A 72,089-nucleotide genomic window follows, 5' to 3' on the forward strand; every position below is an offset into this window, starting at 1 on the left:
GGCTGCTGAGCTGGAAAAGGGGCGGGTGAGGATCCTGCTCTTGACGATAGCAATTTGCTCCCTCACAGAAAAATTACAGCAAAAACAACACATTTCAGAGTGACTGATTTACCCCCGAGGTAGCTTCTTTATTGCTCAAAAGCACAGCATACAACTACACCTACACATGTGCTCACCATCACAGTAACACCTGAGCATCTCCATGGTACGTGATCTCCATCACAGCTCACGGCATGAAAGTGAGCTGGAGAATGTGGCACCAGAGCACACCAAGAGTGAGTGCGACCGGTGCCAAGCTCTGCCCTCCCGAGCCTTCCATGAGTGCTCCCACATTTCCTTCCAGAACTGCAGCAAAACTCTTCCCATCCCCATGACGGTGACAGAGGAGCCAGCGACACGCAAGCACATAGAACCACCCAAAAATTTAAAATAAAGGGGAAAAAAACATAGAATAGTCAGTGTTTGAACAAGTGAGGTGAACATAATCTGATGCTTTGCTTGACCTCGGCATCTAAGAGCTGAACAGCTGCAGTAATGCATTTCACTACTTGAAATTATATCTACAGGCCATCAACTTTCATGTAACAAGCATGTTAATTGCCTCAGAATGGCATGGGTCCAATAGCCTGCCTTTACATTACTCTCTTCCAGCTGGACCTTTACCTTGTGATTCCACAGAAGTGACTACATATACGAATGAAAAGCAGACATCATGAGGTATTTCAACCTAAAGATGTTCTTAGCCTCTTTGCAATTACAAGTGATATTTGAAATGCTCCACTCTTCAGCAAATAGCCTTCATTACTGCAAAGTCGTCTACGAAGAAGCATGTTGGTACTGAAATCCTTGTGGTCTGACTTAGAAACAACATTCACCATTACCACAGACATTTATTACGTGATCATTTACTAAACAGAATTTTTTTGTCAAGTGATCTTTGGGCAACTTAAACACATTTAAAGACAGCACACAAATTATATTTCCTCCAAACAGTGAGTTGGTGCTAACATGCAGAATAACACTTGAACAGCTTAAGTAGTGTAGCTTTTAAAGCATTTGCAAACCATAGCTAGTACATTTTTTCTCTTGACTACTCAAGGTCTGTTTCCAGGGGATACGGTAGTTACGCAACATGTTAATCGTTTAAAAGACCACTTTAAAATAAAATGCAATCATACCAATTACCTTGGGATACTTATTTCATTTTAGTCACATCTCCTTAATCAAACAAAAAAGTTCCAACTACTACGCACGATTGACTATGCTTTGTGAATTATTTCTATTATACCTCAGAAGAAAAAAAACAAACAAAACCAACCCAAAAGAAAACCACACCATCCTAACTTTGAATCAAAACTTAAAAATCTGGGCTAAATCTATCTGAAACTCCACCATTAAGTTATGATAAAACATTAACAAGAAGACAGCTTCAGAAAGATGAAACAGTTATGTCATTTGGCAATTTAAAGTCATTTTAATACCTACACTTTCATTGTTGCAAGTTCATTTATTCTCCTCCTCCCTTGTTTTTTCCTCTCTATATCACAGCAGAAATAATTGCATCAGGTCAGACTGGGTGACTACCTATGTTTACTCTAATTGCAGACAAAATAAATTACAGAAGCCTGAACTGAGACTACAGCAGTTTACAAAAAATAAATAAGGTTAACAGATATGTCTTTAGGTTAACACACAGGGAGAGTTTCAGCAACTTTAGCCATTGTATTGATAGCTCATTTCAGATTATGCAACGTTTGTTCCTCCCTTCCAGGTTAGAAAACCATAGAATGGCCTGGGTTGAGAAGGATCTCAAAGATCATCAAGTTTCAACCCTCTGCTGTGTGCAGGGTCACCAGCCACCAGACCAGGCTGCCCAGAGCCACATCCAGCCTGGCCTTGAATGCCTCCAGGGGTCGGGGAACCACAACCTCCTTGGGCGACATGTTCCAGTGTGTCACCACTCCCGTGTGAAAAACTTCCTCCTCATATCTAACCCAAACCGCCCCTGCCTCAGTTTAAAACCATTCCATGGTTTTGGATGTCTGTGAAAAAAAAGCGGTAAGCATGTTCTCCACAGCATGTCGTTCAGTTAGAGTTCAGTTGCAAAAACGTGATATTTGCAGAGATATAAAAAAGACACGATAAAGCAAAATATTTTTAATTATTAAGCCGATCTGAAATAAATTCGCCTAAAAATTAAACGGAACAAGAAGTTGTGTTCTTTCTACACGGACTTTTTTTAAGCATGTTTTAATAGTCAACTTGAGACCGAAACAATTCATCATTGAACACTCAACAATTCCATACACTAAACTAAGTCTTTTTTTAGTTACATTTTTACATTTTCTTTACAAATGTAACACTTATGTACATTATATATTTCATTTCTACAATTATTTTACTTTAGTGAAATTCTACAACTTTCGCAGGGAATTTGCTGAAGTCTCTAGTAAATACGAATCATTCCTTTTAAAAAGAAATTCATATAAACAACCAACATACAGCACTGCCCTTTGACATCTTGGTTGAGAATTCGAATTTTGAAGGGCTACCATAACAAATGTAAGAAAAAAGGCTTTACTTAATTGTACATTTCGTTAGGAAATATCCCACATAGCTACATAAATTCACCAGCTTGCAATAAACAGAGCACCATACCGCTGCACTACTGGAAACGTGTATAAACCAATTCAAAGATTACTAGTGAAACAGCTCCATTGCTCCTAGCACTTTTACAGTGAAGTATATCTGGAAAATTCCTCTGGAAACGTACACTTCTACTTCAGCTGTAAAGTTTCCAGAACAGTCCTGGTTACTACATATCGTGAAGAACAAACACCCACTTCTGCCGCTTCCCGTACGCTTCTCTCGGCCAATGCTACCTGGAGCTGGGTTCTTTTTTTCTGGTCTATTTTTTGTTCACTTACAAATCTGCTGTTGAATATGCAGTAAGAATTCGTAATAAGAGAAAGCTGCTTCTGTCCGATCTTCAATTAAGTGCTGAAAAAAATCTGTTTTAGCAGGATTTTCATCCCTGAAAGAACAGAAGGAGGTCTTTTAATCCTAACATTGAGCAAACTGAAATCTACCGTAAATTTACATAGGGACGTAAGTTCTACTGCATTTCTAACTCTTCGTTTGAATTTCAAACTCAGCTTAAATGCACTACAGAAGAAATAACCCAAAGTTAAAAAACAACTCTTAGGGAAGTGATCTCAATTCTGCAATATACAGTCAAGCAGCAGCGTCTTAGGGGGTTGGGCTCGATCTCTAGAGGCCCCTTAACCCCTATAATTCTGTGATCTTTTTAACAGATAACGTGAGAGAAAAGCAGGCGATATTTCAAGTGTCTCATAGCAATATCAGAACGGAAGCATAAAAATGAATTAGTTTTTCCAAGTTGCAAGTTATGTTGATGGCAATGAGCTCTGAAAATATTACACTAAAACTCGACACAGATTAAAACCAGAACTTACAGATTTCCATTGTGAAGGGGTTTTAGACAACAACATCATATCCTCTGGAGAGGGGACAGTACTTAATTTCTTCTGACCTAGATACTCCAACTTTTTATCAGTGTCAACAACAAGTTGCAAATGCAACCCGCCAATAATTACTCAATATCTAAATGAGATACTTACTTTATTACTTGAAGAACAGGACTTAAAGGTCTGTTGTCTCTAAGCCAGGATATGAAAGATCGTGTCCTTTCTGAAGAAAGTGCATCTATCTCGGGAAGCTGCGTCTGGTTGAAAGAAATTGAAATAAGTTACCTTTTATTATCAAAATTATCTTCATAAACAGATCCTGAAATTCACAACGTGACCCAATGACAAAATAGCCACCATTTCTATTACAAAATTACTGTGTACTACGTAGCCGTATTTTCTCTTCAGCTGAAGTACAGAATTTTGGTATTTATCTGTTATACAGAACATAACACACTTTTAACCTAAGTTGCCTTTGAAGTGCCAAAGATTTTAGAAAGCGAGCTCATTTAGGAAATAATCCTTTTAAAATTCTGCTTGCACATTTTCCCTGCTTTCTTCCCCTGTCGACCAAGTTCCTCTGAATTGCCTTTTGCACTACTGAGAGGTGAAATAAAACACAGAGAAACAAAATCTGAATCATAAGCAAAGATGACAGCTGACTATTTGATTGGGAATGGGCTAAAACCAAACAAAACATCAGCTTGCTTGAGTCATTCACTGAGATAAATACACTGCCTCCTGCTCTGATACAATGTTAAATGACTAATATGGTGAAAAAAATCCACACATTTAAAAACAGTTCTGCTGCTGCCTTTGCATTAAATGAGTAAAGGATATAGCTTAAAAGCAAAGATGAACACTCGTGTGTTAGTTTTTTTCTCTCGTTTTTCATTAAAATAAATGCTATCTAACCACCTGATACTTTCTTAACCATCCTCTCATTTTGTTTCCTGAAAACGTCAACTAATTCTACCACCAGTTATAATACAAGGAAACAATTTTAAGTTGCTAATATGAACAAAATAGAAAACCCTTAACAAGCATTCAATTTTATAGCAGTCTTAAAGCTCACCGATCTTTCTGACCTGTTCTCATAACTTCCAATTTCATTTGCTCTTTCCCTTCATGCTATTCAAGCTCTATGAGCAGCAAATTTCTTCCTATGCGCTTCCACAAAAACACATTTAGATTTAGCTTTTAGAAATCACAAATGCAACAATTCCATTCAGAACTTTACTCGAATATTTTAAAAAAGGTCTAAGAAAAGTTATCTGCAAAATTCCACACTATTTTTGTAAGCCCACATGCATTAAAAAAAACAAATAATCCCACAGAAGTCCCAAAAGCAGTAATGTTAATGAATAATTTTTGTCATTCAGTGAACACATGTACATTCTTTCCTTAAAAGCTTTTGACAAGTTCTGCATCCTAGGGAGTTGTCAAGAAGTGAGACACGAGTTATAAAAAAAAAAAAATCTTATTCTCAATTGCATGATTAAAAACTGACAGTGCACAAAAACTAGATTAAATACAGATTCCAAATGTAAGCACTAAGCAGGACAGATCAGTAAATGCTTACCATTCTCTGGGGTATTGACGCATAGTTTGGATATCCGAGGACATCTTTTATGAAGTTGTTATCACAGTTCTTTCCAATCCAAATATAAAAATTCTGTAAGATATCAGAATCAGTTTAAATAAAGGTTAGTACCTACATTTTAGACAAGGAGACAGGTAGTAACGTAATTACAATATTACCAGGAAACACTATTCATGCAAATTTATCACCTGAGAGCTTGTGTCACCAGCTACACTCCACTTCTATATTCATTAATTCAACCCTACCTTAGGAATAATTGGTACCATTTGGAGTAAGATCATTAAAAGTAAAAAAAGTAAAAAAAATAAAGTTAAAATGCAAATAAGGAAAGAGCAAAGATGCAGGATGTGTCTATGTTGGTACAGTGAATGCATTTTACCTCATAAAATAGAAAACCTAGATCTTACTGAAGTCGCACACCGGATCCAATTCCGCACACGGACTTCCACTCTCACCAAGTTACACAAAGCAGCATGTATCAAAACACACTGAAACAATTACTGCTGACCTAAGGAGAGAGCAACTAGTCTGACATTCACACTTAGCTCCCGAACCCTCAAGTGCTTTCCTTCTACAGTGCCATTAGAGCAGTGTAATATTTTATTGCATTACAAGAGTAGCACGTTTTGTACCAGTAAGCGTTTTTTGGGTAATTCCTAAGATTAACTTCAACTGTATTTACAGGTTTTAATCAAGTCCTACAACTCCCCTGTTCTTGCAACTCTTACCTCATGTGAGCCACATACCATAAAATCACTTAGAGTTGTGCATAACTGAGAAAGCACCTCCCTCGATGGCTAAGTGCTTTGTTAGACAGACTTTAGCCCGTGCAGTTTAATATCCATTAAAAGAAACTTTTGGAAATGGAAATCCGTTATTGTCAGAAAAAAGAGTCGATACGAACTCTTGTAAGGTCCCAGCTATGGTTCTTGGCCAATTTATTTAGTGTGAAAAAAGGAACATTTTGCAACTAAATATACAATCTGTATTATAGATGTTCCAGAGACCAAACTATGAAAGCCTTACACTGGAACTATTGTTGAAAACTGACTGCTTTCAACAATTCGGAATGCATCTTGAATATATAAAACTAGTAACTTACTGAACCACAATCCATTAGGAAAGCTCCTTCTCTTGTCAACTTCTCTGCAGATAACTTCTGAAGAGGAGGCTGAGGAACAACTCTGTCATTCACATGTATTGTACTCTGTAAAGAAAACAACAGGCAGTAACACAGTAATATAAAAAAAATTCGTACATCATTATTTTTGTCTTAACCAGATGTGCCAAAAGAGGAAAAAGCACAGGTAATCTCCAGCAACATTTTGAGCATTCTCATGTAAAAAATGCTACATTACATCTATATGATCACACTTGTATCAACAAATTCTAACTTGTCATTTAACCAAAGCTTGCTTTATATTATTCTTTTTTTTTTTAGATGATAAGTTCATTAAGCCATAGCAATGCTGAAAAAAACCAACGAGCCAAAACAACATCCAGCCATATTTCAGATTAAAATGGGATAAAGCTAAATAGCTATGAAGAAATCTGTGAAACAGTTAGTGAATAAGGAGCAACACATTCTGGAGGCTAAACACATCCCCACACAGAACAAGACCACAAACAAACAAATAAATTAATAAATAAAAATTCCATATTATAATACAAAAGAAATCAGGATTTATATGCAAACATGAAAATTAAGCTACTGCAGTTCACTTGTAGAAGTTCCATACTATGCTTAATAGTCCAAGAATTGAGTATTAAAAGAAAAATTTGCAATTTTTTTTAAAGCTTACAATTTTCTACAGAAAGAGATTTAAGAGCAGCAATTCACATAAATATTTCAAAGTGAGCCAATATTAAACAGCAGATTAACACTCCTTTACGTAATTTAACATGAGGCTTAACTAACATTTAAACAGACCCTATGCTTTATTGTTCCACTGGAAGCGACTTATCTGAAATCCTTTGCAAATAAAATTGAATCTCCCCAAAAGATTGCTGCTGTTGGTTTTCTTTGTTTTGCTTTTCTACAGCACTCAGACTCTGAAACGCAGTGTTGTTAATGGCACTTGTGCTGAAACGATCTCGATAGGGCTACTTGAAGTTCACTTCTTAAATAGGGGGAACAAAAAATAAAAATCTGAAAAGCCTGACAAGTCAATACTGCTGAAGAATACTGTGAATTTATGGAATAATTTAAAAGACATTTTGACAAGGTAAATAGCTTACAGGTTGTGCTGAACAATATTAACTGCCAGAGCAAGTACTCAATTGCCTATATAAGTTTGTATGATACTTAAAAATGAACACTTACATGTCAAGTTTTTTTTTTTTTTTTGCAAAGCTAGTGTAAGGGCTGTAACTAAGCATGACTGATCAGCTCACGAAAACTATTAAAAACACAACTAACTTACTTTCAGTTACAGCTGCCTTTGCTTGTAAGTAAAATCTCATCTTACTTCTTACCACTAAATTCATTTTCCAGACCACCTCTGTAAAAAGCACACAATTAAGAACTAGTTTTCTTAGAATATTTAATCGGCCTGATCTTGATAGTCTAGACTTCATCCACATCACAGAAACGACTGAAAGCTGGTTACACCAGTCATCTTGATCTGGTTTCAGCACACAAGATCAAATATTCTGTACTCATTATATTTCATCCATTTCTCCCCAGACAACTCTACAACTGAAACACACCGGATATGCATCTAAAGCATAGAATCTCTGCTTTCTTTATATGATTGAAAACTGTGGAATTATTGTAGTCACTGAAACAAGATGAAGAAAAACAGAAGTTCTCTTCAGCACGCATGTGAAAAATGCCTCGTTTACAAATTACTGTAACACATTAAAGCTTAAAAGACGCTCCATTACAGCTTGAAAATGTTACAAGTTAGGCTTCATACGTTACCTCTTCAATCAACTTGTCTATTCTGTACAGGTTGGGATGTATCATTTTCATCATGTGAACAAGAGGCTGACTCTTTATCTGGCACATTGCATAAACACGATCATCTAAGCGCGTACTAGTGCCTGTTCTAAAAGCTTTCTGTGGAAAAAAAAAAAAAAGCAAAAAAACATTGTTACTCAAATAATTCCCGTGTTTTATGTCACACCTAAACAGCCTATTTCCTAAATTCTGGTAGAGTCAAGCACACCTGTCTCAGACGTTAAAAAAATCTATTTTTAAAATGAAATACTAGCACTACGCTAGAAAATTCCTTCAAATGCAACTTGAATAGAATATAATTACAAAATTAGTCACTTATCCCTTCTTATAGATGAAAAAGAAGGATTTTTAAAAATGCCTCTATTTCATGTAACATTTGTACACGGTTGGCATTTCTCATTTTCATTCCTGACAAGCCTTACTGACTTACTCACTGACACAATGACCACAGGAAGGTAAGAACCCAGTAGGGTTCAAAAATGATACTTGCAAGGATAAGATTAAATCTGATTTTATATTACTAAAAATAAAATGCTAAGGAAAAGCTCCAGGATGGAAATACACTTCCACATTTTGTAGCAGAAAGTAGGTAATCATAGGATAACTTTCATTTTATAACTCTCCTTACTATTAACATTTCAGCTCTTTTTAGGAACAACTGGTAAACTACTGCTGTGAGAAACAACACGACGGAGAAAGCACCTGACTGAAAGGAGAACAATATTCCTATAATCAAAATGCAAATTCACTTCTCTACCGAAGCTATGCATGCCAGTCATTTTTTTTCTTCCAGTTGCAGTTTTCCTTTATTTCAGGCTTTTTTATTATTGTTAATGGAGATAACTCTAAAACTGCACTGAACTATTTCCACATCCCCTATTACTTCTAATCTGTCTTTTACACGGATTCTCCTGATATCAAATGGTCATTTTTTCCCCATTCTAACTGACGTAATGGTTAAAAAGACCTAATCAGTATATTAGTCACTAAAGTCATCGCTACATCAAAGAAAAAATGATTTCAGTAAGATTTACAACTGAACTTACGGAAAACTTTGTTTGTAATAAGAAAGAACATTCAACTATCAAACAACACTCTTAAAGCTAAGACATTTATCGAACATAAAAGCCTGTGTATGGTAAGCTCTCATTATATGCAAGTAATGAGTTCTTTAAGAAAGAATGAAGATATTTCTTAAAAAACAGTAACTAATTTTACAATAACTTTAAAATATTCCCTTCTTCCTCAGTAACTAATTTTCCTTCTTAGTACGTGAAAGTACAAAGAATATGCACTGAAAACTATTGGTTTTCTTCTTCATAAAATAAAATGAATTACTAGTAAATGGCTTACGAGAATCCCTTTGGGCACCATTAATTAGTTGTCAAGAACCTAAGAATTACTATGTATTTTTTATATACTATATATACACACATAGTAAAAAATATATATATATCTATTAAAAACTACAAATTCAAGTAAAACAAAAACCTGTTTCAGCACTAATAATTTAAATAAGCTAATTTTTGTTTTGATCCTTCAAGTTCAATTAAACATATACATATATAATTAAACTATATATACAGTTTTGGATAATTATAGCATAAGACAGACACTGCTTGATCTAGGTGAAAAATTACTCAAACTGAACCATGAATCAAACATCAATAGCTCTAACTTACACACACCTGTTTGAGAAGAGCCAAAACATAGAGTGGAAACAACTTGAGGGAATTTGGAGCTATCAGCATAGACTGCTGCAGGTTTGAGGCAGTTGACATATATGCTGACAAAGAGTCTACCACAGCATTAACTAAGGCATCTCTTGCATCTGGAAGACTAGATGAAACTGAGCGATCCACAGCTGTTGGATAGAAGGATAAAAGAAGTTAGTCGAGTTTAATTCATTTGCTCCATTTTCCATAGAGAAAAGATCCCTTTTATGATGCTCAAAGGAAAAAAAAAAAAAAAAAAAAAAAGCACCACGCTGATCTGTACTTTCTCATTCCCGTTCTTGAGGAGTTCTAATAATATGTTTAATCTGTGGTATACAGATGCATTTTCTCCCATCACTTCAATGGCACAATGGATAGGGCAACTTGAACTTCACTTTTCTCTGCTGAGAAAGGGCTACAAATCTTTTGGTTGGAGTAAGCCACCTGCTGGACTGAATGCACATTTACAAGAACATATGGAAGTACCGTTTATTTTTTTCTGATTTATTTGCCATACACTAGAATCCTACCGAGCCATGCACATTCCATGGCAGAGATCATTCTGCCACTGAAATAGCAACTGATGACCAGCAAGTAGGAGATCAGCAAGGTTCCTCAACCCAGCAATAACAGGAAACTAACGCATAGAGGAGAATATCAGAAGTACTCTCATCTTGCTCCTTTCTTTTTCAAGCAAAGGAAAACCAACAGGAAAAGGAATAGCCAGGCTTCATTCACGACTTTGTTTAAAGAGAACAGGAGAAAAGATATTTTAATCTTTCTGACCTGTACTCACCCATGTTTGCTAAGAGGCATACAACTGCTTGTACATCAGCTCCTGCATACACATCAGTCAGTGAATTTACTACAGGCAAGCAAAGTGTGTGCACTCGAATTCGACGTTCACCTACCAAAAAAAAGTAGGAATCATCACGCAGTATCCATTGGCAGCAGACGATATACAACAGGAGAGCATATCTCCTCTCACCCGAGATACAAGCTCTTCATCAAACACGTTACTGCTTAAAACAGTAGTATGACTTTTAAATAAAATTCTTCAGCAAGATTACTTTACTTAAAATGGAGATAAACTACCAACCTCCAACAAAATAGTGTTTGTGAAGACTTACTGAATGTGACTAACTGCCAAGCAGGCTCCCTAATTTTGAAAAGATTCCCCTAGGCTACGAAGATAAACAAAGACCTGTGCAACTAGCTATACAAACATACAAACATCATAGTAAAAACAAAACAAGCACGAACAGTGCCAAATTCATTTGAATCTCATTCATTACCTTTGCTGGAGGTGTACAAAAGAGCAGTTTGAAAACAAGCTAAAGATGTGTCAGTCAGACTCTCCTCAATGGACATTTGTACTGCAAACCCAGCATCAGGATTGACGTTGGCGAGAGACAGTAAGTCAGTAGATCGGACAAAAAAGTTCCCATGAAAAGTGTGTATTGAGAGACCTACAAGTAGATCAAATAATTCAGACAGTACAGTTAACAGTGTGAAAAATTCTGGTAAATATTTAAAGCCCACAAGCACTCTATGTTTAAAAACACGGAAACATATACTGAAAATATTTACACCAAATATTAAGCAGAATCAATTACTACACTCATCAGACATTTCAGATTGATCCTGTAGATTTCGTGTTCAATTCTGACACTCCAAACTGACTACTGCTCTTACACTATACATTTCAACTAAATTGAAACTGAAATGGCACAATCTTAACTAAACAAAGCGAAAAAAAAAAAAAGAAAAAAAAAAGACCCTGTTACCCAAATGGAAAATGTTAATGTAACAGCTGCTGCGGAAGTTGCCAGTATCTTATTCTTCAGTGAAAGATAAGCGCATTCAAAGTAACAGTTCAAATGTTTACATCAACTTTCTCACATGTAACAGTATCTTAATATACCTTTTGTACATCTTATGCGCATAACCGCCTCAAATCCTATCTTCCTGGTAAGGTATCTTTTAAGGTCTTTCTGCAGTTTTTCAGCCTGAGCAGGATTATGGCTATGGTGGAAAGATGGGTAATAATAGATGCATCCTGCAGAGTACTTGGACATGCAAGCTGTGAAGAACAAAAAGATACGGTGAAGAAGTAAACCAAGACGTAAAAATTGCATACAATGTTCTGCAAGCCACATCTCTATTGACCTTTTTCCCCCGATGTGAACTACATCTGTATGACAAGATCTGTCTGTGACTCAGTTCACTGAAGACATTAATATTAAGTCACTTCAACACGCAGTGACCATTTACTTCAATATCCCCAACTACCTTCAGCAACTAAGACAGGAGTGCACATCCAAATACTGGTTGTCTGCACTATCAAAGCTGTGCACAGACAAATTTTGGCTTAGTACTGAAAGGTGAGAACAGCTCACAGCTCTCCCCTCTGATTAAACTTCATTCATTTCCTGCCGTCAGACTGCTTTCTGTTTTTGAGTAGAAAGGTACTTCCTGGTTTAAACCTGAGATCTCAGAATAAATTATCTTTGATGACACTAATCCAATACTCCTGTTCTTTACTGATACCAACTTCAAAGTCAACACCTCAGCAGCATTAGCTGCATTTACAGAAGTGCAAAATGAGTGACACAATTAAAGAATTCTTGAAGTAGCCTGTGCTTTCTAAGACAAACACTACGGAAAGAATAAACACATGTGTTAGGTACTCCTTACCAAGGGAAGCTAGATCAGAATATTGTGAACTTAAGAGAAATAAATCCACAGCAGTCTGCTGGCCTGAGCAGTCCAATGCCAACTTTTTATAGAAATCTGTCGCTGGACCAAGATGCTGGACCACCTTTGGTGAAAAATTACACAGGAAAGAATTAGACCGCTGAATGTGCTCCCTTAAGACATTAAGAAACAACAGACGTACTGTTTAATAGCAAAAGTTACCTCTAAGCAATTCTTTATAGGCACTTTTAAATAAAATTTTATGTTGCATGTTACTTTAGTTCACCTTTATAAGCAGTTATAATTCTTTTAGAGAAGTTTACACACTCATGCAAATAAAAGTTAATATAATTACACATAAACTAGTAGATATTGTTGTCGGCCTTATAAATACATTAAGAAATCATGTTTGAAGTGTACAGGTCAATACATTCCTCTTATGTACACTCAAAGCCCAAGCTGAAGACAAATGGATTAGAAGATGCACACGCTTTCTTTTCCTTGTCAAGAAAAGTTCTAGACCAAAGGCCCAAAGAACAGTTCATGCGCAGTACCACAAATGTATGCTTAAATTAGTGACCGCACACATTCGTTAACTCTGTGCATTTCAAATTTAGTGAACTGCAATAATGATCTGCAAGCTCTGCAAGTCAGAGAGAAGTGCCCAGTCACTAGACTCCTGAGATGTATACCTAAGCTTTTATACCTTTGTGCTCGACCTTTGATTGGGATCTTCTCTGGAATGCAAAAGCCCTGCACCCAAGGATGGTAACTGAGTTTGAAAAACAGATATCCGACCTCCCGTTGGAGACATCAGTTTAAATGCAGCCTGAAGAGCTGAGCCCAAGGCGCTGTGCGTTTCTCTTGTATTAGTGAACATATTTGGCAATGCATTCAACAGATCTTTTATTAGCTGCAAAGACAGATTAAAAGCTGTTTATGAGATTTGCAAGCTTCAGATTTTCTGCTATTTCTAACAAGTTGTATTGCCGTAACAATCAATACCAAATAGCTTAGCTTCGAGAGGGGAAAACAAAATAGTAACGCTAAAAAATGACGTGCCAAAAGAAGTGTAATATTTTTGATAGCTAGGAAGTAACATTACATTTACACATTATGCAGATAGTCTTGAATTCAAACTTTAAAAGGAACTTTCATTATGAATATTTAACTGCTTAACTGTGATAAGCTAATTTTGAGTAACCATACCTCTTTGCTTTCATGGAGGTTTACTAGTAAGCCATCTGGTGTAGGTAGGAAAATATCTGTAGAAAAAAGGGAAAAAAGTTAATAAGGAAACAACAACATTAACATAGAACAAAACATTTCATTGCTCACTGCTGTAACTGCCACCAAATAAGATCTACTTTTTCTGAGAGATAAGTAACAAAGCTTGCTTTATTCAAAGCCAAGTTAATGTTTGATTTTCACTTTTTAAGCATCAAGTATTCAGTAGATAGCATATGATTATTTTTCAAAAATATATTCCCTATAAATTCAATAAAATTCACCAAACACTGGAATATTCAAGAGACTCAAATCTTTCTGTTAGAGGGACAAAATACAAAAATTTATGTCTCCGCTTTCTTGTGACTCACCATCAATATCTGAAACAATGAGCATCTGAGGCTGAGATAAACCCTCTTGCAAGTTATAAAACTGAACAGTGCTGTCAAATGTTATGAATCCTATTCTTGTTCTTGAGTCTCCAGGCAGCCTAAGCATTAGCAGAAGAAAAAGACAACTATTAGGCTCTACATTTCTCACTCATAAAGAACATACATATGTAAAGCTTCTGCTAAAGTTCATCAGTTCACTTATGAAGGTGAGAAGAGAACAGAAAAGGACAGTCCCCTACGAAGAGGCTGAGGAAGCCTGGAGAAAAGAAAGCTGCAGGATGACCTCATTGCAGCCTTTCAGTACCTAAAGGAAGCCTACAAACAGGAGGGGAATCAACTCTTGGAAAGGGTTGATAACTGCAGGACAAGGGGAAACGGTTTTAAGTCGAAGGAGGGAAGATTTAGGTTGGATGTCAGAGGGAAGTTCTTTGCAGAGAGTGGTGAGGTGCTGGAACAGGCCCTGAGAGGTTGTGGATGCCCTGTCCCCAGAGGTGTGCAAGGCCAGACTGGACAGAGCCTTGGGTCTAGTATTAAATGGGGAGGTTGGTGGCCCATATTCTTATGTACGGCATTAAAAACACACGGCATTTTATTTTTCCTAAAAATGAGACTCTGAACAAAGACTAATATAGTATTTGTAAGTGAAGAATTTGATGTATGTGTCGGTGCCTTTATCAAAAAGGAAAATTTTAAGTTTCCTAATAAGATGCTGTGGAAAAGAATTTTCAAAGAAAGGTTTCCATACGATGCGTATCATTTTTTGAGACGCACGAGCATAGTGAAGTTCATCGGTCCTCCCACAAAAAGCACCAACAAAAATTCCAGATGTTGTTCTAGTGCAAAAATGAGGGACGTACAGAAGGTGCCACAGATAGACACAGCTAACTGATCTAAAAAACCCAAACTGACTGTACAATTCAACTAGGCAGCTTCACACTAGCCGTTACAACATTTCGTTATGCAGCACCTCAGCTGTTTCAGCATCTGAAGGCTGGCCAAAATCTGTCATTTAATTGTTTTTGTAGTTCCTAATTATAAATGAGCACTTTACATCTTTGTTCATATTCTTAGAAATTACAGCTCTATATTCTTCACAGATCCACCTTTAACCACAAAATGGGAAGACACTTCTCAGTTGGGCTATTTTATTGCACTGTTATTACTGCTGTTCCTGTTTTTAAGACGTGAATGTTTCATTTCAGAATCTTGTGAACTTCTGTCCCTGAGGGACAGCACTTTTAAACATCATATGCAAGTTGTCTTCAAAACTTTAGGTTACTACAATTCATAATCACTTATTAGCTAATTTTAAAAGATTACTTATATTCTTACTTGTCCAGGTTTTCCAGCAATGAATTGCAGACTATTGTCAAATACCCAGCATCCACTGCATTATGAGAGACATCTAGAACAAATAAATATACCGCAGGCTGAGGAGGACGAAGCTACAAAGTGGGGGAAAAAAAAAAAAAAAAAAAGAAACACAAAAATCATAGTTAAAGAAATGTTAAAGAACATCAGTCAATAGAAGGGTGACAAAGGGAATATTTAAAATAATGCAAGCTACACATCGTACCAAAGAATAAAATTAACTAACAGCCAGGTGAATAAATTCTTACATAAAAATAATTCCCAGTGGTTAACACTCCTTATTTGCAACAGTATACAACATTATGTTTCAGAACAAAAAACCGATTTGTTAGACTCTCCTTCCAACACTGAACTCTAGCATCAAGTTTTTCTCCCAGATACAGAATTTACTCTTCTAAACTCACTGGTCTTTCAGAATGTGGACAACACGATACATTAATCTGTGCTAGAAATAGTCTTACAACTACATAGCAAGCTCTACTTATTCATTCCCAAACATCTTGGCCACAGTGCTCCAATTCCATTTCAAAAGAGCAATTCACTTTTGCTGCCATTAACACTGTCATTATGAATAGGGCCAATTTCCAAGCTTTGTTTATCATTCTTAAGACAAGACTACTATTACAGCAATCCTAGGTTGATTACTGGTTAGAAACATAATAATAATTTGAACCCAGCTCTCTTGTTATTTCACAACCAGCTTTTCAAAACCTCTTCACTAAAAGGGAAAATCCAGAAACTGCACTGTACCACAATCAAAACAGACTGTGTAATGTTAAAGTGCACTGGATTGAATATGTACATTTGCCAAAACTCAAAAAAAAAAAAAGAGCTTTAAGTGTTCTCTGGTCTTGGAGTACCTTTATAGGAAAATTACTACATATCACCTGAGCAACATGCCAGGTTCAATGTTAACTTCAAGTGCATTTATATTAACTTGCAATTTTGTGGAAGCTCACCACAACAATTTATTTATTACCATGTAGTCAGAGGAAGCAATGAACTCCACTGTAGAATTTTGGACCTCTGGCCGTTTGTGCGGCTCTCCATAAGATCGCGTCAGAGGATTATACATAAATTCTTCAGGGACTAGGAAAAAAAGAAAAGTTTCCAGAATTTATATGCTTGCTAGCAAATAAAAACAATTACTGAAATGAACACAGACAGATTTCAATAATTAAGAGGAAAAATATTCGCATTAAGGATACAAGACAAAAAGCATCCCATACATCAAAGTTAAGAAACTAGAAATGAAAAAAGCTTCATTTTCAACAGTAAAATAACCCAAACGTTAAAAGAAGGAATGCAAATTGAGTCTTTCACAACAAGCTTCAATCTCTACTGCTTATCATAATATCTAGCTTAGATTGCACACAGTATTTAGCTGTCATCATCCGTCCAGTTGCACGTTACAATGGCAGTCGGTGGTGTAAATTGATTTTATTACACAAGTAAGTCGGGGTAATTTGATTATATCTTCAGTCTCCCACAGAATTGCAAAATGATTTTTTCTTAAAAAATGCACAATATCTGACAAAATCCAGATACTTAAAAAAACATCTTCAGATTACTATCATTTTAATCTATTTAAGAATATCCCATGGAGTGATACAATGCAAATACTAGAAATATATTAATGCAAGCTTCTTCTGTTACAAAACTTACCGTCATTAACTCTATAGCATAAATTACATTTCCATCTCCTTTGATCAATGAAAGAAACAAAAGGGTTGATGTATGTCCTGCAGGACCTGCACCTCACTATTGTGCTTGATGTTATCACTGGTAATTGCTAAAACGAAAGAAGAGAAAGTTGTTACAAAGGTAGCTAATACATTTTATGAAGACCATTATTGTGCAGCACAGTGTATAAAAGCTTCAAAACACATTCTATCATTTTTCATGATCTTTTCTAGACCATTTTCACAGTGTGTAACAATGCCTATTAAAAATCTCTTTAAGATCAGAAGTAATAATTCCAATTGTCTTAATCCAAACTCATTAATCTCAGATGCTACACTACTTTAAATAAAATTAGTCAGCCATAGTAATAAGGCTAACTACAGCAAGATTAGTTATTAAAGGACAAATTGTGACCATGGATGCTCAGACAGCAAACCTTACATGCCAAAAAATTCAAAGAAATAAAAGAAGGCCGTATCAGATAACTTGTCAACCTTTTTACGTAATTATAAACAAGCTAGATGGAATGGAACAGCAGCTCAACAGCCTTAACACAGTTTCTACCTTTCAGTCTTATATTGTGTGTAGCATCTATTGCCTGTATTACTGGCACAATAAGTGCTGTCATGTTAGCACTGCCTTTCAAGAAAGCACTGTGAACACCTTCTCAAAAAGCGTCCTATAGCTTTGATCCCCACAATCCAACCTTCAATTCAGAGCTCCAGAAAACCACCGGCAAACAAATCTTTGTTCGCCATTTCAACAATATGAAAAAAAAAAAAAAAAAAAAAGAAGGGCAAGTCCCAAGCTTTTCCCTTATCAATTTCAATGAGGCAGCAATTTCAAGATTTAAATTCTCTCTTTTGATTCCCAAACTTTTTTTTTTTTCCAGCAAATTCTGTTATATTTAGTAATTACAGGTCATATTATCTTGTTCTGTCTGATCCAAAAAGGATATTAGAATATATTAAATAAATATAATAAAAAAGTAAGCTACTTTACCGTTAAGTCTCTGAAGGGATGTAGCAGCAAACCCAGAGGAAGTTTAGCTTTATTTAACAAAGCCTGCGTCTGTGGAATATTTGTCAATGTACATCGAAATGAACTGAAAAGAAATAAAAGCATTTCATTGAAAATTATTTTGTTTTAAAGATGCTAAAAACATTGTGTTAACTCCTGATTTTAAAGAACCCTGACATTTAAGAAAACCTGTATTTTACGAAGCTGATTTAAAGAGTAATGGAAAAGGAATTAAAAAAAACTTTCAGAAGAATTGAAGAAGACTCCCCTACATCACTTAAGTAGTTCTGTAATACATATACAGCAAAACAAACTTGAAACAAAGAAAGAACTGCTTTAAATACAACGTTTAATTTAAAATGACAGGTTTTATTCATTCTCAAAATCTTATTTTGTTTTAACAAGGGAACTAAAGAAGGAATCGAGCATTCACTAGTCCAAGAAAGTAAAATTTATGTAAAAGAAAGCAGCAGAAGAGCACGTAAAATACCAAGACGATCAAAACCTTTTATATTCACGCAATACAAAGTACAGGACTGATTTCAAATCAGAAGTAGTACTAAAGAAACCCAAAGCGTCAGCAGTACTGTACATGCCTAAGACTGATTATATCCTCATTTCTGACCTATTTTCTGGTGGGACAGTGCATTGCCAACAGGGCAGCCATACGAGTTAATCTGGAGCAAAGAATATATATCCTTTTCTAATTAGAATTAAAGTGCCTGGGGGGAAAGCAATTTTCACTATATTGAGATGCACCTGACTTGAAATAGCAGATGGATGTTAACTGGAGGTAAAATTATTCATCGTAATTGCAGTATTACAATGGTTGAACATACAGTTTATTTAGTATATTAATTGTACAGTCACCACAGTTTTCTGGAACAAAATCCTATGCAATATTACAAAAAAATTCCATGAAATGGTACTGTGTGATGTCAAGGTGTTTTAGTATGTATTCTTTTATTTATTTAAAGACAGATAACATAAGGCAAAGATGCAGCAGGTTTCTTTGTGTTTTAAGCTACACTCATACTGCATATAAAGCATTCTGATGGCAGGACAACTTCATATTTTGCATAAAGATGCAGACGACAAACTTATTTTCGAGTCAAGGGAATTATACTATTACAAAGAATTCAAAACAGTAGCCTGTTTTAAATTATTTGTAACATCAAAAAATAAGTAAGCCGTCACTGAAGCACATAACACATTCTTTTAGACGCAGTATACTTACTCCGGACTGCAGTTTAATTTCCTAAGATCAGAATTCAAGTTCGGCACAGGAGCTGGAACTGAAGATACAGGTAAAATATTTCTATCCTGTGTAAGGTTTACAGGTCTCAAGCCTTCTGGCTGCTGAGAATGCTGCAGACTTAACCCTCCTAAGGAAGAGGACAGCTGGTTCACACCTGGATATTGCTGAAAAAAAGAAAAAAACGAAATGCCCCAAGAGCATTGCAAACTGATAAACACACAGTCACATTTACATAACTATCTTAAATCTTCTTGTAATTTTTCTTCTTCCAGAGCTCTATTAAAAAGGATACCAACAGTAGTTGTAACAACAAAACCAGACAAACAAGAATATCGTTTCACAGCAGTGATTTAAAATATGTTTCCCGGGACCAAATTCAAACTACGAACTGTCACTGGAAGTGACAGCTGAAAGCTTTAAGCTTTCCAGGATAAGGAGAAATGCCTAACTAGAAAGACTGAGGAGATTTCTTCCCTCTTTGAAGATGTTAGCGAAATTCCTCCAAATTAAAGAAAAACATTTTAAACATACATAAATACATTTATTTTTAAATACAGTAACCACCACAGAAGAAGAGAAAAGGTTAGGTTAGAAGGCATGTCAGAGATGGCAGTCCAAAACTCTCTCATCAAGCAGGGCTAATAAGAATGCTCACAGTCTTGGCCAGGTAAATTCTGAAAGTGCTCAAGGATAGAAGACTTCATAGCACAATCTGTTTTAATGCTTCCCCAATCCCATTCTGGAGAATTTTCACTTTATACGTACAACTGGAATTTCTCCTCTCGCACCCAGCACTTTTTTATCCTTATTGCTGTGTACACTTGAAAAGAACCTAGCTCTCTCTTCACTATACAACACGTGATATATGACTGGAGACTGAATTTAAGATGCTCTCTTCTCCTTGTGTCTCCTCAAAGAAAGAGAAGTCTAGAATTTCATAATAAGCCTTGCCATTTTTACGAAAGGACACTACAATGTTCTTGAAAGCTTAGGAAGATAAAACCAGGTACCTTTAAAGCCTAGCGGTTTTAATTTAAAACAACTTCAGATTCATTACGTAAGACATTTAAATTAAAACTAAGCTATCGTAATAAAAATGACTAACACTTTTAAAAGAGATCACAAAACTGTAAGTTTTCCAAATCAATAATTGATGCTCAAGTGGCATTTGATTTTCCTAAAAAACACAAAAACATAAAAACATGTAGACAAATCTACACTGAATAGAATGATTTTTTTTTCAATTGAAAATTAAGCATTTTCTCTATATATCATATTTTACACTACCTTTGTAACCAAGGAAGGCTTAGTGGCTACTACATGCTTCCTTAAGGTATTATGCTTAGCTCAATAAGGAATTCTGATCACTGACAACAATAGCTTTGGTGACATTTGCTTGCTGAGCATTATTACAGAAAAAGCAGCGTATACAAATCAGTGGGCTTGTTTTTCTACATGCCTTTACACACATCTTAGCACTGCTAATGAGAACTGGGTACACAACTGTTTGGGTGTTTGGTGCTCTCTGGTACCCAGGAGATCAGAACATAAGCAGGCAGGCAGCCACATCATGCACCCCAGTTTTGAGGAGCTCTTTCATCTGGACTCCAGGAAACACCTTACTTGTAAGATGGTTCAGTGGTGTAAGTGGACCTTCCTTATTGTTTCCATCAATGAAGTATAGATCTTTAGAACAATAAATCTTAAAATTGTAGCTGCTATTAATAACTGGATTAATTAGTAAAAGCAAAGTGGCTGTGCTTAATTACTTGGCAACACGCTTCAAAATTCAGTTCAAAAGCCTTCCAAGGAACTCAGAGCTAGGAGATCAGCGTGACACTCAACATTTACTCATTCACAAATTACAAACATAAAATGTTAAAAAGAAATATACAGAAAAGACTTCTTGTTACATCAAGTAACATTCAAAATAAAATATGAACCTGCGGATAATGCTGAAACCCAGGATGGTGGCTTGGATTAGTGGGCTGCACAGGAGTAGGTGGTGCTGTATTTTGGTAGGCAGGTTGCAGTGTTGGATATCCATAACCAAAGGGCTTGGAAGTTTTGGATGTTTGAGGGGCTGGTGGAGTAGGAACTGGGCTGCTGGTCACAGAGCGTGTCTCTGGAAGGACAAAAATACCCCTCAGATATTCAGTAGAATTTCAATTTCTTAGTTAAGACATCAACTCCTGAATGCATTTTAACAAGCAACATTTTTCCAATTTATAATTTTTGCATTATCCAGCAAGATTTTTTTTGCATTGATCGCATGTAAATAAGCCATTAGCAACTAAGTCTACTGCAGCTGATGCCAAAAACGGGTTGTACATGGGAAGACGACCATAGATCTGCGTATCTATTACCCAAAACTTGTAGATGTCATTCTGAAAAAAAACCAAAAACAAACCAAAACAAAAAAAAAAACCCAAAACTCCATAACTTTTAAAAATAGTTTTTCAATTAAAAGAGGAAAAAAACAACAAAACAAAAGCCACCCTCATACACTTCTGTACGTTATATTCCAGGATTTACTATTGATGCTTAGTCTCTCCTGCAGCCACTTATGAATACTCTTAAAACACACCGTTGAGGTGAAAGTACTAATCCCTATATATAGACATAGCGCTTTTCTTGGAGAAATCCAAGTCCCTCTTTCCTATTCCTGCAGCAGAGCTTTGGAGTCAGGATTGTTAAAAGTTAAAATGAAAGTAAATACACAGCCCTCAATCCATAGAAAATTTAACTATTGTTAAAAAAGAACAAAAAAAAAACCAAAAAACCAACAACCAAAACCAACAACGCTTTTGAATTTAATGCTTCTGAATACGAGATAAGACTTAGAAGAATTTAGGCTTGGTAAAATCTGAAGAGAAGTGACATGTGAATCGCCCAAAAAAAACAATCTTGAAGAATCTGGATTTGGTTCAAACAGTTCAGATGGATGGTGTAAAAATAAAAAGAAGTTAATCCTGCTACTCTTTGAAGGAAGCATAAGGAATAAGCCATTTTCAGAATAACTCTTCAACAAGACTAAAATGCTTGGTTATTATCTGAAAAATTAAAATTCATACTCCTGCAGTCATGTCTCTTCTGCCTTTACTGCACCAACCAGACCAAACAGGGAGAGCAGTATCAAGATTTTAGCTGATAGATTTTGCTTTACACAAGAACCCATGGACTAAGCAAACTACTGTGACGTTCTTAGATGGTCAGACCCCCAAAATTAATCCATTATTTATAATATAAAAATATATAACATAATATTGACTAACATACCTACAAGCACCCTTGCCACCTGCTCCCAAAATGACAGATTTGAAGACTGAGGTAACTTATTAGATCACATAAAATAAACCTGACATTCCTGATATTTCTACAGATTAAAATAAGCAGCATACCATCTATGTTTTTCAAATCTTCTTTGCATGTAGAAGAATAAAAAGAAAATAACCTGATCCAGCCATCTCTGCTAGCTGCTGTCTTTGGTCTCTCAAAACTTCACATGGTGCATCTCAGCTATTATCAGCTGCTAAGCCTACACAATCAGGCACACAGCATAACTTAGAGAAAGATAACTGCTTACACACAGAGCACACTTTCAGCACTGCCCTCAATATTATGATGGAAACTACGGCCTGTGATACAGAGAAATTTTTCTTAATTATTACTCAAACTTCACTGTTAAATCTGTGAGAAGTGATTGAAAAAGCAAGGCTTGATCTCTCTGAAGGCTACCCCAGTTCCTATAAACGTGAAAGGTAATTCCTCTCCCCTGTTCAATGATGGACAACAATCAACATCAGAAAGGGAAAAGAATCACAGACAGCAGACACTTGAGTAAATTTAAACAAACAATTCAGAATTCACACGCAACAACACATGGATTACCTGGATAGCCACCTCCTTCCAGGGCATCATAATTGTTCAGAACAGGAGACGCACTGCTAGTAGTAGAAGAACTATCAAGTGCTAAGAAAAAAAACAAAACAAAACAAAAACTTAGGTGACTCAAATAGTAAATCTTTGAGACATTTTTTTCTAAAAACTCTGGTAAGGAACCGTGAAGATTTATTACCAAAAAAAAAAAAAACAACCAAAACCTAACAACCACACAACAACAAACACCATGGCCTAAGACTTGAAAGCTATTACCACTGCAAAAAGGAGAGGAAAGAAGAGATGAATAATCAACTTATTTTTAGGAACTAACACAAAACAAATGGCAAAAGAGAGACACGTGGTAGGACAAAAGCAATGCAAAAAAGTTGTTTCTTGAAACCAAAAAAAATTCTTCCAAGAGATTATTCTTTCTGAATCACATGAAACAAAGCAATGTACAACATTTTAAAAACAGACTGCTTCACAACTCCTAACAACAGAAGTCTCCCATCATCTTCAGAGTGATCACGCACCATCCCCACTTCAGGCCAAACTGAACCAATGTACCAACATGGTTGAGTTTTTGTTGGTTTTGCTGTTTGTTTTATGTTCTAGAAACGAAAGGAAACCGGATTCATTATTTTGTGTGTGGCACAGCTTTGCTTTGTCCTACTGCTAAGAAGTCAAAATATGCTTTTACTAGGTCAACGAGATTTACTTAAGAGTTTAAGTAAGTTGTTTTTCATCTGACCGGAAGAGCTTGTTCTGCATTTCGGAAGAATACCAAGAAGATATACACACAACTCTGAACATGCAAGACAACTTCAAGATTTCCCATTTAACCACTGTGTCACCAGTTAGACATTTTTCTCCACAATAAGCTGTACTCACTGAAAGAAATCTATCTGGAATGCAGTTGCACATAAAATCAAATATTCTTTATCCTTAGACGATATTAATGATAGAATGAGTTACAAAAAATAACATTATATGCTTCCCAAGCTCTCCCTGGAGGGCAAGAGAAAACAAACTGACAAACAGAGAAAATAAGAAAATATTTCAAGCGCATGCTGGAAATAAAAATAATGCATCTTAGTCCTATTTCTACTAAACAGAAAACAGTATCAATAAAAACAAGCAGCAAATTTGACACACAGAGATGTTCTAGCTAAACTACGATCTCAGATATTCTGAAGCACAAACAGGATCTGCCTAAGAAAATAACATGAATTCCCTTCAGAGTATCCCATATACTTACTGAAGAGCTTACACATAAGGTCTTTCCTTCTTAAGACTGTTGACATTTTTGTAACACATTCTCAGAATAGTCAGGGTACCAATGAGGACAAGAATTAATACACACCTCACCGTCCACTGGGAACTATGTGGTTTACTACAAAAACAATGAGGTGTGCAGTTCCCTGCAGATCAGAAATACCTCTGGACTCTAAGGTGACTACATGCATCTAAAATTTTACCATTTTCCCTCAATAAAAAACACAAGAACTGCCATAAAATTAAATAGCTGCCTATACTTAAAATAAGCTTCAACAGCTGTTCATTTATGTTAGTGCTTTAAGCACCAGACCAGAGGATGCTGGGAAGAAGGGAAAAAATGTTTTAAAATTAAAAAATAATAATAATTATAGACACTATCCGGACAGAAGCAATACTTACAACATTCTTTTAAGATTATCTAGTTATTTTCATGAAAATAACTTAAGCTTTCACACAGTTAGCATGATAGTCAAAGGTCCCAGTACAAAAAAGCTTTGAGAACCTACAAAAAAAAAAACAGACAACCAGACGTACAACACACCTGTGTTCTGTAAAACCACTGGCACAGCCAGAGCTAGAAATCTGTCAGGATATATGTCAACCCCTGGTGACAGGGCATAAAAGAGGAAACTTGTTAGTTAGGCAGCTTATGCTTTGAGTCTAGATGCCTTTGCACTCTCCTGAGTTTTGAAAACGATGATAGTTCAAAGACTACAAGCTTTAATGGAACTACAGATTTTCAGAATTTAGGATGGTAGAGAATAAGAGAATTTAGTCTCTAGTAGGGCTTGGGAACAAAATAAGTAAAAAAAGGTTGTGGTAAAAGAAGCTCGGAGGGGGGGAGGGGATTAGGCAAACATAGTTTTCTGCAGAAAACTCAGTAGAAAGCCCTGCACAAAAAAAACCCCTCTATTCTTCAGAAAGCAAAGTTCAAACAGCATCTGCCTCACAGCCGCCAAAGCAAACTTTTCTTTGAGCTTTCTTTGGAAGAAACAGCTGCCGTTCAAGAAACACAACATACTGAATTTGAAAACCAGACAATTCTGTCAAATACAGACAAAATCCTTGCAGCCAAAAGCCTAACATTTCAATCAAGCAGGAGAAACTGCTTCCTAATAAACAGTAACTGCATTTAGGTTGCCACAAAGCAAGCAGGTTGTAATGAATGCAGCATGTAATGAAAGAAGAAAGAAAAATGAAATAGATTAGTTTACTGTCTTAAAAAACCCAAACTTAAAAATTTCCAATATTTTTATACTTTACTACCTTAATTGTAAGGTTTTCCTATACATGGAATGTATAACCAGGTCAGTGCTGTTTAATATTATAAAAAGTAGCATGCAGTTGCTTTATTTGCAAAATAAACTGTTATCGGTCTAGAGTTCCATATGTTGGTATCTTCACTTGGTGATTTAAAACCTACTTCAAATATAAATACTAAAACTCAGTGAGTCTTCTAAGCTGAGAATATTACCCAGTGAGATACATTAAACATCTGATCTTAATATGAAAAGAAACAAACATAATATTAATATGAAAAGAACATTTGATGACCACTACTGAACTCCTTTCTGTTTGCAATAGTACTTAATGTATGGGAATTCTCTAGTTAACGTGATACATACTGAGTCAAAGTGACTTTCTGTCTCAAATAAAGAAAAATAATTTCAGGGGAGAGAAATATGGAACAAAACTTGAGTAGGAAGGGAATAAGATACTGGTGTAAAGCTAAAGCCAACCTGCTTCCTCATCCTCCTCATCCTCTTCCTCATCATCTGAACTTGATGACAAGGGAGTTGGTGCAGAGCTAGCTTGATTATTAACATATCCACCATACTGCATGCCTGTGAAGTGGAAAGCATAAACATAAGAATCAGACAGACAGGAAAGATGAGAAACAAAAGTCACAAATCATTGCAATAAAAGTGAGAGATATTAGCCATTCCAGAGAAAATCCCAACATGCAAACAGTTGAATGTACAACCCTATCCAATCTAGAGAACTAGACCCACGGTTGATCTATGAAGTATACAGCAGAAGCAGTTTTTAGTGAGCCAGTGAGGTATTAGTAACACAGAGGTTAGCAGAAAGTTTCACATCTCTGTGTGTAAATTATGTACACATAGACTTTCTGCATAGACAGTTAACAGCAGTTTGGCCTGGAATGTCTACAAAAAGCAACACCTATACATAAATGTGTTCCTTCTCAGATAATTTTGAATTATGTTATGAAGGCATTGATACTCAACTTCTACTTGGCACAGTTGCCCTTTAAAGCAGGAGGCATTCACTTTCAAAGTGTGAAAGCTGTCAGAAATTAATGAAACATACTGCTGTTACAGGGAATAAGAATACAAACGTAGACTTCAGCAACACTTTCAGTGAAATTTAAACTAGGCAAACCTGAAAACTTAGTGTTATTTTAGAATTAGTGCCTAAATTCAAGCTTGTAGACCCATATACTTAAATACTTAAAAATTACCATTCACGTTTAAGATCTGATGACAACTCAGACAACTCCAAACCAGACACGTACGGTATTTAAAACAAATATATGTGAACAATACACAAAAACAGCACATGCATGTATCACTTTAAAAAGAGTAAAGCACGCTGCAGTATTTTATAATGAATACACAATGTTACTAATTAAGTCTAAACATTTCCAAGAACTCTTAAATTTCCTTTGCTGTGGGACAGGGTTAGGACAGTTTTTGAAACAGGCTTGCAGCCAGAAAAAGACACACCAAGAAGAAACATAATTTCCCCTCCCAGCAATCTGGTTGACCACTACAGCGAAATCTAAATCTTCCAAACTCAGGAGTTTAGGATTTCACTCCCCACAGAAACAATGTCACCATTACACTGGAACGTTTTTTTATCTTCACACTACATAGCACTACAAAACTGACATGGCTTCATGACAACTTGACATGACAACTTAAACAATCTGAAACCATCACGGTATTTATTAACCCCAACTGCAAACTGAAACCTACTACATCAACCTTTATTTTAATTAAAATATCAGGTACATGCCTTTTTTCTTCTTTTTTTCTTTTTTCCTCATGTAAGCAGTCTCAAAGCACTGCTTCAATTTCACTAAAGGAAAACAAGAGTCAAGGCAAAGGGCATCTATGCACAGTGAGTGTAAAAAGAAAACAGAGCAAAGGTGTATCACAGCATTCTTGGGAAGCTGTACCTTCCACACAGTTTAGTGCACAAAGTGACTGACATTATTTCCCTTCATTTAGCACATCACAATCTTACAACTCCAATCGAGTTTTTTCTCAGTAACTAGGAAGCAGTGAAGACAACCACAGTATAATGTTTTAGTTTCTCTGTACAGTTAGCACCACTGTTTCCTCTCCTCATCTCCTGTGAAGGCTACCAGATGCACTTGATAATGATACAAAAACAAACAAACAAACAAAAACTTTCTTTGCCCCAAAAGAGAATACAGCTGAAGAGACCACGTCATTCTCTCAGGCACAGGAGAACTCCTGATGAATAAGACAACAATTAAATCATGGTGAAGGAGAAAAATCAACTTAAGATCACCGACATGCAAGTAATAAGTAAAAAATCAGAACAGAGATTGGTAACGAGACAAGTTACGAAGTGTGACAGAAACAGAGGTCACAACAAAAGCTCAGCACAGCATGTGAGTGCAAAGACAGATTCCTAACAAATATCACAGACAGAGGAGGATGGAAAGTAGATCCACCTGAAAAGGGCACACCAATTCAAAAATTCCAAGCACGGACAAATGAAAGGAAAGGAATGAATCAGTTATTCTACTATGCCCCCTTTGGAATCTTTATAAAATGCTGGGAAAAAAAACCAAGCGAATACACTCATACTTCTAGAACTGTTCCTTTTCCTGTCACTGGTTCATACACGAAGACAACACGTGGTTCAGAAAGAATACTGAAGATAAATGAAAATATGTGAATGACAGTAATTTAGTAATGAGAAACTATGAGGTCATTATGAAGTCTGGAAGCAGGGCTGACTGAACTCTCACCTTACCAGCTCGGAACATTATTTTTGTTGCCAGCAGTAGTACAAATTTCTGCCTTTAGGATACTGCTGCGTTCTACCAGCACAACTGTTCACTGACGCAAACAAATCCATCATCTGATCTGGTTGAAAAATAACTCCATTTAAAAAGTCAATCTCAGACGCAGAAACCCCTCACTTTGGTTCACAGGGCAGTGGCACAGCCAGTAGGCCAGCACATGGGAGAAGGCAACTGAGGGACAGGCATGGGTGGCTGACACAGCAATTCAAGTGTGATCATAACTAATCATTGTGCTTAGTGCCGTCTACGTAGCCAATAATTTGTTAAAGTCTTCCAGTCCTAAAAATTCCTTGCTTAAAAAAGGAAGGAAAGTGCTAAACTATACTAAGAAATCATCTGTCTGTGAAATAAGCCAACTATCTAGATATTTTAAATAACAACCACTCATATAATAAAAGACTTTAAAACAAACTGTATGCTTATGTAGGTTAAGTTTCATAATAGAGGCCTCACCAAGAATGAAAATGAAATAAGGACATGCAAAAATAGACTATATTTTAAAGGTCTTCAGTTGCATAAGCCTCATATTTTCAATGCACATGCTATGAGGATAAGAACACTGTAATATTGCAAATAGTAATTTTTACTAAGTGAACTCTCTTCTTTATCTTAGCTTTGTATTATTTTCAGTTACTTACCAGTTCCTCTCAACAACACAGAACATAAGAGAGTATATAAAAAACATCCAGACAGGATACATGCACACAAAAGTCCATCTCTAGGATGCCATTTCCAAGAAGATTATTTTATCTGCATTACATCTGTATGGACACTTAAGACGAAAAAGGCTTTGAATACATTTTAGGTGTTTTTTTTTCTCCCCCCTGGAAGAACTTACCCAACTAAGCAACTGCCATATTTAAATGCTACATAAGAATGCCCGCACAAGGGCTTAAAACAAAGACACTTAAGACTTGAATGAATGCAAATCTTATTTCCAGAACATTCCCATGTAGACAACGCTACAGTTAGGATAAAAATCAGTCCATTTCATCACTGTATGAGAAACACGTGTGAATTTCTAAGAACCCAGAGAAATATTCAGAAGATATGTTCAATTTCTTCAGTAGATAAATTTCTACAAAAGAAGTTATCACACTTAACTGGTGCTAAAAAGGTATTCCAAGAATACATTATGTATTTCAGACTCCTACAACAGAAACTAATTGAAAAATGTTTACAAAGTCTTCTAATACTTATAAAAAAGTAGAAATTTGCATTTGATGAGAGACAGATAAATTACTGATTACAATAATGTAAATACAATTAGCTCATTGCAAGCACCCGATGACTTAGCTACATATTCCTGTTATACGTACAAGCACAACACTGGTTGTGAAGAGTGCTCGTCCAGCTACATACTGCACAAACCTTAACTTACATATATGATTTTGAATTTAGTGCAGAGCTCAGCAATGACCACAGTGATCCGCATTTAATTCCACATGAACATGTGATACATTACTTAGGAATCACTGCAGAAAACGTATACGTATATAGATAGACAGATAATCTGCTATATATACATAGCACATTAAGGCAAGCAAAATTAAACAACTAAGTCCTTTTTCTCATCTGCAACAGGGTCATGCTGTTTCTTTAGAAACTAAGCAGTGTTGTTTTTTTTTTTTCCTAGCAAACACAACTGCAGTACAACTAAATTCTACCCAGTACCAAAGCAATCTACAGAACTGTGCAAGAATCAAGCACGGCTCTGAGTTATTTTCCTGGAAACAGCACACTGTATGTAGCACTTAGTAGAAATGAATAATTATCTTTGTGAATTGATTCCATCTTCTTCACAGAAATTATTTCTTTATGTTCCTCGCTGCATAGGCAAAAAGGAAGAAATGGAAGAGAAGGAGAAGTTTACACATGGATGTCAGTACTCTTAAAGTTAGAAATGAAAAGCACGCTATGATTGCCAAACACTACAGTTTTCAGAATTATTTTGAAGGCTAACTATATCACCCTGTTCTGAATAAAACCAGCGTCTACTTCCACTCTGCACAATGAGTTATTTTTCCATAAGGATTTAAAATTCTGAAATTACACAGCAAGAAATAAAACACTGCAATACATTAGATTAAGAATAGTAGGAACATAGATATTAAACAGCCTAAAAGGCAACTCAAAACACTGTGGCTCCATCAGCAAGGCAGAAGGCTGAAGACCCACTCTTTATCAAGATGTCACCAACATGAGAATAGGAAGAACCTTACTTAAGGGCCTCTCTGTTCTCCCACAGAACTCCTGCAATAGCTTTCCACAGGAGCTTGCAGCAGGTTTCACGAAAACAGCTACACTATTGCTAGTTTGTATCTGATTTTGCAACAGATTTATTACAAAAGATACTTTTAAGCCTCTCTTCTAGGATATCAGGATTGTGAACAACTCTTTAATGGAACTAAGTGAAATGCTTTGAAAGGAAGAGACATGCAAGTGACAATAAGGCAGGCAAAGCCAGCGACAATATATAACCAGAGGAAATCAAACACAAGAGGGAAAAGTAAAAAACAAACAGAACCAGAGTGTCACAAACACTAAAGGAGCTTGACAAGATGGGAGAAGTCCACTAGTGAGACAAATGCAAAAGAGCAATGAAGCTTCCAGCATTCAAATCCACACGTGGAACAGGGCAGAGGTCTGTATTACATTTCCCCATTCCCTTTTAGTACCTTCCTGAAGGGCTGAGTCCGGTGACTGTGTAATGGAGGGTGAGGATCGTGGCTGTGAAGAAAGGCCTGGGGCCGGCGTCCTCACTGAGGATATCAGAGCAGAGGAAGCAGGTGCCCCAACCCCAGGCTTGGTAAGCTGAACGCTCTGGCTCACAGACTGCACGGGCTGTGAAGAATCAATGCCACCTGAAAACAACAGCAGAAAGTAGGAACACTTTTGTTTTCTTTTTGTATTTACGCAAGCAAATACACAATACGAGCAATTATATTTAATGTTGATTTCACAACCACAGCAACAACATAGTACTTCACAGAGATGCCTTCGCACAAGAATTTATGAAAAAGATGGTCATCTTCTTTAATATGAAAGGTTTGTACTGTAAAAGACTCCATTTAAATAACAGACTGCTCTGAAAACCAACGGAAAAAATGTTAGATAGTGCAACCAAGGTTAAGCAGAAGATAAATGAATGCATTTTTATTCCATTTCCCAAACACAATGTTAGCAGGGGTTCCTCTTCCTAGGCAAGAGGAACGCAGGGCTATCTCCCTACCCATATCCCTCTCACAAGGAGGAAATTTGCAAGTCATCTGTGTGTGACCAGGATCCTGTCTCTCACAGGTTCCAGGTATTGTACAATTGGTTACCCAGCTACAAAACCCATTTCTAAGCAATCTGCTTCAATCAGCCCTGAGTACTCCACAGAAATTCTGATGTTTTAAACATCTGGACTAGACATAATCTGCTTTAAAAAAAAAAAAAAAAATCAGATTAATGCTTTAAAAGATTAAACAGTCCAGTTGAAATTCCTATCAGATAAGGACAATGTAAGTTCAATTAAGTTTGTGTTACACAGAATCACTCTTTGTTTATAAATTGGCAAAAACATTGTATCATCATTCGTTTTAAAAGCAACTACTTGTTAAAAACCTCTGACAGACCAAACTGTTTAAAATGTGAATAAGAAAAGATTTGACCCCAACTCAATGACTCAGCATACCAACACAGAAATTAAGCACAAACAAAATTCAAACGCTTACATTTTCAGAGTATTACAGTACAGAAATCGGTGAATGATGCATGTGTAATTTTAGCTTTGCTTCCCCTGCACAAATAACAATGCAGTACATACAACCTTAGATTTTTTCCTCAATAAAAGAGCTGATATTTGACAGGACTTTCTGCAGAAAGTTGACAACTCCTGCCTCCTTCAGGGGAGCAAATGAGGTTTAAAATGACCCTCTTGTTTTTCTTACTCATCTTCAAAATTGGCAGCATACTTTTTCCCATCTTAATGGCACTTCTATTTATAATGCAGATTTTAAGTGTAGTGTGCAGTATATGTAGTATTTTGCAACAATTACCAAAATCTAGATTAAAACATTCTTCTCCAAAGCACACGCACACAGCATTTTGTATTGAAATATACTTCCTGTAACCTGCATTTCGACACAATGCCTCATGGACTCCTCTTGGAAGCACCAGCATCTTCCAGCAGAAATGATGCCTTGGTAGCTACACAGCTTCCTCAAGCAAGATAAATGAGATGACCTAGGAGGATCTGTGATGGTAGCATACTTACCTTGCTTTAGCAGCAAGAGTTCTGCATGGCATTTTGGTACTTTCCACACTTCAAGTCAATAAAGCAATGCTCACAGTTTCATACACTGCCATAAAGCACTCAATATGTTAACAGTGCCACATGCTTTAAGTTGAAACTGGTTTACACTTGAACTAGCTGAAGATTCGATACTCCCCTGCCAGATACTGAATTCTTATTTTCAACCACAGGCTATCCAAAAATTTCATCCAAAATGATGTAGATCCTTATCTCAATATACCAATATACCAATATTCTCTTTTTCTTGACTGGTAGCCAGACTGTCTTGCAATGCAAGCACCCATCAGTTCAGGATGGCATACCATGGCGTACTACATTTCAGAGACAAAGCTGGACTGATTACCCACTTAAGTTTCCTATTAGCTTTTCCAGGACAATGCTGGTTAGCCCACCAATGCTCCCACCAAGGAAGACCTTCACCACACTGCAACAAATACAAAATCCCATCTCAGTGACACAACATTCTCTGTACTTCCCCCACCCCTACAAACCTTTATTTTTGCATGCTAACATTTTATTCATGCCAAATGATTCAGAATGATTCTTGGTTACAAAAGCCTTGCACCAACAGAGATGTACAGTTAAAAGATATGCTACAGAAACAATCTTTGGAAATGTGTGGATCAGAGGTAAACTGTTATTTTTCCTATACACTATCACCACAAGTTTTCATTTCCAACTTGAGAACTGAAGTAGCAGTTGACAAAGTTTACCACAGTAGTACCATCAAGCTTTCAGAAGAGATTAGAGATCCATCTGTTCTGAGCTGCTATCGCCATGATCTTGTTTGTTCCCCCCCCCCCTCAACTTAGCATTTAATTTCTATGGAGAGATTTACCATCTCCTTGCAGCATCCTATCTCCACAACTTTCCTTGTCTCAGCTGTTAATATATATACAAGATTAAGACATCTGTGTTGTATATACAGGATAATAACATTCCTACAGAAGTGAGGCAGCAAGGACTTCAGATCTGTCTCTAGCGTAAGGGGAAGATGTGCATAAAGCCAAGAAATTCAAGTGTCTCCAGGTCAAGCTGCCTGCCTATGATTACAACACAGCAGACAAGATCCATAAAGCAAAGAAATCCATCCATATACCCTTTGGAGTTTTCCCCTCAATGATGGGAGGAGACTCCAGTACGTGGGCATCCTGACTGACAAAACACTCAGATCCACACTGCCTGGAAAGTACCAAGACAATCAGAATTTCAACTGAGATAAGCTGGAAACACAATAAAGAAAGCTACTGACCTAGAAAGACAAAAACCCTGAGCAATACAGTATGTTATTTACATAGGACAGCACTGATCTAGACAGACTTATAGTGGTATCTGCAGGAATACAGAATTAAAAATTACAGTGCCAAGAAGTCTTCTTGGTACTCCAACTAGCAATAGGAGAGAGTAATCAAAATTTATTTGCATGAACAGTCATAAAAACACTTGGGAATTTCAGCTTATTTTAAGCAATTTTCAAGCAGTTTTGCACAGAAAAGACTGAAACTGATTTCTGTTACTGTTTTCTTCCTGAATATTTCATCCTCCATGCTGTTCTCCAGAAAATTTCCTTTTATGAACTGTTTATCATTTCCTTAGATTGCTAGCATGTTGTACTCTTTCCAAAGATGTACAAAAACTGGCAAGTCTTTTCCAAGTTTCAACTTTTTTTTTCTTTTTAAGACACCCAACACTCTGAATTCTCTATTTAAAAGTACTTCATACGATTACAATAAAACTGCAGAGAAATTCAGAAAGCATTTCAGTGCCCCCAAAAGCAACTCAATTATGCTAAGACCAAACAAGAGTTTGGCCTCCGCCATTAACCTGGCAACCTATCAGTGCTTTCAGTATATTTTAAGCCAAAGATATGGAATTCTATACTTCAACAACAACAAACAAAAAACCCAGCAAACCAATAAAAACAACAAAAAAACAACATTCCGACTTCATTAATGACGTCATTCTGTAAAATTAAATGAGAGGCTGGTAGGTCATGAATCCTACTTGGTAGTTGGAGTTACATCTGTATCCAATGGAATTATATGTGACAACTCAATCTGATGAAACACCTACAGCTACCTATAATGTACTGAAATACTTGCATCAGTACCACAGAAAGAGTGGGACCATATCATTTCAGGCTTGATTTTTTTTAAATTACTGTGAAACTGCACCAAAACTGCTATTCAAACAGTATTTGTGCCAACGTTGGCAGTAATCCAGATTGCTTTCCCCTCAGTCTGCTAATGGTTGCTACCTTAATTTGCTTTCTCCCAGTCAGCAAACACAGAATTACTTCTATGTTAAGTTTCAACCTGAAAAATGGTTCAGACTGAAAAGAAGCTACGCTCCAAACAAATCTCAACAGAGTTCACTGTGCAGAGAGCTCTTTGAAATGGAAACTTGACATTGCTACTAGTTCCTTGAGGACGTATCACATATCAAGCTTAAAGAGGGTAGATTTAGGTTGAATATAAGGAAAAAATCTTTTACAGCAAGTGTGCTGAGGCACTGGAACTCCGGTTGCCCAGAGATGCAGTTGATGCCCTGTCCCTGGAGACTTTCAAGGCAAGGCTGGATGAAGCCCTGGGCAACCTGATTCAGCTGTGTATATCCCTGCTCATTACAGAGGAGTTAGACTACATGACCTTTAAAGGCCCCTTCCAACTGAACTGAACTGAAAAGTCTGAATGTATAACAGTTTTCAAAAGACTACTGCAAATCCCACTATTCTGGAAGGATACTGAACAAATAATAAATGATTTTCATACAACTACTGCAGTATCCTGGAAGGATACTCGAGTTTCATGAAGTTCAGCTATTGGTTCTATACTGAAGATAATTCAATTTTCAGATGTACTTTTAAACCTTTAGTCCTTGAAATAATTCTTTTTATGCTTAACCTTTAAACACCATTATTTTCAGTAGCTTTATAAAGCCCTCCCCCTTCCTGCTTTAATTTTTTTTTGAGGGGGGGGGAGGGAGGGGGGAAACAGTATTTTGTTTTGGCTTTGAAATACTGAGTAAACATGCACAGAGTACCACAAAGAGGCAGAACTCACATCTCCCAAAACTGAGCTGAAGGATACCACTCATAGTTTGGAAACAAAACAAAACAACACTGAAACTGAAGACAACCCTGACACGTACTGGATGAACTTGATTTAAGCTAAGCTGGTGCTCCTACTCAAAGCTTCACCATCATCAAAACCATGTCCCTTGGTCTTAGAAAGCCCCAGCTACAAGCAACTCCAAAACCAATTTTGGTGCTGAACTATAATCTGAAATATCTGGTATAAAGAAGGCAACATTCAACAACAGCTCACTAATACCCATCTCATCCAAAAACTATTCATCTTCCATAGCTTACAAGTCAGAACTATATCAAGTCAGAACATTACCAGTATTGAAGAACAATTAGAATTCTCTTCCACACACTATTTACTTAATTCAGATACAGAGGGAGAGCAAAATGTCTCATTAGGTAGGCCCTCCTCACACACATCAAATTCCTTCCACAATTCCTACCCTACGAACTTGCAGTCACCTTTCTCACGAAGCAGCAGAAGTTGAAGCTACCAGCAAGGACTGAGTGTACTTGCCTTCAGCTGGCACTCTCCACACCTCATTCTCTACTGCTACATCAATGCTAAAATAACATCTTTGTTTACAAAAAAAAAAAAAAAAAAAAAAAAAAATCAGCTACAACCACCTAAATAGCTGTCACATGCTTCTTGAAAACAAAACCAAGCTAATTGGCCCCAAACCCACTGAAGTTTCTGAAGTGAAGAGAGAGGGTGCGTATGTGTTCACTTAGGTAAAAGATGAAGAACAAGTTTAAGTCATAACACCAAATAAAAATCTCTAGTCATCGAATGAAAAAAGTGTATTTGCAATTAAGAAATTGCACCCTCTTTCAAAACAGCAAGAAAGACTTCCCTTCTAAGTTACTTCAAGAATAAATAACAACAAATAACCTCTAAACTACCCCAGTAGTATTTTTTTCTATCTCTCACAATAGAAGCATGTCAGTGATAGCATTAGCTGCTACTGTGAGGAGTGTGGTAACCAAATGAGAAAAGCTTCCAGAACAGTAAGGATAGAATTCAAAATTATAATATAGAATTTCACAGAATGATCGAGTACTAAACAACTAAAGCATGGGATTTCTGATACTTCCCAGGTGCATTCTTTAAATAACACCGTACCTCTGTTTACTTGGTTGTTTACTTTAGCAACGGATCCAGTGAGATTCTTGCTGAGGTTGTCCTGAAAGGACTGAGCAGATGAAATAGTTGATAATGTAGAGTTATATCCCACAGGAACGTGCTGTTGAAGTGAATGAGGTACTGATGTACTCTGGCTAGAAAATGTATTTGTCTCCTTGAACTGTCCAGCTGCAGGAAGGCTCTGAGAAGTAAATGCCTGCCCATACATGCTGCTAGTAGCTGCAGGATAGGAAACATTAGGATACATGGCACTAGAAACCACGGGCATGGCATAATGATCAGAATTAAGGGGAAATCCCTGAGATGAAACTGAAGAGCTGACTGAAGTGTTGTAGTGATCACCAAATGCAGAATATGACTGCTGAGCACTTGTATGCAAGTAGGATCCAGATGGTATTGCTCCTTGAACAGGTCCTTCAGTCAACCCCACTGTACAGGGAGGAGTTTTGTTGTAGAACTGCTGTGATTCCCGTGTATTCAACACATTGGTTCCCACGAGTGGCGTCATAACATTTTGTGCTGGTGCTGAATAGTAAGGAGATTGATAACTGGCTCTATATTGATTATCCAAAGGTGATGAAACAGCTTTATTGGGCACTTGGGAATAGTGTCCTGAGGGTGCACTGTAGTTCGGAGGATGTGAGCCATAGCCAGCAGGGAACTGCATTTGACTCTGCACGGGACCTGAAATGAAGAGAAAGCATCTCATGTATTAAAGGTGCATCTGCTAGCAGTGCGAATGTACTCTGTGCTTTTTGTAGCTAAAGAGCAATTCATTTCATCTTGTTTTCTCTCCATACATTTAAGATAATGTCCATCAGCAGTACAAAATGAATTAACCAAGTACAATGCATGCAAAATACCACATCTAAAATCATTTGCATACACACAGAAGTACCAGAAAAATGGATCTCTTCCATTATAAAAAAAAAAAAAAGGTGCTTCCACTTCAAAATCCCTAGGTATCACATTTGTATTTTGATCACTTTAAGAAAATATTTAAGTAAATAATGAGCAACAGCAAACCCTAAACCAGTATTTCACTATTTGAATACAACAATATGCCTTCAAGAAACTGACTATGGAAAACAAAAAACTGCAGCCAAATGTATATGCTAATATACAAGAACATGGCTACTTGTCTCAATAAATCCCCAGTATGGTGATCAAGATAAAGTGCTTCAGAGCAGTTATTTTTTTCCTTAATACATTTTTTTTTTTTTTTTTTTTTTTTTTGTATTTACAGAAACCATCATTTTTATGAAAACAGACTAGCTGACAAGTCACCTCTGTTTATTGCCTGGTACTTATATCAGGTAGAGGAGGTGTTGACATCAGAGTGTTTCAGCTGTCCCAGCAAACAGCTCTGCAGCATTAGAGATTAATTACATACCAATCCAGCAATGGTTCATGGTGACACACCAAATATTAAGTAGGTCCAAATTTACTTATTATTCAAATTGTTCAATGCTAAATATCAAAGTCTCTCTCAGTTTCTTTTCCCAAGCCCTAACTTCTGTTTTCTAGTGAACCACGCCTGCATTTCCCTGGATTATTTCCTTTCTTAAAATTGCCATGCCCTGCTGCTTATATAACACTGCACGGCGTTATTTCCCAGCATTTGGTGAACTGTGACATACTGTGCCATTCAACAGCAGACAAGAAATCAGAAATTCATCTTATTGCCTCCTTATTTTCACTGTGTCAACATGCAAGTATTACTTCTCCCATGTATCCTTCTCTTGAAGAATGAAGATTTGAAGTCACCGCTGTCAAAGTAACATCCGGGTGTTTTCCCACTAAGTTGCAGGGAAACTGTAATAATGACTTGTTAACAGAATCCTGTAAGCAAGGAACATAACATCCAAAAGTACTTTCTGATCAAATTAGAAATGCCTTTTCATAAATGATAACCCAAAACTCTGAGTAGAAGCAGCTAACAAACAACAGTAATGTAAGAGTGCCAGGTAAAGAAACAGGAAGGCCCTAGGGGAGAAAGCATTGGAGCTTTAAATACACAACAAAATGACAAACAGTTTCGAAGAGTATGTAGTTGTGCGCTTCTGATTCACTGTTATCACGAAGTGGAAGCTACCTTATAATGTTCTGTAGTTTATCCTCCTTTAGAGAGAATGATTTTCCAGTTAGTAACCCACTGACAACTACAGACTATGCTTACAGGAACTTGAACAGCAAAGCAAACTCAAAAATATACAAATAATTTACATGAAGGCTTACTGCTTTCAGCAGGTATGCTACTTAAGGTGGCAAGGAAAGCTGTTCTAGAAGCACATTCTACGCATTTGTTTTACTGTGTTGTGGTATGCTGAATAAATCAACTGTGCAGGTGTAATTTAGAAACTGGTTTAGGAGCACCTCACTTGAAATAAACAGTTGCATATCAAATCATCTTGTAAAGCCTTGAAGTCTCTAGCTCTAGTTTAAAAAACACAGATGTGATTGAATTACCAGTACAAAATACCAGTTTCCACATTCCACATTCCACAGAATGCCCAAGTCATCTTTATTCACACTTGGAAACAGAAACAGCTATTACAAGTAATGATGAATAAAATGATGATAAAATGACACAAGAGCACACAGGAAAATCCCACAAACTCGAGAAAGATATCTATGATCCTTTGGATTTCAAAACCCTTAGCCTCTGAAAGTATGCTGTTATTTTAAGATTATCCCCATCATCTGAAATGAGCTTTATATTCATTTGATCATAAAGAACATGAATAGAATGTAACTCGCAGCGCAATTAGTAGCTGAAGCTTTTAATGATGACTAGATAATTGAGCCACTTTCAACACAGGAAATCTGGGTATACTTTTGCTGTCATTTTGAAATCTGGATAATTGCACGTCCTTGTCCTGGTGCTTCAGGCAGTGCACCTTCCTCCCCAAACACCTGACAACTCCCTTTTGAAAATTCTGTATGAGGAGTGAAAGCCTTACCTGCACATTGCAAGTGTACAGCTAACATGCCATCTCTACAACAGCAAGCAGGGAAACTCTCCTGCCATTGACAAATCTGTACCTCATAACACTGTAACATGTAAGCACATGTGCATTAACAGCTAGATGCCAAAAGCCTTAGCACTTTTTCAGAGAAAAAAAGTGCTGCCACATGAAAAACAAAAAACTGTCCCAGCTATACTAGCACCAACAGCCAAGTCAAGTCAACTAGTAAAATTAGTCTGCTTATCTAGTGCTGTTCGCTTGTATTTCATACATACATTTTCTTACCTGAATAATTCAGCCTTCTGCCAAGCGTGTGTAATGTACAGACTCTGAACACAAGCTGCCTTTCCAGCCAAGTTTCCTGCAACTTTTACCATCTCTTTACACACCTGCAGAGAGCAGGCAGCACAGCTCCCTCAGGTGTCTCTTACAGGAGGGACAAGGGGCAGCACTGCCCTGCCTAGTTCAGCTCTGCATGTCCTTCACAGCCAGCACACCACCCAGCACGCTGAGTCCCGCTGGGCTCCCACAGCAGCTCAGTGATGGAATTCATCAGGAATTTCATACCTTTATGCCCTTCTTCTAATATAATTGTAACTACCTAAAAAACCTGAAGAGGGATGCAAAACAATGCTAAATGACCTGATAATTAAACTGATAATCCCAAAACACTAGCAGAGATACAAAACGTAGTTTTGTTTGTTGGAGTTTTTTGTTTGTTTGTTTGTTTGTTTTACCAACTACTTGCAGGTAATAATAAACAAAGATCTTCTAGAGAAGCAAGGGAATTCAGCATAGCCATCCACTCAGCATTAGAAATGTCAATACATTAAGCTGTTAACAATGGCCACTGGAACAAATACATTGCTTTTTCATACTGATTTAACAAGCAATACTTTCTTAAGCTGACATTCAGAGTCATTCTCTTGTTATGTATAAAGCCACCTGCAAAACTACAATAGTAATTTTGAGCCTGCAACACTTCATGCGGAAGAACTGTATCTTAAAGCCCCTGATGGAAGAACAAGAGGCCAAGCACGATCCTCTTTCTTTTTTAAACACTGAATTTAATAATAGAATCACATTGAAAATGCTGAGAAGAAAAAAAATAATAAATTAGGGGTTGTTTTTTTTTTTTTTTAATTTTTAACCTGAAGCTCTGCTAAAATCAATGTCCCCAAATGTCTCAAATCAATGTGGTTACTCGATTGGGCAAATCCTATTAAAGACAAAGTGGATCATCCGTTTTGCTACTGCTGTCCATGCAGTGAGCTTCTTTCTGCAAAAAAATCAGCCCTGCTTTCATCAGTTGCAAGTAATTTCAAAAGCTTAACCTGAAAAAATCCAGGTGTTACGAAATTAAAACACAAAGAACACTCCAAACACCTGCAAGGACACACAATATCAGTTTTACAGCCAATATAGAACTAACTACATTCACTGAAATAATTTACATTTAACTAATGTAACATCAAATTCCAAATTAATCTTTGTGAAATTCAGTTTCTATTTGATAGAATAGAAAATTCTAGTACAGTCTTCTCCTGTTACTATTCCCCCTCACTATTCCTTCTATTACAGTTATAAAAAGTAGCTTCAAGTCTTGTGTTACATTATGTAACTTCAGAAAAGTAGTACTTAAAAGACTCATAGACTAATTTAGGAATTTCAGGCTGCTGGTGCTAAAATACATGAAGTGACAAATTCAGAGATCTATATATACATGGAGCAAAGGTAATAGGAGTAGTTAGCAAGTTACACAATAAAGATGAAACAATTACTGAATAATATAAACTTCTCAGAATTAAAAAACCAAAAACATTTATTTGACCGACAGAAGATGACTACAACATGGAACTAATTAATTAAAATAATAAGCACTATGGAGAGTTATTTAAAATTGCTGTTTCATTTGGACAAAAATATGAGAATGAACAACGTCGGTTTCTATTTGTTTCTAAGAAACACTTCCAGCTCACTGCTGATAGGTATCCGAGTCCTCACAACACTGTGCTTTTATTAAAAGCCATTGAGGATGGAGTTTTCTACATAATTTTAACAAGTCTCAGCATTACAATATTAAAGGTCGGCAAATGCATCTGTAGCAGCGGTTTCTCCCTAAAGGGTACAATTTAACTACCTTCCTCGTCACTCATCACGCTGCCTTCTGCCTGATCTGCCAAGTTACTCAAAGCCTACTCGAGAAACCTATCACCCAGCAACCCTTCAGACACGAGGCACATTCACAAGCCAAAATTTTGTAGGTCGTTACCTCACACACTAGCTTGTGCAGAACAAAGCCTGTACACACACACACGCCAAAAAAAAAAAAAAAAAAAAAAAAAAAAAAAGCGCAAAAAAGCCGGATTATGACATAAGTGACTTAAAAATAAAAAAAATATCCCCACGAACTCGAACACATTTAACCACGAGAGGAGCAGAAGAAACGCACGCCCTCCCCACCGCTGCTCCCCGAGCCCAGCAGACTCCGCGTTTCCTCTTTAAGTTCGCCCCGCGTTTTGGCCCCAGCCCGGCAAAGACGCGCTCGGCCCGGCCCGGGTCAGCCCCGCTCGACTGCAGGCCCCGACGAGCGGCCCACCGGAGTACCCCGTCCCGCAGCCCGCCCGACCCCGTCCCGAGCACCGCAGCCCCCGCGGGCCCACCCCGCCCGTCGCTCTAGGCCCCGCGCAGGCCTCTCACCGTTCTGGCAGTGCGGCGCAGCGCTCTGAGGGGCCGCGGCCTCCCGAGAGCCAACGGGCCCGCCCGGGTAAGCGGCGACGGCACCGGCGGGCCGAGGCGGCAGCCCGGTGGGCGCAGACATGGCTTCTGGCGGCGCTTCCTCGCTCCGAGCCGCTCCTCCTCCGCTCCCACCGCCGCCGGGGGACACCAGCGGGCGGAAGGCAGCGGACACGCCGGGCCCGAGCGCCGCTCCCGGCCGGTCACGCCTCCGCCCACAGCGCTCCCTGGTGGGGCCTCCGCGCGCCGCGGCCGCCCTGAGCCCGCCTGGCGCCGGTGTGCTGAAGGTCGGCCCCCGGCGAGACGAAGCTTCTCCGTAGAAACTATTGACTCTGTTTTCTAAACTGAACACGTTGGTGAGCCTCCCCTGCACGCTGCTGCCAAACGAGCTCCATCCAGTTCCGCACTCCCCACAGTCAGTGACACACTGAACCACCTGCCTCTGCCACAGCCACTACTCAAACTCTTGTGTTTGGGCTACAAAGGGGGCCTTACATTCTGCTGGTCACAGTAGCCATCTTAAAGATTTAGGCCAACAGCACTGACTCACCTTTACTTGTTACAAGTGCTGGGCAACTCAGCCCCCGCATGTGCCCTGTTTTTCCTACTAGTTTTATTATCCATGTTTGCCCTTAAATAGATGGTTAATTACTTTGCCAGTACTCTAAACTTCTAAACCAGACCTGTTACTTGTTCAAGCCATAGAATCACAGAATCAGAGAGCGGTTTAAGACTGAAGGTACCTTTAGGATCACCCAGCCCCATGCTCCTGCCCTGGTTACCCCTCCACCAGATCAGGCTGTCCACAGCCCCATCCACTCTGGACCTGAGCGCCTCCAGGAATGGGAAAGCGTGCAAGGCAATGCAAGGCATCCTTAAATATTGGAGAAACTATTTGAAGCAGTTGGAAAGTTGCTCAGCCTGCACACCTGGAACACTGTGCAGAGGTGTCTAGTACAGATCTCCATTAGAGTTCCAGCCACGTTGAATCTGTCTCTGAAAATTGTTTCCTTTCTACATTTTAATGACATACAGCAAGAAATATTGGGCTCAGAATGCAGCAAAAAGCAGGTGATTATTAAAAATCTTTTGCCTTCAGATACTAGAAGATTGGGTGACATGGAAATGGTGTGATGCTCCCATAGCTGAAAGGCTCTAAGCATGTTAGACATAAGCAGGGAGAGCCCCATTGCCATCCAGCTTTGATTCAAACAAACTCTTGAAGATCCTCCCAAGGCTATATTGCTGTGACAGGGTGAACAAGATTCACTGTTCTCAGTCCTGTTCTCTAGAAACCATCCTCCATCCCCAGAAAGTATTTGTATTAAACATACTATAGCAAAATTCTTCAAAGATGAAGGCAGCTACTTTGTTTTTTCATTCTCAGTAGCATTTTGAAAGGTGCATGAGTGCTTCATCATACTACTGATGAGCTTTGGCATGTGGAAAACTGTATTTTAACAAAGGTGTTCCCTTTCCAAAGACTTGTTTCTCTAAGTACCTAATTACACTGTGAGACCATAAACATATTTGATATCACAATCTAGGCAAAAAACATGCAGTATCAGACATTTCAGTGTCTGATCAAGCATAAGGGGATATATATTATTGTGCTAATACATCATGCTAGAAAAAGGGACAACTGGATTTTCCCCATAGATTTGAATGTTTTTGCAATCCTTTCATGTAATTCAATTTTTTTTTTTTTCCCCCAAACAATTGCACAGTGGTTAAAGCTATTCATTCCAGATGTATTAGCAGCTAGAACAAAATCCCTAATGGAAGTCTACCATAAACTCAAATCCAATAATTTTATTTTTGCTCATTTATAATTAAACTAAATGCATTAGCAAGGACTGAGTACTAATGCATGCAGTAAATACTACCACATAGCAAAAAACATGCAAACTGTCTCACTGAGACTGTTACTTCTGCTTAGCTTAATAACAAGCTTATAGAAACCACAAATTCTTCATGCTTCTAGGGTGTGAGAAAAAGGCCATGCAAATTCTACCCACTTGTGCAAAAAATAAGGAAAAACAGTAACCAACTTTACAATTAGTGGTTCTGTGATAATGTACAGTCAACAAATACGTAAAGCAGTATAGTCAGGCTGGTAGTCTACAAGACATAACCAAAAAGACTACCATGGTGGAAAGGAGTAATTGTTTAAAAAAAAAAAAAGCTCACCTGCAACCTAGGCTCACAGAAAAAAGCTTAAACAGAGCTACCCCCCAAAAATGAGCCTTCCCCAGCAGCAGTCAGCCCTTAAATGGGGTCAAGGAGAGGTGCAGCCAGGCTCCACCCTTTCCAGTCACAGAGCTGAATTGCCTTCACCTGTGTTTCCTTGGCTGACTTAGTGCTTGCCTCAGATGATCAATCAGAAGTTCAAGCCGTGATTCAACAGTTCCCCTACAGACATGCATTGCACATTTTCCACTGTATTGCTCTGAAATTCTCTCGATGTGCATATGAATGTCTGCAGAACTCTTATCCTCCAATTAAAACACTAGAAATCAATCAAATCAATAATTGTTCACTGATATGTGAACTACTGTGTTTAAAGATTAGGTTCAGCAGACCTAAGCGTCTTTATGCAGTAATCAGAGTAATTTCATTTTAGTTTGGAAACTTTATGTCACAGATAAGAAAGGATTACATATTCTTTTGGCCAGCTAGTGAGGCTTAATTACAGAAGCGGAAATGCTAAGTCTCAGCCTGAACCAGTGATTGAGCACTTGGTGGGAAGGCAGGGCCAATCCAGGAAAGCCCAGGTGCATGCAATGTACCTGAGTGACTGGAAGGGGAGGAGCCAGGATCCACCCCTTCCCAGACCTCATTTAAGGGTTAGCAATGGAAGTAGGGGCACTTTTTGTTGGAGATTTCTGTCTGTCTGAGGTCTTTCAAAGGTGAGTAACTGGGTGTTTTGTGGTTTGTTTTTTTTTTTTCCCCTTCATGTTGTTGTGTTTGAGTTTGTTCTCATTTGTTGTAGCTAAGGAGTTTGCTGTTTCTATTGAAGTACTTTCTATCTTGCTTTGGTTTCCAGTAGTTTGATTTTGGTATTATGAAGATGAGTTCTTTATTGTTTGGATTGTGAAAGTGTGTGGCATTTACATGACCTAGATAGATTAGGTTATTAAATGTCCAAACTTAGAAAGCAGAACTTATGTTTATGAGCAGGCAAAACCTGAAAACATAATCACTTTAAACCAAACTGAAGACATTGTTGACCTTTAACAAAACTCAGTTAAGTCCTTTCTAGTTTGCCAGAAGCAGAATGCTGAATTCAGGAGTTTTTGTTGTCTTAATTATTAATATATTACTGCTACACTCTCATTCACTAATAAATTTCTAATTATTCAAAGGTTTAAAACTTAACAGAGAGAGGGAAATCAGTTGTGATACAGCTTAACTTCCTTGTGAAGATTTACTTTTCATGAGGCTCTTTTCTTCCCTATTCCAGATAAGCTCAATCTCTTTAGCTGATGGTAGGCAGGAGAAAAAAACTTTCTTTTAAAATCTATAGCTGTCTCTTTAATGTCTCCTGTTCCTGGGTATGTGGTTGGGTTTGGCTTATGGTTAATGGAGTGTGATTGGCTAGCCACCATCTACTTGTGTCACCTTGAGACTCCAAAATAACTTATTATTCTAGGCTTAATAGAGAGTGGGGCTTTCCACTGTTTTTCTGATGCATTTGACATTTTCAGGTTACCTACACAAGATCTGAACAGTGCTTAATTATTGTTATTCTGGGTGCTTGTACCTGCAATGGAAAAGGCTTAGAAAGCAATGGAATCTGCCTGCCTGTGTTTCCACCAGCTCTCAAGGGACTTAGCTGTGCATTCTATGCAGTAAATTTACTTATTATGTAGACTACTCAGTAAAGGGGACTGTCACTGCTAGTGGCTTGATAGTTGTCCAGCTAGCTGTGACTACATTAGCATCAACAACAGTCTGATTATATCATCCTAGGGTGACTGTATGTGATACACAACCTAATTTTTCTCTGGCTATGAGCTCTGTGAACTGCTGTATCTGGTAAGTGCTGGATATGGCATATATTTACAGATTTAGTCTGAGAGGTCACAAGACTAAATGTCGGAGCTGTTATTCCATCTTGTAACATAATAATGAGGCTCCCGTGTTTCATGTCTAGTCTTTGATTTTTTACAATACCTTTTCAAATCAGGAAGTGTGACATAAATTCTTACTTAACTAGATTCTCCTGACTGGCAATTATGCCTGGTAAGCCTCTTGAGTATGCAGCATGGGAAAATAAATGTATCTGTTTCTACTGTAATAATCCTCAGTGTTTTCATCGGCTTCACAGTTCAGTCCTCAACATTAATACTTAGAGATCACCAGACATGCTGTGGCTAAGAGAGAACCTGCAAGTCAACTATATATGGAGTTCTAAATATTTTCATGTTTTTTTATAAGGGGAATTCTACATACAAGATTTTGTGTGAGCTTAAAAGGCAGCTAACCAAAAGCAAGAGAGTCTGGTGTATTTTTGCAGCTAGTGTGCCACATAACAGCTGTAGAGAGTGTAGCTATGCTGTGATCTGAACAGGCTGAGCTTAAGCTCATGAAAGCTTTTCAGTTTTGAGCTATTTAAGTTTTATGTTTTTCTGGTAATTTTTATAAGACCTGTAAAACTAATAAACCCCTGAAAGATCTGTTGCTCTCTGGCAGTTCGGTATTTTATAGGTTTTCCATTAAGGTGGAACAGTGACTCATCTTAAATCATTGCAATTCACTTATTTCTCTGGTGGCTCCAGATGTGCTATTTCATCCATGGCTTATCTTGCTATTACTTCTAAAAGAGCAATGTGGTGGAAATACGTAAACTGATGTCTAAAAGTGGTTGATTTTTCTGGATGTCTGTTACTGATCCCTTCTGTGTCTTGACCTGGGTGCTGTGAAATGCACAGACTCAAGTCAAAAGATGGTTCCTCCCCTACAGCACATGACTGCACAAGCACCACTGTGTGTGTACACTGCAGGTCTTGAGCAGCTCAGTCACATGGTAATATCGCTGGCTTCAAAGGGGTTCCTGTGTGAATGGGGGCAGTAACATAGGCTCATGTGAACTGTAGATCAAACCATCCAGAGTGAAGTAGAAGATAATTAAATCATTCAAGCACAATTAAAACTTAAAGGCACCATGCTGTGAATTAGCAGCTTAATACTATAAACCTCAGTGACTTCGCAGTGATGTTTTAGAAACTCTAGTTTTCTGTGTACATTTGAAACAACGTAAGAAGTTGAAATTGCCTGTATACTTATTTGAGGAGACTGCTGCCCTCTGCAGCTAATTGAAAAATTCCTTTCACAAGATGTGTTGGCAATATTTGGGAAACGTGTCATAGCAATTAAATATAATACACTCTAGTTGACCAAGGTGAGATCCTGTGCTGACTGCCTCATCCTCTGCTGTGGGGCTAACTATGGATAGGGCCATAGCATTCCATGTGAGTAAGAAAAAAAAATTGTACCTTTCAGTAACTGTAAACAATTTATTCTTTCAGTATGGTTGTATAATCATGGTATCCTGTTAAATGCTACTTATCTAAGGTCACATTTATTAGTGAGTAAATGTCCGTGATTTTCAACCAAGGTTACTTAGCTTCCACTGTAAAGAAATGGAATTAGTAGAAAGCTTTCATATTGCAACAGTAGAAAGTGATTGTACAACATTGCACAAAAATTGATTGTACATCATAGTCAAGAACTATGATGCTATATATATGAGGAAAAACTAAAAGTAACAATGTCATTGCCCAGCAAAAAATAACTAAGAGTATTAATGTAGAAAGGCATACTTGTTTAAATCTTTTCAGATATGTAAACTGCCCATTTGAAAAAACCTGTAGTGTTTATTTGTTTTGACAGCCTAACTAGTCTTGATCTTGTAACTGTTTTAACTATGGCTTATCACCTCTTTTAACTTCTTCCCACCAGTTGCCTCTGAATCCATATGTAACATGGCACAGAAGTAAATTAACTCTGTATTTTTATGTTCAACTTCTGTTGAAATAAGCAGTGGCACTATAGTTTCAAATTCTCTTAATAAGGAAGGAGTGGAGTAAACGCTGCTTTTAAGTATGTCTTTTGCTAATGCTGCGGAGCTTACTATCCAGCAACGTAAAATAGTAAAAGTCAGTGATTTTCTTTGAAGCGCATCATATTTTCTAACATAAACTGCAAGTTTCCATGTCTGAAGATCAGTTTACTTGTGGTGTGATGCTTTTGCTTTGAATAGAAGTGAAAATGGGTCTTTGCTATCTTCTAAGAGCAGCTTATGCTGTGTGGTTTCACCTTGCACTGGAAGTAGTGCTGAAGCAGGTCACACCTGTAGGAACAAAGGAAAATTGTTTTATTATTATAAGACCATGTGGTACAGTCTATGGAACTATTTTTAGTAGATGCTTGCTCTGAGTTAAGAGGAGCAGACTGCCATTTCTTTGGCTGTGGTGAGATGTCCCTGCTTTTAATCTTCTGTGCTGCCAGTTTGTTTCTGGTGAAGCTGTGACTGAGAATCAGCTCCAGAAGTGCCTCTGTCTCTGGCTGTTGGACCTGAGTCTGTTGCATAGGCTGTGCCTGGTCCAGCACTTTCTTATTTCCACTTTAGCTTGCTCTTCCAGTGCATAAAGTTCAAGTTCCAGCCTTTCCTGAAGGAAACAGATATTTAAAATATTAAGAACAGAGCTACAAGCTCACATGCTTCACCTTTCCACAAGCTACATTCTGTCCTAGGTTGTGTATTTGGAGCTCGTTGGATGTACCTTTAGTTGTAACTGAGATCCCAGCCCTGGGACATGTCTAGAAGGAGATGAGCATTTGCTGGTGTGTTACTTTCTACCTGAGAAGAAAGCAGCTCTACATTGACACCATTTGGAAATCTAACTGGATGATTTCAGTTTTAGGAGTATTTTTGTTAGCTCTTTGGGCAGTTGTAGAATATGGAAGTAAGAATAAGTGATAAAAGAACTGGTAGCACCTGAAATGTAACCAGATGATTTTACGGCTCCTGTTAACCTCCTTTTTTGCTTGATGTCAGAAAGATTTGTTTGTTTATCTGATCGACCCCAAAAACAGCTGTTTTCTTGTATTTTCTTTCACATTTAAGCAAGTATTCTGCTTTAGAAATGTGCCTGAAGCTTATCTTGTGTTTAAGTGCCCTCTGGCTTAAGGATGCATAAATCCAAGTGTGGTTATTAATGGCAAAATAGTATAGAAAAATCAACTGGACAAGTATTCTCCTGATTGGACTGTATGTAAGAGACAGTTACGTTTACAAGAGATTAACATTGTGTGATTGAAGGTTTCTGGAACTGGGAACTCCCATTCACTGCGGAGAGTTTGGAGCTGTTAAGGAAGCTACAGACGTGTGACTGCGCACTGCTGCTTTCTTTCCAGCTCTGGGCTAGGCTTGAACGGGGTGATGGGGGTTAAATTTAGTCCTCGTGAAATGTTTTGTGCTGTTGCTTCCAATAGCTGTGACAGCTTCTATTGTTCTTGTTTGCTTTTAACACACCACAGTTGTCTCGGAATCAAAACCCCTATATGTATGCGGGGTGGAGAGAGAGAAGGGATGTGAGGGGCCTATTTCCCTTTGAGTTCTGCAAGCACCTAAGAAGTCTGAACGCAAAATTTTATTTTTATATGTTCTGAGTAAACATATTAAGAGAGCTGGACAAGCACAGAGGGGAACACGAGTTTTCCCCTGAAAATAGCAGTAAGCATTGTCATTTCACATATACAGGAGCCACGTTACTTTAATGTGTTTTAATTTTTTGAATTTTCCCTATTAATGTATCATTCAGTTTCTTTGAGGATTTGATCCTTTAGATATTCAACTTTGCCTTTCTTCTTTTTCGTCACCAAAATACTATTCTTATACTCAGGCTTTCTGCCCCTTCATCGTCTAAAAAACAACATTTAGTTGTAGATGGTGAACTGTTTAAGGTTGACGTGCTGGGCTCTTGTGTGGTCAGTGAATCCAAACTGTGTTGTTTTTCCAGGCTGCAAGGCCCTTGAGGCAGGGCCTGTGTCTCCTTGAGGGCGTTGGAAATGTCAATCACACAGGGAGTACTCAATAAATAAATACCAGCTTTGTTACTGCTTGCTGTAGAAATTATACTGAAGCAGAGATCAAAACAGGTATGAAACAAAAAATGAAAAACTCAGGTGTATCTATTGCAGAAGATTCCTGCTTAAATTGGATGTTACTTTGCTGCTTTTCTTACTGCTGCAGCTGAACACTTGGTGAAGAACAAAGCTCAGTAGTAATGGAAGCACAGATACAGTGATCAAAATTTAGAATGAATTAGGTGGGCAAATTGGTTTTGAAATAACAAACTTGTTTAGAGTCAGAAAGTGTTGAAACACATGCCTTGACATTTCATCTTCTCTTCGAGAGGAGCTAAGTGGGTGCTTAGGCTGCCCTGAGTAGCAATTGTCGTGACTTTTTTGCTGTGCCTGGTTCTGGATGTGGCCAAAGATAATTTGGTGGGTGCTGAGCAACTTGGGACTGTGTCCTTTCTGTGAGTGTTGAAAAGGTGGTGTGTGGTTCTGCTCACACCATTGAGCCCAAGCTCTGGCCTGATAACTGATGGTTAGAGCCCAAGTGTTGACAGTGTGTATAATTTTTGTATGAAATTCTCTCTAATCTATCTACTGGAAGTACTGAAGTATGTCCCTAGATCCTTATAAGTTGTTGGCTGTCTAGAAATTATCTGTAGTACCTCCATAATTTCATCCAAACCTTTTATTTTGATAGAGCGAATAGGTTCTTTGTTATAAATTGCTTATAGAGTTATTTATTTTATTTATTTATTATTTGTTATTACTTATTTATTAAAAGCTTATAAAGCTTTTCCATTCCTGCTGAAGTCAGAAATTCTATAGCATTACTCTACTATAAGTTAGTGCAGAATTAGACCTGATACATGATTTGAGGTTTGGAGAATATTTTCCCACCAAGGATTTTTGGGAAGGGCCATTTGGCAAAGTTTACCCTGCCTTCCTCAGCAGCTGCCAGAAAGAATGATGTTCATGTTGCCTTTTGGACTTCAAGTGGCAGCCTCTGTTCAGAGGGAAGTGCTGCTGTGTATTATTGTAACTATATCTGAGCCAGAGTCCTCCTTACTAAAAGAGGAGATATTTAGGTTGGATGTAAGGATGTTTTTTCTAAGTATGGTGAAGTACTGGCACAGGTTGCCCAGAGAGATGATGGAGGCTCTATCCCTGGAGACACCCTGGATCAAGCTGAAGGGGCTCTGAGAATCTGATGGAGCTGTGGGTGGTCCCTGTTCATTGCAGGGGAGTTGGACCAGATGGCTTTTAAGGGTCCATTCCAACTCAAATGGTTCTACAATTCTATGATTCTTTGCTGCAAAAACCGGTGGTTTTGGAGAAGCTGGAAACCCCGGATTCCCGTCTTCGTTGCAGAAGCAGAATGGCCACTGGGGGATGCTGCTGCACACCGAATAAGTAAACCTAAGGAAAGAAAGAAAGGAATACTTTAAACTGAGCCGTAGCACATTTTTTGTAGGCATTTAGAGGGGAAATTTGAGGGAAAAAAATATGTTCAAGACTGTTTTGTTGAGTGAAACAGTAACTCACAGTTTACAGTAATTTGGGAGACTGACTTGAGCTCTTTAAAAAAAAAAAAAAAAAAAAAAAAAAAAAACAAAACAAACACGCATTGCCTTTCAGTCTTGTACAAATTACTGAACCAGGATTTTTCTTCTCTGATCTAGAATATAGACTGCTGGGATTTGGATAACAAAATCATCTGTATTTCTGAATGTGAAAGGTTTTAGCCTGCTCAGTAATATGCCTTAAACAGATTGAAGAAAACTTGCAGGGTAAAACGAAATTAAAATTGAAGGATGTAATTAAGCAGAGAAATTAGAAATGCTCCTGGGAATTTGTCTTTTTATTTTTTTTTTTTGTGCCTGGGCAGAAACCTGATAGGCTTAATGGTGATTCCAGTTTGAAACTAAGGTGTTGAAAAAGCTTTTGCTGGAGCAGTGTTGAAGAGCTTCCAAAAATGAAGATCAAATGTAAACTCCATTTGTTTTTATATTTGCTTGTTGCTGTAGCAGACTCCAGATGCTGTGTAGCTTTATCACACTCTGCTGCTGCTTGGGATTCCATGAGTGCTTGCCATTAGGTAGTATTGTCTTCTGCTGTCCTATGATGATTTCTGCCATAAAAAGAAGAGTGTGAAAATTAGCAAAACAATGCAGGATTTTTATTGTCCTTTGGCAATGTGAGTGGCTATTCATCCACAGGCTGCTTGCTTATCACTAGCAATCTTTTCTGTGCCTTTCTCATCATGTTCAACTAAGGGAATTTTCATGAGCACTTTCTGGTTTTGTTTTGCTCAAGGATTCTTTGAGGGTTGGGCAAGAGAAGGGATACTTTATAGAATTATTTGCAAGATGTGTGTTGCTGCCATTTTCTTGCCCCCATTTTATAGAATAAGGCTAATATGTTCATGCTTGTGTGGCTATTTTTAGATACCCTATTTCCATATTTAGTAAATGCAGTTTTCAGCCTTAGAGAAAGAGGCCATTTATTTGAGCATCTGCATATACACTACTCTGGAATTTCAGTGCTGCGTAAGTAGCTGAATTTCTGGTCGGACCAAACTTGCTGTGCATTTATGGACTCCTACATCACAGATGTACTATATTGTGCACCTAAATCAAAAGCATAATTTTAGGGTATCATTTTAGGAAAGATGTATTGCTTTGTCACTGTCTGTAGTGCTGTTGCTGCCTACTCTTGCAAGCAAATCCCACTTGCAGGCATAGCTGCTACTGTCCAGTGACAGCAGCAATAGGAAGCAAAGCATAAGCCTGTTTCAAAACCAGCTGTGTGAGAGGTAGGTGAGTATGTAGGGAATGAGGCCGAGGGTCTGAGGAAGCGAAAGTCCATGTAGTGAAAGGAAGAAACGTGCTCTGTAGTAGTTGATATTTTTGTGTACGTCAATGGTAATCAGGTGTTAGAGTGCAATGGCAGGCCAGCCACAGCAAGCAACTGTAATTCCATGGTGCTTAGCAGAGGGGGGACAGAGAGAAATGTGCTCTGAAAGGATAAAGTTCCTGTAATTAAACGAGTTCAAGAGCCTGGTCTTCATACAACAGTCGATGTTGATGGGTTCTAAGCAGTTGGAAGAAATATTTCTTGGAGAATAGGAAGCATAATGAAGTTAATTATTTTTGTTCTGTTTCACAAGATCTGCAAATACTCCTTGTGTGAGGCTTTCAGATACTCTTATTGCAATAGAGATTACTTTCTTCCCTTTGTTTAAGAAACTCTTAGGGAAATGTGGGGGCTGTTTTCTTCAGCAGTCCAACTGGCAGGACCTGGCCACAGGTTCTGCCATCGAAATTTGATTCTGGATTGTGTCAGTTTCTGGTTGTTTTGTTAGGAAGGAAGGGGATGATCTCAAGACAAGTGCATGCTCTCCAAACAGATGGAAGACTGGGCCCTGCTACAGTTAGCATAAAGTCTACTTTAAGCACAAGTCACTGATACTGCTTTACCATAAAGTGGGTGCAGATGTTGTTGGTGAGCAGAGGAGTACTGGAAGCCTTTCAAAGGAAATGCATTTAGGGAGGGATTTGAAGGAGGAAGTGGTGGCAGCTTTGCATGTGAGAGGTTGTGATTAAATGTTTGATTTGATCCGTAAATGACAGGACAACATTCAGAACAGTCTCACCAAACAAATCATAGGATATTTGATCTGTGAGTGTCAAGCCTGGGAAGTCCCTTGGCTGCTCGTGAGCATTTCACAGTGAATTCCTACAAAAGTTGATCTGAAATGTATGCCCTCCTTTGGAAGGAGGATTAACAGTGCTCCTAGGAGAATCAAAATGGGTAACATACTGAGTTGAACAAGAATCTAGATTAACAAATTGACAGGCACTGGGAGTTGGAAAGATACTGAAGACAGATATGATCTTCTTAGCAAGCAGATCCACTATTATATGAAGTGTTTGTGTTAAATTAGATTCAAGCAAACTCTGCAAATGGAAACCACATTAATGTGAGATTCTAGTATTTGCAGCGTACATCAGAGCAATCAAGAACTTACTGGAGCAAGTTTCAACACTTTTGTCTTGTTGTAGAATATCAGCACTACTTTAACTTCTGAATGAAGTATTTCTTTACCTAGTGAATAATTTGGAAAAAATTAGACTGATTGAAGGAATGAAATTAAAGCGTAGGAAGAAGGAAGGAATCAGCAGTTAATTAGAGGCTCCAGTCAAATCTGTTCTTCTGTTTTCTGCCGTTCTCCACTGTTTATTTCAACTGCTCATCACAAAGTTCAACACAGTGTATGTGGATTTATGGGGAGTCTCTTCTGTATTTTAACACAGATGTATCTGAACATATTTTCACAGGAAAAGGGAAGAATCTAGACTAATAAATGCTGTTAAAATTAATACTAATCCTGTTTGTCTCTTAATAACTTTGAGATTCTCTAGATTAAGATAAGGTCAGTTATCTTTCATGGGTTTTCTACTGACCACTCCAATTGAGTTCCTGCAGGCTTACACAAACAGAAGAGCCTCAGAACTCTACCTTTTGGTTTCCCACGTGTACCTCACACACAGCCAGATGGTGAGCTCTGCATGCAGATTTGGGCCTTTTTTTGCAGTTCTGTCAAGGTTATGTCTTTTGAGTAGCTGCCATTTCTCATTGCTGTCAGAGCAGACTAGCAGTTCAGAGTGTTGCTGCTGACACTGCCTGTTGAAGAAATGGTTTATTTGTATAGGTTTCTAATTCTTAATGTGCAGGAGACCTAATGCATTGTATTCTTTCTTTTGGCTGAAGGTGGTCAGTTCCCCATTCTCCATTTATAGTCTGTATGTGGTTGATGGCTACCAATTGCTCTCATGAAATGTCAATGAAGGTTTGCATTAATTTTTTTCTTCTGTTACCACAAATAGCTTTCTGGTTCAGTGTCAGCTTCTTCAGTGCTACCCTACTGTGATCCCACCAGTTACATTTCATATCTCCAATCTCTTCTTTGCTAATTCTGTGCGATTGCTTCATAGCAGAGTCCATCAACAACATGGTACTGCTAACATCTTCCATGCTTAGCTTTTCCATGAAGGGCTGAAACAGGCTCTCTTGACTTGGCAGGGAGGCATCTAAAGAGTTGGAGTTTGCCAACTTGCTCTTGGGCTGGCTATTCTTGGGAAACAAGAATGACTGTTCTGTTAGTCTCTTCATAGGCACTGGCACAGATGGACCAGAGAGTTGGTAGATCCTCCATCCCTAAAGTCACTCAAACTCAGGCTGGGGGGGCTCTGGTGGAGCCTCTGGAGCTGTGGGTTTCCCCATTCATTGTAGAGGAGTTGGACTAGATGGCCCTTCAGGGCCCCTGTCAATGATTCTATGGTTACATGATTTTTGTACCTTTCAAAATCTCTTATGTGAGGAGTCTTACTTTTTCTTGATGGAATCAATTAAGAACTGTTGATTACACTGAGGCTGCATTGTCATGAGTAGAAAATGAAAGGTCAAGACTTTCAAAATCTTAATGAAGATGAATAAGTAGCATGCTTCCTTCATAATTAAACAGTTGCTGAGCTGCTGAAGCACAATGTTTGTAATTTGGGCCATTTGTGTTCCGGAGTATGATCTTTTGAGCTAACTTTAGGTACTTCTTACAAAATTCTTGGCCAATTCTCAACAACATAATCAGCAAGTGGGGAAGTTATTTCAGGGTGGTCTACTTAAAACTAGTTCTGTTTCTGCTGGCAATTTCTACCATTCCCCCCCTGGATCTTTCCCTTGAGTGGAATATCCAATTGGATTTATTGTGCTTTCACCATAGTCGCAACAGTAATGCCCCTGCTAAATTTTCTCATGAGGAAGGATTCAGCTGTGAATGAGGAAATAAGGTGTTATAGATAGCATACACCTTGTTTATAACCTTCCTTTCTTAGAAATAAATGTCTTCTGTGACCTTTGAGTCCTACCTGTTCTCTGCTTTATCCTGCAGAATACAAAGCTCTGCTAAGCAAAGCTATTTCGTTTTGGTCCCGTAATGAATCAGTAACATACATTTTGGCCCTGCAGAGAGAGCTGAGAAGGTGGTATATCTCAGTTACAGTGGAAAGAAAAATAGGCTTTTAGAGGTTGTCTAGGCTTCTGTGTTACATTTGAAACCTTCTTTGATGGAAAAAAGAGGAGCACTGAATTCACCTAGCAAAAAAACCAGGATGACTTTAAGTGCAGGTGTTCCTGCAGCTTTAGATGGGGGTACTTGGGTATGACTGAGGGTTTTAAGAAAAGTTTGCCCAGGCCTCACTGAGATCTTGGACTGACAAATGGAACTAGGCATTTATCACTACAGCCTCCAGGGCTTGCAGGGGGAAGCTGTGGATCACTGCCTCAGTTCCCAGCTGTGGGGGTGACATGCACTACTTTTCTAGGAATCAAACCCCAGTAAAATTAACCAGCTGGCCTTAGGCTCCTCTGTTTGTCACTCTTCCTGTGGGTCAGTATTTGGAATGCACTAATACCCATTTCCCAGGGACCTTGAAGAGTTGTGCTGTTGCGTTCAGTGATGCTAGGTTTAGTAGATAACATCCTGAATTAAAAAAGTAAACTCAGCCTTCCACCAGGTTCAGATAAGAGATGGACTGTTTGTCATTTGAGTACCATGCAGAGGTATTAATATAAAGTGCAGGGATGATGCTACATCCTTTCCTTGTAAACTGAATAGGAAGTCAGTATTAGAGGGATCATGCGATGGGTAAGTTGAGGGTCAGACAACTTGGTGCTGACACTGAAATCATAATAAAGGAGAAGGAGGTATGGAAAGAAACCTGTAAAAGAAACCCCATGATAATGGAGTTTAGCTCTGGTGTGGTGTATGTTCGTTCATCGTACTCTAGCGTTATTATAACCCCTCACAGTTTAAAAAATAAGCCAGTAAGATGTGAGGAATTTGTTTCAGAACTGATAGAAATTGTGACTCAGATGCAAATTACTTAATAAGAGTATGTGGGGAAAGCAGAGTTGTGCTAAATATTTTTGTGGTAATACATGTGATAAAAAAAGTTTGTGCTGTAAGGATGGGTGAGTTTAGCAAGAAAATTATGTAAGGGAATACCTTCAAATAGAATCAGACCCTGAACAATTCCTCCTCTTAGTTGCTTTTTAACTTCTAGTTTCTCAATAAGAATCCATGCTGGTATCTTTCACACCCACAGAATATCAAATCTGAGCTTACTTTACCATCTGCATCTTTGTTTTTTACTGATTTACACCTTGAAGTAGCAAAAAACTTTTTGGCACTCTTTTGATGCATAGCTTACTTCATATTGCAGGTTCCCACAACTCTTGCTGCTTTGTGTACAGCAAATACAATGATGTTGTAGGACTGTTCATCCCATTGTGAAACACTTCTTCCAACACATCTTAAGTGTGTATTTCCATAAGACAGCAGCATAAGTTTTTTTTTTTTTTTGAGCTGGTAGGCCTATGATGGTGTCCCTCTTCTAAATTGTTAACTGGTGTTTGAGCAAAACTGCATTACTTGATTCCTATGAGAAAGAGAAGAAACTGTTTTGGCTTATAATGTTAACCAGTTCAAGCAGTAGGGTGAACTGTAAAGGCAGAATCTTACGTCAATACAACAGTTATGTTGGACTGAGGAAGTAAACATGCAGCTGGTGAGAGTTTGGAGAGCCTTGCTCTGAAAGCCCACCAAATACCAATGCAACCTGAGAAGTACCCAGAATTCTGATCAGCACTGGTTATTTTTTTATTTTCTGGAATGTGCTGTTGCTCTTTCTGAGGCGTCTAGAATCATTAAGGTTGGAAAAAGACCACTAAAATATCTAGTCTAATTATCAACCTACCTCAACAGTGCCAACCAACCCATGTCCCTTAGTATCACATCTTCCCTTTCCTTGAACACCTACAGGGACAGACCTTATAGCCACCCTGTGCAGCCTGTGCCAAGACCTAACCACTCTTCCTGAGAAGGAATCTTTAGTAATATTTTTTCCTAATAAATCTTCCTAATATTTCCTATCTGTACTCATATTTCCTCTAGGACCACAGTTTCACTTTAAAGCAGGATTACTGTCTACATGGTTTTAAACTCAAGCAGAAAAATGCTGAGGACTTGCTAGGAGTCATCTACTTTTCTGTCTGAAGGAAGCTGGACTCAAGGCAGATCTACATTCCTCTCGTGAAACTGAGGAAGTGGTGGGTTTAGAGATGCTGTGTTTTTCTTTATCTCTTTCTAACACATGACTTTGGCTGTCTTTAGGTTTAAATTGGATGGAATAGCTTTAATTCCTATCAAAATTAATTTAGTTTTCAATTTGTTAGCTCATTCTTGCGTTGAAAATAAATCAGAGGAACACATTAATCAGTATTAATTTTCTGTTTCCTAACACTCTAGGTAGCCATAAAATAATAGTGGGACAATGACTGGTTATTTTCTTTTGGTTTCTTGAACTCCCAGGGCTGTGCTGTACTCTCCTCAAAGTTTAATGTGCATTCACTAATGGTGTAAGTTCTAGCCACAAAGTGTATGATTAAAAAGTGCTGAAAGAAATGTTGATATTTAATTTCCTTTACATTAGCAGTGGCATTCCGAAAAGAAATGAAACTTAAGAGTTCAGAAATTGAACAAGCAAGAGGGAGGTTGGGGAAAAGCTTCAGTTATCTACTGTGCGTTTGAGTTTACTTAAGCAAATGTGGTTTACTTATGCGTGTGGTGCAGGGAGACAGCAATACTTTGCTGTATGGCACCCTGAACTAATTATGCCCAATTCCTGGACATGCCATTAGCAGAAGAATAAGTGGCCAACTCTTTTTCTTGCTTTTCTCTGAATTCCATGCAGTTGCAGTCTGAAGCAAACTTGGCTTTGCAATGTGCAATATGATACTCACATATGTTAGCCAAAGCAGTAAAAGATGGTAGGAATGAATTAATACAGCGTAAGTGAATAATGTAGATGAAATTGAGGGCTCTGCTCTGTGATCCCTGTCAGATTTAGCAGTGACAACTAAAATCCTAGCTGTTCCCGCTAGTTGTCCTGCCCTTTTTAAAGTGTTACTGCTCGTGTTGAAGAAGGGAGGGGACAGAACAGGAGATGCACTCTTCAGCAACAGTGCAGTGCTCAGCATTTTAATGTAAGATGAAAGTCAGTTGGTATATTGGCTTGTGTTCTGTGGCATCAGTGCAGCTGATGTGTTGCCTGCTGTGCTATCTTTGCTGTCTATGCAGCAGTTTGTGATAAAGAGACAGAGGAGATTTGAGAGGCAGCAGACTGGATGGATAACGTTGCTGAGTAATGGGGGCTGTGTATGGCATTACTAATCTGGACAAATACAGAGGCCAGGAAGGAGAGCTGTACAAACTCTTTATTTCTGTTTTACTAGAATATTGTAGCAGTCTTACATTTTCACAGGGCTTCCTGCTGTTGTCTTCAGCTTCGAAGTATAGTGTAGCAGGTGAGGATTCTGTTAGTGGAATTCCTTTGAATTTTGGTTTTCACAGGCAATTGTGAAGGCTATCAATATATCATGGTCTTTTGGCCATGATATATTGATATATTATTATTATTTTATTTATTTTTATTTTATTTTTTATTATTATTTTTATTATATAATATATCATATATTGATATATTAATCAATATATCATGGCCATTTCCCTGATTTTATCACAAGTGTTTATTTTCAAAGAAATCAAAAGCAGCTTCTAGCTCTGAATTATTCATAATCTAACAGTCAAACCATGGTGGGGAGATACAGATTGAACATTACTAAAAATTTATTCTCTGAAAGAGTGATCAAGTGCTGGAACAGGCTACTCAGGGAGGTGGTGGAGTCACAGTTCCCACAAGTGTTCAAGAAATGTTTAGATGCTGTGCTGAGAGGCATGGTTTAGTGGAAAACGTTGGTGGTAGGTGGAGCTCTCTTTCAGCCTTGGTGATTCTATGATTCTACAGAATTAAGAAATGGGTGCAAGTCTTTTTTAACACTGTGGTAGAACATTTGCCATATTCACATTACCTGAAAGAGAAATTTTGTGACTGCAGAGGAGCTCTGACAAGCTCAGGAAGGAAAGAGATAATCCTTTCACACTAGAGAAGTTCATGAATTGATTAAACTTTTTTTAAAGAAATGGAAGATGTTGTTTCAGAGCTATGAAAAGAACAGAGGGCCCTTAAGATGTCAGGCACCCAAAAACGTAGTTCACATTTCTTGTATCCAGGTTTCACGAAGTTTTAGGAATCCTAGAAGTTGGAAACTCTCTTTCAGAAGAGTGCGAGTACTGTTCTTCCTTCAGACTTAGTAAATTGAGCAAAAATTACTTCCTTCATAATCTGTCCTATGACTTCTGTCTGTGCCTCCACTGAGCAGCCAAGCGAATGGATTTAGGTAGCAGAGGGAAGATGAAACTCACAACTGTAAACAATTGTGATGCTCTGAACTAACATCTAAGTGTGGAATTTGTTTTGCATTCCTTGGAGATATACGTAGCTTTTAAACCTGCTATTTTCTGTCCTTGAAAATGAATAAAACTAAATGAAATGAAGAATCCGTGGTATTGAGATGCAGACCAAATGGGGTTAGTGTGGGAAAGTTAAATATAGTGTGTCTCTAATAAGGGTTCGAAGGCTGGGGATGGAGTAGTGTGGCACCCAAGATGCAGTAAAACATTCAGTTAACCTTTAATTCAAGTACTGTGTTTCGGTCTGTGCTGCTCTGCTTGTTGAGAGTGTGTCAAAGTACCCATGACGTTTTGGTGAGGGCACAGAGGTAGGTAGAGATTTTCACAACCCACACCTAAAATCTATTTTTACACTTCAGCTTTTAAATAAAAAGAGAGAAAAGGCAAGCTAAGCCAGTTTTCTAACAAAGTCTTGAAGTAATATCATTGCTGGGCTGACAACCTTAATGGCCAGTTACGGATGAAGTACAAACCGTAGAAAATGAGGCTCATAATGGGAACTGCAAGTCAACCATGTAATGATAGCATTGCAAATGGGATATGGTAATACCAAGCCATTCTCTGCCTGAGTGAACTGGCTACCTTGGAGTTGGGAGGAATTCACTTGCTTTGCACTAATCTTGTCTGAGCTGAAAAAAAAATCAGCAGACATCTCCTTAAATGCAAAATATTGGAGTTGATGGCTTAATGAGTAATATCATGGCTTATCAGGTCTGGAAACCAGAGAAGGATGTCTAGGAAAGGCTGTAAATTGTTGGCAAACTGTAGAATAAGCCACTGTGAGAGAGGGGAGAGGAATGACTAAAGAATCAGTGCTCTAAGACTTAAACCATTCCTGTAAATAAGGGACAGATGTTTCTTATTGGAACATCCAGCTTCATCCCTGCAAACCAGTACACTGAAGCTTTTTTTATATAACAGCAGCCAAATGCTGCTTGTGGCAGAATGTTTGTGGAAGTATGTTTATTTGTAAAACATAGTTACAAGGGTGAAATCAGAGTGAATGCGGGTGGAGCGTCTCTGAGAAGTACCCGTTATTTGTGTCCAATGGCACTTTGCTGTCCACCTTCACAGGTGATGACATTTTGTTGATGAGGCTAGTTGCTGGTTTGGAATGCTACTTTTTGCGTTTATGCACTAGACCATAAAGCATATCAAAACTGCATGTCCAAGGCTGTACAATTCAGGGCTGATGCACTCTCTGTATCCTAGAGCCTATTTTCATGTATAAGTGTACTATGGTATTTCATTACCAGATCATATAACATTGTGATGTGACAATGTGTCATACTCTTCAGCAAAACAGGAAACATTGAGAAACCTGTTATTTGCATCAGAAGCTTTCAACCATAACAGTGGTGTGCCCTCTGAGATGGAATGAGTGCAGATGCATTAGTATTCTTCATACAGCATCACTTGTGTCGTTATGGTAATGACAGACTTTGCACATTTAACCTATCACTTATAAAAAGAGTATGTTTGTTTCTACAGAACCAGACTGTTCTCCACCCTCATGTACTCAAGTAAGCGAGACAATTCCAGGATTAAGGGTTTCAGCAATGTCAGTAGGATTAAAGAGGACAGTTTTCGGAAGTGATTGGGATTTAAGAGTCTTTCTTTGTAGTGTTTTTATGCACTCCAGCAACAGCTATTTTTCACTCAGTTCATCATATGCTACTGTGCCTCAGCTGCAAAATTTAAACCAGTAGCTGAACCACAGTCTCAGCTCTTACTTTCACAAAGACAAAAGGTTTTGGCTTATCACAGTCAGACTCCCTAAGAACAGGACTAGATATCAGAAGATCAAGTGTCCTTTTCTAGGGGTAAGTCGTTTCAGCTGTAATTGAGTTTCATGTTTTCTAAACAGAGGAGTCTAGACACGTGAAGCGTATTAGCCTTTGAAGAGATATTTAATGATATTAAATAGTTTTCATCCACATCAGGAAAGATGCTTTTCCCTGTGGATGCTCCCCCAGACTTGTCAAGAAGTCCAGATGTGTTTCTTTCACAAGAGCATGTAACCAAGGGATTTTGACATGTCCATTGTCAGTTGTCATTGCTAGAATATGTCAAGCTTTCCACAGTAAACTTCTCAGCTGGCTATCAGTGCTCAACCTTAGTTAACAGTTTCTAAAATCTGGTTTCCTATACCCAAAGTATAGTGCAGGCAGCATTGTTTTGTTACAGCATCAGCATTTGGAAATACCTTTGCAGGCTGCTTGTTGCACGAAGTGCCCCTTGCTGAAAAGGCTTCTGTGCAATCAGCAGGGACAGGCATGATGGATCTGGCCAGGGTGTGAATTTGCAGCGCATTAGCTGCTCACCATTAGCACCGGCAGTAAATGTGTCATTGTGCTCACAAAAGCGTTCTTAGTGCAGATTAAGGCTATCCACACAGGAAGCTTTTGCAGAGTGGTATGGAGCTGCGTGAATTCACACCTTAGCTTAGTCAGTAGTAAATTTCCCCTGTAGACAGGACCGCAGCCTATCCACCCACTTAGCTCGCATCTCTCATAATGTGGCTTTTCACAAGTGTCAATTATCTGAATATGCTCGCAGACACATCTTCATTTTTCTCACCAATAGTCCCCTGTAACACTTTGCAGACAAGTCTCCAGGATTCACATTGCTGCACCTGCTCTTGTGTCCTTCCCCAAAGGAATACATGGATGCCATAAGCTGGAACCTCACCTTCATCCACTGCTATATTTCCAGTTGGAGCTGGTGTTCTCCCCTGTGGCCGTCCTCCTTTGTCTTCTACAACTGACTGTATCTTCTCCTGCTTCCTTTACAGCTCCTTATAGCTGCTTAGATAAGAGTTGTGTGAGAAAAGCAGAGCCTTGATGCAACCTGAGCTTGAACTCACGGATTTACCACACTTTCATAGATCAGCATGCATAGGAGATGACGTAGAACCATGGCTGAGCAGAGCTGTTATTGTTATATTACTTGTTTTACAATAAGCTCGACACTTCAGAATTGTTCAGACAACTTTGACTGTGGACAAAGCTCTCCACTGTATCCCAGCAGTGCTATAATCTTCCTTTTAGTACCTCTTCCTCATTCCTGATTCCTTTCATGTGGCTTGGGCTTGCTGCCTGTTGATTGGATGCTACGCTCTTTGGGAGGGGATTGATGCCTTTTACACTTCCCGAGGTTCTAGCTGAATGGGGGCATCACTACAGTACAAGTGATGGTGATCATAATTACAGCTGACAACTGAAATAAATGGTACTTTTTGAATCTTCCCCACTTTGTCTGCATTAATATCAAAAAAGAGGATATCGCCATGATCCCAACCTTGAAAGTGAGGATCAAACTGGTGCTACGCTGTATTTTATTCTTCTTCTCGGGACCAGACTAGACACCTCATTGAGAATATTTTCTTGCATGCTTTTTATTATTCTTTTCCCTCAGCACTGAAGGAACACAAAAGTCCAGCTTTTCTGCACTTTCTTTTCCCTTGTTAAAGTATGTGGGACTTAATGCATAATCTATACAGCTTCTGGGGCAGACTACTCAAAGAGAATACAGTATTATTATCTTAGAGGACATTGCAGAGATGCTTGAACAATGTTCCATTGTCAGAATGGAAAGGCAGTGCTGATAGTTTAGCTCCAAGCCTTGAATTCCCCCTGCTAATCCCATAGCTGACGCAAGGGAACCTTTTCTCCTTGTCTGCTACCCTTCTCTTTTCTTGAAAAGTCCTTGTTAGCTGTTAATAAGAATTCTCATTTGCATGGCAACTTGAGCTTCCAGATCACAGTCTACAGCAAGATGATTGCTTGAGTTCTAGGAATTAAAAGAAACAGACCAGAAACCTTAAATATTTTGCTTAGTGATGCATTTTGCAGAGGAGAAAGAACATTCTATCTCTGCTCTTAGCTTCTGCGTTATACTTCTTTTCAAACATGGGGTTATTAATACAGTAAGTGCAAAATCGTTTTCAAAATCCTCTCTGAAATCTTGATTAGGTGTATGCACTCTTCAGTGTAACTCAGATAGAATACTGACTTTTTATCATGAGGCCATCATAAATAACAGATTTTAGTGTAAGTTGGATCACTGCTAGAAAGTCTTACACCATCACCACATATGGAAAGCTTTTTAGGATGCACACCCTGTACTTATTTCCTTGCTGAAAGTCTTCACAAATGCAGATCTTAGCTTCCTAGCCAGAGCTTTGAAGAAATCCCTCTAATAAAATCTCTCTTCTCCTCCCCAAGATCATTCTTTTTCTTCCCCGGGAGTAACCAGCATGTCAATGCAAGTGGGTTTACGTTCTGTGTTTAGCAGAGATAGCATATTTTTAAAGAGAGGACCTCATGCTCACTCATGACCCTGTAGGCCTCCAATCAGGTACTACAATTACAGGAATAGTCAGATTCTGCTTTTTAAATATCCAGTTGAAAATTGTGTGGTGATGATGCCTAGTTTCTGTCTGGTCGAAGATTTATGACATTCTCAACTTGTAATTTTCATGTTGCTTGTGAACACTTGCTACTAGCTTTGTAAAAGAAGTGTTAAAAAGACATAATGCTGAGCTTCAGCAGTTTTACCTTCTTTGATAATCTTTGACGTTTGTTTTGTTTTCGAGTATAAACAAATTAACTACTGTGGATGTAAATGTTCTGGATTTATTGAGTTAACAGGCTAATTCTGACCTCTTGTCCTGGTTGATATTTGCCTGTGGGGATATTAAGTCTTAGTGTGTGTCACAAAAGTCAGTGCGGATATTGTACTTAGAAGAGGAGAAAATTGTAATGTTAGGAGTTATATTAACCTGTAATGAAAGCTTGGTAGAACTAATTATTTTCAGGTTAAACTCAAATTAATCAAACTGTTGGGATGCTTTTTTAAAGAATGGTCAAGCACCTTGACCTGCAGTTTGGATATGTTTAACTTCAATTTGCCCAAGTTTAAGATAGGAAAGAGGGGGAGAAAATAGCCAGAGTGACTGATTTGTAGTAAAATAAAGCATTTTCTTTAGCCAGAGATTAATATATTTTTCTCATGGGGGGGGGGGGAAATCTCACCAAAGGAACAAACGTAAAATCACAATCCTTTTTCTCCCTGTTCAGTTAACTGATAGTGAAAGAGATTCTTTGAGTAGTGCTTGCTATTACGTTTGTTATACAAGCTTTTGCAAAAAATATCAGGAAATTTCTCTGCATGATAGCAATGTCCAATTTTTATTTTAAGAGAGAAGCAAAAAGAGATAGACAAATGTTTATCTCCAGGGAGTAACAACTAATTCAGCTGCAGCCAGCTGTTTTCATACATATACCAGAGTACATTCCTTCAGGGCTCCCACACTGCTGACCTATAAAAGGTGAGCTCTAAGAGATTACTAAGTCGCTGTCTTACTGAGCTAGATGTAGGACTTAACAACATGAAAAAAGGAAGTATTTTCTCCTATTCTCATTGCTGGAGAAGCCGTTTTTGTTCATCTGATGAGCTGCTTATCAGTCTGCCACTTAAAAATATATATATATATATTGATCCCCATCATATATTCTTATTTTCCTGGCTGTAGGTATTTAATAAAAAGGATTATTTCTCTGAAGTTTTGTTTAACTCTTCTCTGAATTAATGTGACAGCTCATGCCATTCCACAGCTGTTGTCTTGTTTACATATCACCATCTAGAGGGACATTCCCATCATGGGACATATGGAGCATGTATGTTACATATTGCATTCTAAGATAAGTCTAGTTAAATCCCATTTTTATGGCCTGAATTTTTTAAGTCCCCGTAAGAGTCTGCCACAGGAGACTGAGAGGAGAGACAGGTGTATCGTGGATTCAGCATGGTGACAAGTTTTCAGATTCAGCTGCATTCTTCCAGCAGCAAAGGGCAGAGCAGCTGGCAGTCCCCAGCCCTCTGCCTCTGTAGGAATATAGGAAGAGCCTGTCATGCTCCCATGCTTGTGAAAATGCAACTTCTAACAGAAATAAATTGTCTTTTTTTACGAATAGTTTTAAAAGGGTCCTCCCGAAGCTCCTTGAGCCTGCAAGCAAGTTAATTCCGTTAAGTGAAAGCTCCTAGATACAGACACCCTTATTGTGTGTTTTTTAGGAAGCTCTTTTGAGGAATATTTATGCAATTTAATGGGGAAATCCAAAAAACAGGTAATGTCTACACTTCTGGCTGGACTACAGCAAAGGGAAACTAGATATGTAGTAAAGGGCTGAATTGTGTGGATGCCATAGGGAGGAGAGGATGTGCCCATTCCTACCCTTTCCCCTTGTGCTGCATCCCTTATAGTTTGCAGAAATGTTTCTTCAGAGCTAAAGGGGGAATTGGTACTGCTAGTCAAAAATAGGCATTTTTGTAGAAGCATGAAGTAGGAAGCAGCATGCTGGGAGAGGGACTGGCTGTGCCTACAGAGCAGGCGTGGCGAGGGCTATTTTCGCTGCATTTCCAGTGGGTCTCCACCTGGGCAGTCTCTCTTCTCTTGTGCATGTAAGTGATGCTCCTATAGCAGTGAGTGGGATGAAGTCCTGCTCAGACTACAAATCCAGCTATAGGAAAAACAGCCAGGAAAAAGCAGAAACCAGCCACCTTCTTTGGTTATAAAAGAGGAATGGTGTGAGAATCCAGAATGAAGTCCCATCCCCCCCTCTTCCCTCATATGTGGTATAGCCAGCAGGCAATCTCTCTTCAGAGCCTTTTCTTGCAAGATGTTATAGGTATTTCTGCATACAAGCTATTTCCTCTTCTTTGAAGGTCACTATGAGGGTGAGCTGCATCATTACACAACTCAGCAAAGGCAGGTGCTATGATTACCTAGTCTAAAAAAATCACTCGAGCGTTTGCTCTTTTGCAGTGAGAGCAAGCATCTGGGATCTTTCCTCTTTCATGGTAATCTCATTTGCAGTGACATGAATGAGTTCAGATCCTGAATTTCCCTCAAAGTGTATCTCTAAGCACCAGCCAGAAGAAATCTGGTGGGGGGAGAGCATTTATACAGAACTCCTTGCTTTACAGTCACCCTCCCCCAAAATCGCATTCACTCCTCCTGATAGCAGCAGCTGCGGCTGATGCATTCATCCAGTAGCAGAGAGGACAATTTCAGTCTGAAACTGCATTGTTGCTTGGTAACCACCTGCCAGAGAGTGCAAAAGTGATATGTGTGGTGCCCAGAGCCTGAGGTGTTGCAGCCCTCCGACAAGCGGGTGCCATGCAGCTGGCCTGGGGATCAGCAGTGCTCAGTGAGGAGCCCTCTTGCACCTGGTCACAGCGAGTGAGAAGCCCGGCTCTTTTTCTGATCTATGCAATTATCAGCCAGTTCTCTGCTCCTGGCTTTGGAGCACTTTGGAGCACAGGAGCCATGGTGTTCTGAGTGTATAGGCAAGTATGCGGCTCAATCTTTAGTGCTGTCACAGAAAGACCCAATGGCACAAGAACTTTTATTTATCAAAGCATTCTCATTTGGATATATTTGTCATATAACTTGTCATGATGTTCTGGGAGTCTGTCGTGATATACTTAAAATATATTTGGGGATTTGAACATATTTGGAGCTGGGTCAGGTGTGGAGCTTGGCTCCAGATCAGATCTCACTTGCATTAAGTCTCATTACCATATGAAACTTCAGATAAGTGTTTGTATTCAACCTAAACAATGCTAGAATCCTGCAAGCTGTTCTGATAAGAGCTCAGCTATTTTGGTGGCTACCTGAGCCGTGAGGCTTTACAAAATGAATGTCAGTAATGCTTGCCAAACCTTTACCAACATGTTCATTAGTCTTATTTTAAAAAAATCAGACTTCTCCTGAAACCTAACTGAAAGAAAATCTTTTTCTTAAAGATTTTGGCCACAATTCTGAGTTCATAGCAGGGACTCGGGTCCTTTTCCTTCCTAAGATTTCCCTTTTTCCACCTTTTTCTTGGCGTTGAGTGAGCCAATAAGTAACAAAGGGGAAGAAGATGACCGAAACGGTATAGCCATGAAATAGCATGTATCTGATGCTGTTGAACACTGATAAGTTTGCTATTGTGCATGTTACTGGCTTAAAACTCAGAAGGAAAATCCTAAACAGAATCAGAACGTAGCAGAACATTTGTTTTGGCACATTGAACACTAAGGCATGTATTTAGAACAGCTTGTGAAGGAAGAGTCACGCCTTTGAAAACAAAACAGAGGCCTATGTTCACACCTCACGTGTGAAAACTGGGCCTAAAAATAATGTAATAACCTCAGTATGCTAAACATGCTGCAGCATATAGAGCCACCAAGAACTTTCTTATGCTCTGGCACCTCTAAGCTGCTTAGTACCTCTTCCATTCCACCACCATTTCCCCCTGCATAAGTATTCCTTACCCCTTCTTAGCCTTATTGCAGCTGCTTGGCACCTCTTGCTGTTGCTGTAGTAGGAAGCTGAAGGTGCCTTCTCCCTTTGGCTTCACCATTGGTGATCTGGGAACACAGCAAATCCTCAATTTATTCATGTGCTCTCCCTGTATGCTGTGATCTGTATATGCTTATGGAAAACAGCAGGCTTTACAGAAATACTCTGTGCTGTTTGTGGCAATTACACCATTTTATTTAATAGCGTGCTGACTAGCAGGTCCCCTGGATGCCATAGAAATTCATCCCCTGTTCCAGCCTGCTAAGCAAGAAGGGGTCATCTTGCTTCTTCACAGTTAGCCTGCGAGTGCTGCCCCTGTGTAGATGCAGAGAAGAAATGGCTACACATGTTCTCCCCTCACACAGGAGGAGTGCTCTTGCAAAAGTCCCTTGCTTGCTGAGCAAGAGGGAGATCTCCTCTCCTCATGGAATGTTCATGCATAGATGGTGGCTCTGAAGCTAATTCAGTCATCAGTTTTCTGTGGGCTGCTGTGCTGCATGTGAGAGCAGCTGAGGTACGCAGGCTGTGCTATGAGCATCCAGCCAGGGGCAGCCCTGCAGCAAACAGCTGTGCTGGTTTGTGAGCAAACAAGTGCCAAAAGCGTTATTTTGTGGTGCTCACAAGACCACTGTTCTTGGGAGGAATTAAGAAAAAAAGAGTATAAAACAAACTGTAACGTAGTAACATTCCCCTTAACACAAGAGCTATTCTTGGAGTTCCTGTGTATAGCTCACAGAGGCCCTTTATAAAGCACTCTTATGAGCAACTTGGCATGGTAATGTCCTCACTTTCTCTTGCTCTCCTGTTGTGACTTTTCTAGTTGGATTGATGCTTTCTTTTAGTGCTCCTTCATTATACAGTCAACTACCTTGCTCACCTAGGAAATGAAGGCTAATTCACCCTGTACAATTACAGATTTGTATCACGGGCACTCCAGATTGACAAGATAAGCTAACAGCTATTGCAGAAATGGTAACGACTAAGCTAGAGACACGTTGAAATTGCCACCTAAAGCTAAAAGCTGTGATGAGCATGCTGCTTAGGTAACTATGGGGTATGAAGTTACTCAGTCATCTTTGGAAGTTATTTACTGAAGCAGAATTAATCCGTGATAAATGGCAATGTTTCCAAAATCACAAGAGTTAAGTGCTTTCATTTTAAGGTTTCTAACCTACAGCTAACATTTTCCCAGATCAATTTTTCGAACGTAAATTTCATGCAAGTGACCTTCTGTCCTCCTTTGTCCTGATATTCCATTTCACTTTGTTAGCAATTACTACTACAGAGAAGACATCTTTAGTTCAGACAGATTTTCAACCCATTTAACAGTTCATTCTGGGATGATGGAAAAACAATTGAAGCTAAACGGTTCATCTGAGCACAGAACTACCATTCATTATGGCAAAAACATGTAGAAACGGTGCATTCCTTCTCAGGCCATCGTTTCAGGAATGAAATAGCACAAGAAGCAGTGTATTGATTCCTAATTCTGTTCACTGTGATGGAGTGGCACAAGTCAGTGGCACTGCCTAGGGCAGTGGCTAGCTTTGTGCTGGAGAGTTCCCTTTCTGAGAGGACTTATATTCAGCAACAACTGCTCAGCTCTACAGCCCGTGGCGTTAGTTGTGGAATAGTAACTTGGGAAGGATGAACAATGCCATAAGAAAAAAAACATTGGTGTAAAAAAAGAAATATATATATATATATATGTTTTTCTTTTTAAATAGAGCTCAAAGAAAGCTAATAAATAAATAAGCCTTTATGTTCATTTTATGTCTTCAAATGGCTTCAGGCAAGCGTGTGTTCCTTGTCAGGGCAAGCCAGAGGAAATGTAGTTTTGGTCTCTGAATGGAAATGAGTTTAGAGAGGAAACAAACTCTGTCTCTTAAGTGGGAGCGCAAAAGAAAACTGTAAATATCCGAATGCCTGGCTTCCTTGAGAGTCCTTACCAGAGGGAAGGGGGGAGTCCTGCTGTAAGGGTGAGATGTGGTCTGTGCTTGTACAGACAGGGAAATAAGAAAATAGCTTCAAGAGGTGAGAAATGCCAAAGAAATAAAATGGGTATGGTAAAAAAAAAAAAGGTGTTTAAGAGGTTTATTTTCCCTGAATGCTTTCCCCCAAATCCTATTTAATATTAATGGCACTTAAATGCACAGCTCATGGGGAAAGAACAGTGACCCTTATGTGCTTAAATAGGATCCAACTATTTGAAGCAGCACCAGAGGTAGCTAAAACAAGTAGCTTAAGTTGTAAAGAAATGTGGAGTGCAGATGCACTGTGGGAGCCACTGGGAAAATAAAATAAGACCAATAAAACAGAGGAAAT

At 38.3% G+C, this 72,089-nt stretch overlaps 1 protein-coding gene across 2 annotated transcripts; it reads right to left on the minus strand.

Annotated features, from left to right (window-relative positions):
* Positions 1 to 2,142: 2,142 nt before the first annotated feature.
* LOC122191466 (protein transport protein Sec24B-like) lies at positions 2,143 to 43,077 on the minus strand. 2 transcript variants are annotated; one of them, XM_042891736.1, is made up of 24 exons: positions 42,859 to 42,994; positions 37,169 to 37,873; positions 31,339 to 31,524; positions 26,316 to 26,420; positions 23,308 to 23,388; positions 21,360 to 21,541; positions 19,396 to 19,580; positions 18,141 to 18,243; positions 17,121 to 17,247; positions 16,435 to 16,544; positions 15,417 to 15,529; positions 14,064 to 14,182; positions 13,675 to 13,730; positions 13,172 to 13,378; positions 12,466 to 12,589; positions 11,693 to 11,851; positions 11,064 to 11,237; positions 10,565 to 10,675; positions 9,742 to 9,917; positions 8,015 to 8,152; positions 6,194 to 6,298; positions 5,071 to 5,163; positions 3,642 to 3,745; positions 2,143 to 3,034 (listed from the first exon to the last, which is right to left on the minus strand). In XM_042891736.1, exons 1-24 carry the CDS (start codon positions 42,977 to 42,979, stop codon positions 2,920 to 2,922), a joined length of 3,699 nt encoding a protein of 1,232 aa, XP_042747670.1. In that variant the 5' UTR covers positions 42,980 to 42,994; the 3' UTR covers positions 2,143 to 2,919. The 2 variants fall into 2 exon arrangements, with proteins under 2 accessions (XP_042747670.1, XP_042747671.1); XM_042891737.1 differs by lacking the exon at positions 26,316 to 26,420 and having other exon boundaries at positions 42,859 to 43,077.
* Between the last annotated feature and the right edge of the window lie 29,012 nt (positions 43,078 to 72,089).

Source organism: Lagopus leucura, unplaced genomic scaffold (genome assembly GCF_019238085.1).
Source record: "Lagopus leucura isolate 7727_CA_CO unplaced genomic scaffold, USGS_WTPT01 63739-0_obj-0_obj, whole genome shotgun sequence".
Classification (NCBI taxonomy): domain Eukaryota; kingdom Metazoa; phylum Chordata; class Aves; order Galliformes; family Phasianidae; genus Lagopus; species Lagopus leucura.

Coding starts and splice junctions, on each gene's coding strand:
- LOC122191466 (XM_042891736.1), bottom strand. CDS start 42,979: ATGTCTGCGCCCACCGGGCTGCCGCCTCGGCCCGCCGGTGCCGTCGCC. Junction 31,525..37,168: donor AAACAACCAAGTAAACAGAG/GTACGGTGTTAT, acceptor TGTTGTTTTCAG/GTGGCATTGATTCTTCACAG. Junction 26,421..31,338: donor GGACTCAGCCCTTCAGGAAG/GTACTAAAAGGG, acceptor TCCACTTCACAG/GCATGCAGTATGGTGGATAT.